General features: G+C 36.2%; 2 protein-coding genes and 2 long non-coding RNA genes across 13 annotated transcripts; 2 read left to right on the top strand and 2 right to left on the bottom strand.

The window, feature by feature from the left end:
* Positions 1–7760: 7760 nt before the first annotated feature.
* LOC132634227 (receptor protein kinase-like protein ZAR1) lies at positions 7761–13105 on the bottom strand. Of its 2 annotated transcripts, XR_009580086.1 has the most exons (3): positions 11348–13105; positions 10081–10181; positions 8515–8652 (listed from the first exon to the last, which is right to left on the bottom strand). XR_009580086.1 is itself a non-coding variant. In XM_060350515.1 (2 exons), exons 1-2 carry the CDS (start codon positions 12669–12671, stop codon positions 8021–8023), a joined length of 1956 nt encoding a protein of 651 aa, XP_060206498.1. In that variant the 5' UTR covers positions 12672–13093; the 3' UTR covers positions 7761–8020. The 2 variants fall into 2 exon arrangements, 1 of the variants encoding a protein (XP_060206498.1); XM_060350515.1 differs by lacking the exon at positions 10081–10181 and having other exon boundaries at positions 7761–8652; positions 11348–13093.
* Positions 13106–31609: 18504 nt separating this feature from the next.
* On the top strand, positions 31610–32206 carry LOC132635672 (uncharacterized). Its single transcript, XR_009580671.1, has 3 exons — positions 31610–31710; positions 31790–31867; positions 31941–32206. It is a non-coding gene; the product is annotated as an uncharacterized LOC132635672 (long non-coding RNA).
* Positions 32207–46675: 14469 nt separating this feature from the next.
* Positions 46676–48273, top strand: LOC132635620 (uncharacterized). Its single transcript, XR_009580642.1, has 3 exons — positions 46676–47000; positions 47334–47630; positions 47987–48273. It is a non-coding gene; the product is annotated as an uncharacterized LOC132635620 (long non-coding RNA).
* A 7346-nt stretch (positions 48274–55619) lies between these two features.
* Positions 55620–64270, bottom strand: LOC132634163 (OVARIAN TUMOR DOMAIN-containing deubiquitinating enzyme 4-like). Of its 9 annotated transcripts, none has more exons than XM_060350487.1 (7): positions 64013–64270; positions 62731–62778; positions 60139–60647; positions 59833–59954; positions 59428–59468; positions 59034–59132; positions 55620–55962 (listed from the first exon to the last, which is right to left on the bottom strand). In XM_060350487.1, the coding sequence occupies exons 3-7, from the start codon at positions 60629–60631 to the stop codon at positions 55788–55790; spliced, it is 930 nt and encodes a 309-aa protein (XP_060206470.1). In that variant the 5' UTR covers positions 60632–60647; positions 62731–62778; positions 64013–64270; the 3' UTR covers positions 55620–55787. The 9 variants fall into 9 exon arrangements, with proteins under 9 accessions (XP_060206470.1, XP_060206465.1, XP_060206455.1 ...); XM_060350482.1 differs by having other exon boundaries at positions 64159–64246; XM_060350472.1 differs by lacking the exon at positions 64013–64270 and adding an exon at positions 60747–60819.
* Between the last annotated feature and the right edge of the window lie 7819 nt (positions 64271–72089).

The raw sequence follows: 72089 nt of genomic DNA, 5'->3' as shown, positions 1-72089 counted from the left end.
TCATATTTTAAAAAAATAAATAAAAAATCAGAGGTAAAGAGTTGAGAGTTAAAAGAATAATTTTTGATAGGGAGTGTTTTCTCCTTAATGGATTCTAGACGGCAAAACTTTGGATTCATAGAATTAGGTCGGTGAGCTCCGAATACCAAATAACCTAATGGTTATACTAAAAAAAACTAGTTAAATTTGTTCGATTAATCTTATTAATTTTGATGGATTGTGAACATCAGGTGCTGCTACTAAAACACGATCATACACGACCGATAAGAATGGTCAAATAAACGAATCAAAACTGTCATGATAATTTCCATAGTAAGAATAAATTACGACGAACAAATCTCATCATCTTAGTAAGTGTTTCATAGTTATGACTGTCATGTAGGAAGGACTTATTTGGCGGTTAATCTGATGTTAAAAACATTATAAGTGAGATATCCTACCCGGTGATCCCCGAGGAAAAATCATTTATTGGACGGAAAAAATTATGTGAAAGCCACGTAGATAATTACAAGGATACCACATCGATAATGAAGTTTTCAATTTTTTTCTTTTGTTTATTAGCATTTCAATCCGATGCATCACTATGTACCTTGGAACTTTCTATTAACACTTGCTCTAGTCACGTCGCGCATGCTTATAAGCTTTCATGGACGTCCCCTACTGCAAATACACGTTTTTATTAGAAAAGAAATCGATGGGGTGCAGTCTATAATCGAGGATTTCTAACAAAACTACATAAAGAGGTCTGCCGAAAATTATTATAGACCAACACTGCCAGAATTTTTCGATAACAATCCATTGGTTATTCAACTAATTGATGACAACCCAAAAACAACTCTTTGAACCATGGTAGGGTACTATCAACCAATAAATCATTGATGCTCGTTGGTTAAATGCTTCCGTTTTTTTTTTTTTTTTAAATACTCTTCAACTATTATAAAGTATCAATAAACAACAATTACAAAGTTCAATAAAATTAAAATTTAAGTTGTTTTTTCAGTTATTAATATAAAATTTCTCTCTAAGAGTACTTAGAAAGATGACAAGGAGGATGTAACAACCTGACACTTAATCTAGAGATTTATTGCTTAATTTTGGGTTTGGAGACCTGCATGCTATCAAGTATCAACATGATTAGTAGAATTTCATGGAATATTAGAGGGGTGAACTCTCAAGGTGCTAGTGAAAGACTCAAGCTACTTATTCAACAATACAGAATCCCTTTAGTTATACTTCAAGAACCTTTGGTTAATTCAAGGAAGATTGAAAGATACAAGAGGAAATATGGATTTCAAAACTGTTTCAACAACTGCAACAACAAGATCTGGATTTTTTGGGATTCAGACTATGTGGTCAACATTCTTGAGGATAAAGAACAACAAGTTTTAATTCAAATCTCTAACCCTCAATTACCCAACCCAGTTTGTTTAACTATTGTATATGCCAAATGTGATGAGGTCCTAAGAGAAGAACTTTGGGAAAATTTGAGAGATCAGGCTGGAAGGATTGTTGGCCCTTGGGGCGTGGTAGGCGATTTCAATGTTATCTCTTGTAGTGAAGAAAAACAAGGGGGTAGACCTTATAGGATTGAAGACAGTCTTGACTTCCTATCTTGTCTAGATGATTGTGGTATGAAGGATGCAGGTTATTGTGGATCTAATTTCACCTGGAGTGATAATAGAGATCCTCCTAACACAATTTGGGAGAGGCTCGACAGACACTACAAAAAAATGCTTAAATTGCGGCGGTTTAATAGCGGGGGTCAGTTACAACCCCCGCAAATTTCATTAAATAGCGGTGGTTTACATGTCCGACACAAATAAAAGAAACTAGCGGGGGTTTGGAACCTCCACCATCTGGGGAAAAAATAGCGCGCAACTTTTCCCTCACTTTTTTTTTTTTTTTTTGGCTTGGCTCTTTTTTCTCTGAAACAAAAATAAAAAAAGGTCCGCTTCTTTTCTCAAAACCCTTTGTGTCTCAAACCTCCCTCTCTCACTACTTTTTATTCCACCCCAACTAGAAAGGGTGCTGATTAAATAGAAGGTTGAAAGTGCAGAATTAAGTTGTGATTCATGATAAGCATAAGCTGGAGTTTTTGAATTTAAGGCCGTTGATCTCAAAGGTAAATTTTTGCTCAAAATTTTCAACATTCTACAAACAAAAGGGCACACAACTTTTAGCTCAAATTTCTCAAAATTGATTTTTGTGTGTGAATTTTTCTAATGTGTCCCTCACTTCTTTTCCACATAATTTGCAGATCTTTTCCTTGAAGAGCCCAGTTCTTTAGCAAGGAAAGAATTTCTTGAGAACCCAAACTCCTCTTCCTCAATCAACTGGTATCTCTTCAATTATTTTCTACAAATGGGTCTTTCATCTTTTCCATTTTTGGGTTTTTGTAATCTGCAATTATTTTTACAAATGGGTCCCCTTGAACGTGTTTGATTATTTGTGTCAATGAGTTGAATTTTCATACTACAGTATTAGTGTGTTGATTTTGAAATGTAAGTTTAATTATTTCAAGAGGTTTTTCGGGTTATTTATGTTTGAATGAGTTAAAATTTTATTAGTGTGTTGATTTTGAAATGTAAGTTTAATTATTTCAAGAGGTTTTTCGGGTTATTTATGTTTGAATGAGTTAAAATTTTATTAGTGTGTTGATTTTGAAATGTAGTTGTTTTTGCTTCATGTATGAATGACTTTTGGTAAATGGTTGTGGTTCGTCCTTCTTGATATCTTTTTCAGTATATATTTCTTGCTCTTTAGTGTAATTCAAAAAGTAAATTTAGTTTTAAAACTGCAATTAATCCATATGAAAATGCGATTAGTTAATGAATATGATGATGAAATTAGGGTTAATGAATATGATGATGAAATTAGTGACGATTAGGAAATAGGATGATGGTTTTGATAGAGTTGCTAAGAGGAGTGGGAGAAATAGAGAGGTTGAAAACTACAGTGGTGTGAAGAAACGTGACGCCGAGTGTGGCAAGGACTTCGCTGAGATTGAAGAAACGTGTGTCACCTTGAACGTGTTTGATTGTTTGTATCAATGAATGAAATCTCTAGTACATGATTAGTGTGATGACTTTGCAATGTTAGTTGGTAATCTTGATAAAATGATTGAAAGTTCTACCGTAATAAGAAACAATCCAGATTTTCTTTTATGTTTGATGTTTTTACCATGTATTCAGCGGTTACATTCTGAAGCTTGGTGCACAATTATTATTAACAACGGTTACACCATGTTTTTGCAATCATTTGTCGTATGAAATGTTAGTCACAAATTTGAGTTTGGCTCAGCTATGAGCATACATATTTATTTACTTTGCTGATTTGTCTCAAATTTGTTAGTACTTCGTGAAAATCTCAGTAATTTTTTCTTAAGGTGTTTGGTTATGTATGTTCTCTGTTAGAATTCATTATTTTTTCATTTTCTATTATGTTCACTTATGCTAATAGGCAACTCATTTTCTTTCTCATGAATTCTTATAGATGATATTGTTGCACTCTAATCTAATTTTTTAATGGATAAATCTTGGATTGGAATGCTAAGGAACACACCAGAGTATGTGATTGGTTTGAATCAATTTCTGAATTTTGCATTTAACAATGCAGCTATAGGAGATAAAATAAAATGTCCATGTCCTAAATGTGGTTCTAGGAAGTGGCAAACCAGGAAAATAGTGTTTAATCATTTGATTGACAAGACGTTTCCTAAAAATTATGTCACTTGGTTTATGCACGGGGAAATGAATGTATTGCATAATTCCAGAAATAGAGAGGTCACTCAAGATGTACCACCCACTGAAAATCCTGTAGAATTATTGATTAATGAAGCATTTGGGGGCTTAAGGCATGAGGGTGTTGATGTAGGTCCGTCACAAGTGGTGGGAGAAGAAGAAATGTTACATGATATGCCTGCTTCAAATAACAAAGATTTGTTTGAGTTGCTTGGAGATGGACGTCAAGAATTGTATGAAGGGTCTAAGTACTCAAAGTTGGAATTTTTATTAAAGCTTTATCACATAAAGTGTTTGTCTGGGTTAAGTGACAAGGGAATGACTATGATACTAGATCTACTCAGAGATGCATTTAAATTTGCAAAGATTCCTAATTCTTTTTATGAGGCCAATAAAACCATCAAGAAGTTGTGTCTTGATTATATCAAGATAGATACTTGTCCAAATGATTGCATGTTGTACTGGGAAGATGATGTTAATGCAGAAACATGCAAGTATTGTCACACTTCTAGATGGAAGCCCGAGAATGAGAGAAATAAAGATCATGCATCTACTACAAGTAAGAAACAAAAGAAGAAAAGGAAAAATCCTGCAAAAATTTTGCGTTACTTTCCATTAAAACCAAGATTACAAAGATTGTTCATGTGCTCTAAGATTGCTGAGCATGTGAGCTGGCATGCGGAGGATGGTAACAAAGATGGAACCATAAGGCATCCTAGAGATGGTGAGGCATGGAAGAGGTTTGATACAACTTTTCCTGAATTTGCTTCTGATCCTCGAAATGTTCGATTAGGTCTAGCTAGTGATGGTTTCAATCCTTTTGGGACAATGAGTACTAATTATAGCATTTAGCCTGTGGTTTTGGTTCCATATAACCTTCCTCCTTAGTTGTGTATGAAGAAACCAAATTTCATCCTCTCAATGATCATTCCAGGTCCACGTATGGCAGGGAATAACATAGATGTATACCTACAACCCCTTATTAAGGAGTTGAATGAGTTATGGAGGGAAGGTGTGGACACTTTTGATTCATCAAAGGACGAAATGTTTAGAATGCAAGCAGCTCTTATGTGGACAGTTAGTGATTTTCCTGGACTTGATATCTTATCTGGTTAGAACACACATACTGGCCTTGCATGCCCCTCTTGTAATGTTGACACAGAACCTTGTCGCCTTCATCATAGTAGAAAGTGGTGTTTTATTGGCCATCGTCGGTTTTTGGGAAGAAATCATAAATTTAGACTGATGAGGCATCGTTTTGATGAGAATGTCGAAGAGAGGACCCCTCCGAAGAAGTTATCAGGGTCAGACATCTTGCAACAAGTGAAAGATATCAGTGTCACATTTGGAAGACAACCAGAATTGAATAGTAAAAGGAAACGAAATGGGAAAGGGAGTGTTGGAGAAGGTGCAACCCAACAATGGAGAAAAAAAAGCATATTTTTCGATCTTCCATATTGGGAGTTTAACTTGTTGCGCGATAATTTAGATGTCATGCATATTAGGGAAGCATTATTCATAAGCTTAATGAGGTTATTCATAACCGCACGAAGCGCGGCCAAATAATTTTAGACTTGCTTTCATATGCGTTTATCACTTTCACAAAACAAGCCTAAATTGAAAAATATCTCCAGCCCATTCATTAAATAAAGGTGATACTACTTCCACTGCTGCATAAGATAGAAATGGTTTAAGAATATATATCTTACCCAAATGTGAATATTTAAACTGATAGCAAAAAAATTGAACTAATTGAAAAAAAAAAAAAAAGGAATTTGTAGATTTGAAAAGATAAGTTATATCTCATTAATTAAATGTTGAATGAACCACTTAATTAAGTAACAAAACTTTTTACATCTAATAAAAAATTATGTTTTAAAGACTTATCAGTTTAATTTTCTATTAGATCAGATACAACAACTAAAACTAGAATGTTCTTTCCAAGTGTGAATCTTTTAAACGAACTAAAATATTTGCAAGAAATAGTTCATTCAAGCACTAAGACATAAATTAACAACATATCATCAAATCAAGGAAAGAAAATGAGAAAAAAAAAACTTTCAACTTGGTGATTCATTGAACCAATTCTGAAGAATTCATGAAGAGGATTGATGCTGGACTTGGATTCCATCATCATCATCGTCATTAACGTCCTCTTCATTGTTGTCAATGCCCTTCATCTCAGCCGCATTAAGTTAAGTTGCGTTGAGAATGATTGAATGAGAGAGACTGCTAAATCATCATTAATATAGGCGGGGAGAGGGACTAGGGTTTTTAATAGTCGTTACAAACTTTGTTAAAATCTAATTTGCTCCCAACTTTAATACAAATATAACAATTGTGCTTTTTACAATTTGAAGGAAATGAGACTTTCTTTTGTTTTGGTCCAAAAGATATGAGACTAAAAGTTTCAACTTTTTTCTCATTCAATTGGGATTGTGCATTTGGATATGAATTTCATTTGAAAAAATAATAAAATTTGGGGTTAAATTATTCTTTCATCTGAAATATTACCAAACTTAATTTTCAAATTTTAAATTTTCTAATATTTCTACTATATAGTTATTGGAGTTGATGGTATGGACACATCTATAAAAAGTTGTACCATCCGCATAGCTGAAGCTTAGTGCACCGACCTACCTTTTTTTTACATACTTCTTCATGCTAAGGTATGTCTTTTTTCTCCATTTATTGTTCTGCTTTCTTCTTCTGTCGCCCAATATTGCTCACCGTTTTCAGATCACATCCTTTCTGGGTTACATTGTTCCTAAGATATTTTGTTCTCTTCTTTTTTCTGATGAAGGAAAAGGGATTTCATTAAGGTACTTCCAATTTTAATAAAGTATTAAATAGATCTATCTTCATCTGTGTATCGTTTACTTATATATTAGATGATTTAGTATACCATTTAGCTTATAGACGAACGATTAGATCAACGGTTCTATAAGTATAAAGTTTATGTTCTCGATCTAAGATGGAAATCGGACAAACCATCGGTGAAAAGAATGTAGCATAATATGAAATATAACTTATCTTGATTATGGAAATGGTATCATTCCAACTCCTTGTGCTAGACCGACCAAGTAGAGATCATATTTTAAATTATATTTCGCTTAATTCAATTTTCACGTCATGTTCACTTAGTCAGTTGGTTCTTTCGGTCCAGTTTCCGGCATCGGTGTCGATCCGCCTCGGGGGGTGACATGAGATTCTGTAAAATAAAAATTTGAGCCTGTGGTACATTGGTCCTTATGAAATTCTAAAAAGTATTGGACTTGTGGCATACAGATTAGCCTTACCACCTGCATTATCAGTAGTTCATCCAGTTTTTCATTTTTCAATACTCTAGAAGTACTATCTCAAGACTTGAGCCATATCATTCCGGCTAAGATAGTTCAGCTAGATCAAAACTCGCACATGAGGAAGCACCACTAGTTATTTTGGATACAAGTCCATCATTTGAGGTTGGAAAAGATTTTTCAGTTAAATTAATGTGGAGATCATCTAACTGAGGAGGCTACTTAGGATCAATTGGGCTCTTCCTCCAAATCAGGGATTGTAACGTATTTCTAATTTTATCATTGCTACAAGGGAATTCAAATTATAACCATCGAATTTTGTTGAACTCTTGAGTTGTTATATTGACTAGTTATAACTCTTGAGTTGTTTTTATTTGAAGTACGTTGGTTCTGACCTCGATGGTTTCTAGCTTGATTAAATCGACTTCATCAAATGCTGAACTCAAATGGTTTCTAGTTGTTTTGGGTTAACCTGGATGAGTTTGATTATTTATGGTTGGGACTCGTGAACCGATAAATCAGTGTCACCTATTTAATTATAGTCTTTCATGTGTCATCTCATAATTCCGTTCAAACGAGAGGCCTTTTTAACCCGAAAATTAACGTTAAGGCCTATTGGGGTCCAATAGGTGGAAGGAAGGACATTTTTAACCCGAAAGTTAACGGTATGAGCAATTGAAGTCTAATAGGTGAGAAGGGGACATATTTAAGTCATTTCCAGTACGTTAGGATCATTTTTACGCTTTTCCATAATATCAAACATAATAGTCTTCTGAGGTCGCTAGCACAAGTAATTTTCAATTGATGATTCAACAAAAAGAACATTGAATCGCTAGAGTTACAACGATAACTAGAAACACCTAATCTAGGATTTGGTACAACAGAAACAGAAAATTCTGATTCACAAATACTACAAAACTTCTACATTAGGCGGTCAGCAAAACTTGAAAGCTCTTTACAAGCTGTACCATTAAGTTTCTTTTACTGCAGTTTGATGCGATCAAGGTTATCAGAAACTGTTCTCATCCGTGGCCGAAGCTCGGGATCCTGTTCTGTGCAGTTGAGAGCAATATGAAATGCTGCAACGACTTGCTTTTTAGCATGAACCTCACCCAATAGTGCAGGGTCTATGATTTCGGATAACGGTCGTTCTTGTCTAAAAACCTTTCTAACAAGACTCTCAAGCCCCTTTCCATCATCCTCTGATCCTCCATCTGGCAACCGACCAGTCAGAATCTCCAAAAGTACAATACCAAAGGAGTAGATGTCGCTTTTTTGTGTGAACTTGAAGCCAGGTACCCGAGCCTCAGGTGCCACATACATAATACAAGGCGAAGCTGAGTTTTTTGGACTCAGTATGATTTGACTTGTACTCAGCTTTTTGGTACTACTATTAATGGGCTTCGAGGAGCCTGAAACAAGGCGAGTCAACCCAAAACCGGATATGTAAGCTTGCAATTCATCGTCAAGAAGGATTTTGGATGATTTTATGTTCCCGTGAATATACTTCCTGGGACTACACTCATGAATGTGCATTAGACCCCGAGCTGTGCCTTGAGCAATCTTCAGTCTAGCTGCCCATGACAGTGATGGCAAGGAATTACCAAGTCCGCCTGCAATTGTGAAAAATAAACATTACTTAGAAGATTGTTTAACAAGGATAATGTTTCATCATAAAACGTGAGAAACAACTCCAAGTTTGCTTGCTAATAGCGAGCATCAAAACAGTGAAAAACTTGAAATTGCAAATAGGGGAAATCACCAAGTTCTCTAGAGAAATTCGCTCTTTTAGTGTGTGTTTTCCTTCAAGAAATTGTCGGAAAGTGAGTTTTTACAGAACCACAAAAGGGTAAAAATATACGACAACTATAACGGTTCGAAGTTTTGGAATTATATGACCTGTGGAACCTCAGTGATAAATTAAAGTGATTCACGTCACATTTTCCTTTTACTTGACGATAAGTATTATGAGATGAATATGGTAGGGCCCATTATATTTAAATCATTTCAGCTGCTTTTCAGACAATGAACATTATAATAGTAAGGAATAGGACAACTTTCTCTTCAAATCCTGAATTTGGTACAAAAACATGTGCTTGAAACAATGGAAGGGCTGTAGTAGTCCGAGTGAAGGAAACAAGAAATAGGCCAAGTGTACCAGAAGGTGTTAATTTGTGGAGACCAACCCAGAGTAGGTGCAATCTACATTTCCACTTGTAGATGATTGGTTCACCAAGTTATAAAATACAATAAGTAAAGACAAAATAAGAGCGAAAAAGGAAGGTTTATTCAAATTTTCATAAGATGACGTCAAGAAAACGGACTGGAGTTCAAATGAACATTGCAAGGGCGCATGTTTTTGTGAAGTGCAAGGTTCAGACAAAGAAAAGGGAGCAAAATGCAAGGCTAACATAAGTCCAGTATCTGCCTATTCAGAATAGTTTGTTCTGCACAAATTTCAGACTTTGGGTTCATGTTTTATGTGGAAGAACAAGCAACAATACATGCCTAGAACAATCCAAAACCTAATGAATACGAATCGAACAGATAGCTTAACATCCAAATGATAGATCTAATGTTTTTTTCCCCATAACTTCAGAATGTTAACATCATCCTTAAAGTCTCTCTCAATATCTTAGGCACATTAAATGTGCTCCTCAGCTAGCAGAAAACAAGGGGGAAATGCCATAGTGGGGGACCAGAAACGAGTGAATTACCTTATAGTGGGGACCACAAACGAGTGAATTACAACAAACCAACAAATGGGGAGTGAAAGCACTCTTTTGAAGAAGTGCAACCAATAGGTCTCAATAGCTTAACACTTGCATAGATTTTTTCCAGGAAGCAGAAAACACAAATGCCAACTTTTCAGATAAAAACAAATGAACCACGAAAATGAGACTAGTAGAAAAAAACTTTTCTAGCAGAGTTGAGATAATATCACGCCAAACCATGCCAAAACCAGCTTATTTTTCATGATAATTTACATTTGGTCACCTATTCTTGATCAAAAGAAAGTAAGGCCGATAAGCAGCTAATACCTTAAAACGACCCCGGTAAAGAATATAAATTGGGATCATATCATTCATATTCCCCTAAGATAGCTGATGCTTGAAACCTCAACAGAAGTTGTTACTTGTTCCTGCAGAATATTTCAACATAATAGTTTGCACTGGAAGTATCTTAAAGGTATGATCCTGGTCATATACAATTATGCCCAGCAAAAGGCTCACTTTATCATAATTATACAAATATATGAAACGCAGAATATTTTAACAAAATAATTTGCTCTGGAAGTATCTTTAAGTTTAAGGTGCGATCCGGTCATATACAATTATGCCCAGCAGAAGGCTCACTTTATCCTAATTATTGAAATTGAATAAGATTAAGTAGCTTTATGGCATTTGGAACTGTTTCACGAGCACCTTTAAGAACATCTTACATTTCGTGTTCTTACCACTACTGAAACACTTGAAATAGGTAGTAAACAAGTACTTAAATGGAGGAGAAATTGATTTATTTTGTCGTAAATGCAACTAAGATGCTACCTTGAACGTTGTCTGGACTATCAATAAAACCCCTGATGTACCATGGACCCAGAGATTACATTGGCAGACTGCACTCTTCTAGCATTGATTATGGAGTACTGCTTTATGAGCTTTTGACCCAATTTTCTCCAAGAGTGGAACCATGATTTCAATATGCACTTCACATTTCACCTGAAATGTCCTTATCCTAACAATAAATCATTTGCAGAAAAAGGACATTCTGCATTAGTTATTCTGACATTGGCTTCTCATAATAACCCTCACACTGTTTAAATTTTACCTTATCATTATCAAAAAAAAAATAACCCTCACACTGCTCACTAATCTATTCTGGGTTCAACGGCCCTACCTTTCCTGCTATAGTATTTTGGTTAAGTTCCTATCACTCACAGCTCCACTTAAATTACACTGCAGGCTTCTCTGCTATTCCTATTTAGTGCTTATTTCTTTGGAAGTACTAAGCAGAACTCCAAGAATCTGTTACTCCTGAATAGTGATTTACAATAATACCTTCCCCCTATTTTTGAACAGCAAATATTTGAATTTTCTTTTAACAAGTCTCCCTTCCTTCAACTAACAAGTAACCCAAAAGATGAGTAGGCGATTCTCAAAAGTGGACCTTCAACAAAACTTAACTAGTCAAATTATCAAGTTTACCACATTATGATCTGGTCAACCTATTACTTAACCTCATATTAAACAATAGAACATAAATTAACCAATTCACCGTTTCCAAGTAAGAAAATGAGGTGAGCATTACCATGTAAAGCATTGTGCAAGCTGCCATTACGGATGAAATCAGTAACCAGCAATTTCTCATCACTTGCATAATAATAAGCCCTAAGCCTCACCACATTTGGATGTTGTACTTTCCCAATGGCTTCCACCTCCGTCTCGAACTCCTTGAACCTCCACGTGGCATCCCCCTCGCTTAATCGCCTAACAGCAACCGCCGCCGCCGCAGCACCCGATACCCTCCCGCCTCCACCAGCCACCACCTTGTAAACTATACCACTCCTACTCTTCCCAACTACATAAGCTGATGCCCTTAACAAATCCTCTAGTTCCATCCCAAACCCTTCATCTAACACTACATATTTACCCTTTTGCCCTTCCTCATCATTCCCCCCTCCCACAGCCACTTGTTGTGACTTCTCCAACTTTTCTTTTCCCATTTTACCCTCATCCAACTTCCATTTTTTCCTCAACACCCAAACTGAAACAAACACAACCCCAATCACCACTGACACACCTGAAATCAAAGAAACCACTGACCCATTTCCAGATTTCCTTTTTTCTACAAACCCATTATTTGGATCCTTGGGGTTTTCAAGATTTGGCAAAACACTAGGTTTTTGAGCTTGTGGTTCTTGGCATGGAGTCTCTAATGGAAATCCACAAAGAAAAGGGTTGCCCGAAAATGCAGTAGGCCCTTGATTCAACAAAGAACCAACTGAAGGTATCTTTCCTGTAAGATTATTATGCCTCAAGTCCAAACTCAATGTCACTGGAAACTCACCATAACTCACCGGAACTTCACCTGAAAATCTGTTGTATGAAAGATTTAAAGTTCCAGTTAGACCAGTAAGATCAGTTAGCTCCTTGGGAAGTGAGCCATTGAGATAATTAGAAGAAAGATCAAGGTGGTTAAGGTTTATAAGTGATGTGATTTGTTGAGGTAAAGATCCAGTGAAAGCATTGTTTGAGAGATCTAAAGAGTGAAGAGAAGTAGCATTGAAGAGATGAATTGGGATTGGTTTTGAGAAGTTGTTGTAAGAAAGATTGAGAATTGATAATGAAGAAAGTGCTCCAATTTCAGAAGGAATGTAACCAGTGAGATTATGTCCTGAGAGAGTAATGGAAGTGACTTTTTGGTTGTTGTGATCATCACATGTGATTCCACTCCAATGACATGGTGATGAGTCTAATTCAGACCAGGATGAAAGAAACTCAGATGGATCAGATGAAATTGCAGATTTTAAAGCTAATAAAGAAAGTCCATCTGAATTCAGTGAATCAATAGTTGAAATAGCAAATGTGAGAAAATAAAAATTCAGAATGACAAAAAGCTTTGAAAGATTCATGGTTTAGCTGTTTAAAGATTCAATCTTCGAGATACAAAGTTTCAATAATGAAAATTTTCAATCTTTTCTCCATAAAGATTGCATCTCTTTGGATGAAGAAAACAGGTTGTCAAGGACGAAGAAAAACTGAACAAGGCTTTGCTTTGTTTGAGTTTGAGCAAAGATGGGATGGTTTTTTCGAGGTGTGAGTGCAGCTTTAAGTGGTGCAGCTACTATTACTATACTGAGCACATTTCTCAATTTGAATTTGTTTTGATTTGACTAATGTAGGCTTATAGGGAAAATTAGTTATTAAATTGGGATTCAGGTGATAAGGTTGGTTTTGTTTTACTATTCACATGTTTCCACCTTGGGATGGGAGATTATGAAGTAAAGAACAGGAGAGAAGTATCTCTGATATAACTCATTCACTGTTTGAACTTGGTTTTATAGGTAGAATCAATTATTCAAACTTCTCAAATGACTTGAAGTTCGCTACTTCATGTCTGATTTACTTATCATAGTTAGTAAAACTAATTTATTCAAAATCTTTGTCATTTAAAAAAGGCCAAAGGTGCAAATATATGAGTCTGGAATCAAAATGGCCCAATAAAAGACACATTGAACCATAATATTCTAGGAAAAAAAGTCACAAAAGTACATTTAACGCAGTATTTTACTGCGTTAAAGGATATTAGCTTCTCTTCTTTAGCGCAGTAAAGTACTACACTAAAGACCCCGACATTAAAACCCATCAGATTCCACCACTGGTCCCCTCCACCCTTAAAAACAAATCAAAAACCCCCCACTAGAGGTGGTTTTCTGGTGGACCCCGCTTCCAAAAACATCGTTTTCTATTAAAATTTTATCGGAAAAGTTTAGATTCTCGGTATATTCAAGTCAAGGAGCAAGATTCTAAGCTCGGATTTTGGAAAAAAACGTCGTACAACTCGATTAAAACAACCCTCCAACAAACTTCGAACAAGGTATTTTAGTATGAACTTTTTTATTTTTTTGTTAAATACATTATATCCTAAGCATGTTTAACGTTTAATAGTCGTGAATTTCGAAAAAAAAAAAAAACTTTTTTTTTGTGGTTGATCGCTGGTAGTAGTGTTTTGCTACTTTTTCTTTAAATTTATTATTTGTTAATTTTTTATGAATTGTTAATTATTAATTTGTTAATTGTTTATGAATTGTTTAATATAGTAATCTACTATTATTTGTAAATATGCCATTATTAATTAATTAGTTGTTCATTGTTGATTATGAATTGATATTTTGTTAATTGTTTATGAATTATTATTTTGTTAATTGATTATGAATTGTTAAATTACAAAAAATATAGTAATCTACTATTATTTGTTAATTATGGCATTGTTACTTTATTTATTTGTGAAATTGTTTATCCCATGCTAATTATTTGTTTATCCCATGTTAATCGTTAAATAAATTAGTTTGTTATTTCTTTAATTGTAGTTTGGAGAACAATTGTAATTAGATATAATTATTCACAAAATATAATACAACATAATTCACATATTCTCCATAAATGATTAATTAGTTAATATATTTTTTCTTTAATTTCAAGAATAATGAATAATTTAGTTTCTACAGACCCGACTCGTTCATGGATCCGAATGTTCACCCGGGGCCCGATGATAGATCAGTACTTTCTTTGCAAGACACTCATAGGTCAAAGTTATTATAGCCAGGTGTTATAGGGATAGCGACTAGGCTCCGTCCCCGTAGGCTGCAGAGAGTGTGGGCTCTTTTACGCGAGCGCCCCCCACACCCCCGCGTCTTAGAGATATTGTTTCGGGCGATATCTATAGTTGCGTTTCCGTTGGTCGGGTACAATATGATTGAGCGCTCATTACGGCCATAGTTGAGCGGTGGAGGCCTGAGACACATACCTTCTATCTTCGCACTGGTGAGGCCACGATTACACTTCAGGATGTGGAGGTCTTGTTTGGATTGCGGGTAGATGGAGAGCCATTTTACAGTCGGTATGAGCCTCCTCTTGGTAGGACATGGGTGACGGAGTTAACTATGCTTACCCATTTCGTGCCTGGTGCTGCGACCCAGGTCTCGGGATTGAGTCGGGTGCAGATTAGTGTACTCTGCACTTATTTGCTCGCAGAGCCTCCTATTGAGGACGACACTTAGTAGGACGCTGTTGGTCGTCTTGCCTGTTTGTATCTGCTTATTATATTCGAAGGCATCTTGTTCCTGACCACATCGGGTGCCTATGTCAGCTTACGATATTTGGTCTTCTTGGAGCATCTGGACCGCTTGGGAGACTACAACTGGGGCTGTGCTGTGTTGGCGTACCTCTACCGGTGCCTATGTGGAGCGTCTATTGGCCGTATCAACGATGTTTGTGGATTTTTTGCTATTCTCCAGGTAATATTTTAAGTGTGTGTTCCTTTAATGTAAACAAACCTCTTGAAACAACGACTAAAAAATCGTATTTTCTAAATACCGTTTTCAGTTATGGGCGTGGGAGAGGATGCTGCCTTTTCAGCCCGTAACTAGGCATGACCTCGGTATTGACATACCCTACGCGAGGAGGTGGACAGCAGGTTTTGACTTGGTGATCATTAATTTGTATCTATATTTTATGCAGCTATTTATATGGACGTCGTACGCTGCTATTTTGGATGGGTTCCAGGGCAGGTCAGGCCGTGTGGAGGTCGCGGTGTCCATTGATACACCTAGACATCGTTGAGGACCACATGCCTAGCGCATCTTACGACAGTTTGGGCATACACGGGATAACCCCCCGACATTCGTCATGAGCTCTGACACTACCAGCAGGTCGATCGAGCGGCCGTTGATGATGCTTTTCTAGCTTTCATGGGTGTCTAGCTCCAGCGTTGGCAGGACAGGTTGGGGACTTTAGCAATGGTCGGTCATGCAACTCCCATCATGGATTACATGCGCTAGTATTATGGGATTACACACCGATTGATTGGCAACCCAGCTAGACATCGTTGAGGACTACATGCCCGAGCGTGTCTTATGACAGTTTGGGTATGCACAGAATATACCCCCCAACATTCGTCATGAGCTCCGACACTACTAACAGGACGATCGAGTGGGCGTTGATGATGCATTTTTGGCTTTCATGGGTGTCCAGCTCCAGCGTTAGCAGGATAGGTTAGGGACTTTAGCGATGGTCGGTCATGCGACTCCCATCATGGATTACATATGCTGGTATCATGGGATTACACGCCGATTAATTTGCAACCCAGCTTTGCATCCCGCAAGGGATGTAGGATACGCAGCACTGGCGGGGCAGTATGAGGCGTTGGTAAGTTTATCGCATTTAGATTTATTTAGTTGTATGAATTATTACGTTTTAAAAATAACTATTTTTTACTGTTGAACACAAATGCAGTTGGTGGCCGTACAACAATTACGCATATTGGGGTTAGAGAATATGTCTTACCTCGGGGTTGCAGCGCTTGCGACAGAGATGGTACGGATATCCGAAGACGGTATCCGCCAAGCAGGAGAGTTTAGGTGCATGGATGATCCTGTTCCAGAGGGTGAGTATCAGGCGGCGCGAGGAGGAGGACGTGGTGCTGTCAGAGGACGCGGTGCTGCTAGAGGACCTAGTGGTGGAGGACACCATTCGGTAGATGAGGCCGCTCCTATTCCAGAGGCCGTTCCCATTCTAGTCCATCCGCAGACGTTCCAGGCCAGTGGCAGCTCAGCTGGACAGTCAACTACGTTTACGCCGACGCGCCTACTTGCGGAGATACTTGGGTCTTCATCTTAGCCGAGCCAGAATGCGTACATGGAGGAGCGTGATGACATCGATTGGGCCGCATTTCACGCATCATTAGATGATGAGAAGGCAGTGCGAAATTTAGACGGACCCAGAATTCTTGACTTCGATGACTTTTTAACCACGGTTAGTATTTAAAAGGCTAAAGTCATAAATTGACCCTTAAACTATACCCGAAAAGTCATTTTCACACTTAAACTTTAGTTGTGACCTATTACACATCTATCATATAAAAAAGTGATACTAATTACCCCTCCGGACACCCAAACCCAAGCGCGTGTGTGCCGACTTTTTTGTGCGCGTGAACAACTATTTATTACGCATTAAACTTAAAAAAAAAAAGGAAAAATCATTTAAATCCCAATCCTTCCACTTAAACGGTCATATACCATTACCCCTTCATCAAATATACCTGATCCATCAAATATTAAGAACCCTAATTTTTGTCTCCCAAATTCTTGAAATCAGCCCCAATTTGAAGCAAAGGTAATTTTTGTCTCCATTTTTTATTAGCTCCTCTCCAACGAATTTTCCCTTTTGTTTTCCATTGTAAAGCTTCTTATTCTACATTGTAAAGCTTCTTGTTCTTCTGTAGGAACTGTTTTTTATCGATTTATTAATGTATGTTTTTTTTCATTTTTTTTGTATTAGTTCCTGTGTTTTTCCGTTGTTTTTACCGTGTGTGACTACCTTCGTTTATGCCTTTGGATTTCGGGTAATGAAGGTTCCATAATGGCTAGATTTGGCTTGTCTAAGATTTGTAAGGAGGAAGATGATCATGAGCTTTCTGAAGTGCGATGCAAGCATGGGTTTTTATTGCCTTTGATGACCTCTTGGACCCCAAGGAATCCGGGTAGAAGATATTGGAGTTGTCCATACTATGGTGTAAGTGATTTTTCATCAAGAATTGAACTTTTGTAGTTGGAAGTTTTATGCCTTTTACCTATATTTGATTGATTATAGGGTGCTAGATCATGTGATTTTTATCGTTGGAAGGATGATGAGATTGATCCAAGATCCAAATTTGTGATTCCTAAACTAGTGAGAAGAATTGGTGAACTTGAAGCATGATTTGAAGCTTCCACAAAAGTTGATAACAAGCCTACTATGTCTACAAAATCTGTAGAAAGCAAAATTGATATGCAAAGCATAGAGATTGAAATGGATAATTTTGGAGAACAAATTAAGAAGATGAAAGAAAAGGAGAAGAAGTGGAAGAGCAAGCTGGCCAAGTCCAGCAAAAGGGAGACAATACTTTGGATTGCCTTGTTGTGTATTGGCATTTTAGTTTTAAGTTTTGTGTTTCAAAGCATGTACTTAAGAGGTTATAATATGAAGTTTCCCTAAGAGGTTAGTGTACTTGTTAAGTCTTTATTAGATCTTGTTGGTGGTATTGGTAATGTTAATTAGAACTTCTTGGGTCTGTTGGTAATGTTTGGTTTAGTTTGATTTTTGAAACCCTTAATGTTTGGTATTGCCAAGTATGTATCAAAATTCGGAAAGTGGAAAGCAAACAAATTCGGAAATAAAACATAAATAAATTACAAGCCGACAAATAATTCATACATAAACTTTAAAAGTGACAAACACGAAGATCTAATCTACCACTATGATCTCCCTCTTTTTCTTAACAATGAAGACTACACGGTTCCTACCTTGACAGGCTTGGAAACACAACACATTCCCTGCCCTCAATCCGTTAGCATCAATAAATTGTTTCCAGCCTTGAGATAGGCGCGTATATGCACCAACTTTGTACTTCATATGGTACGCGTGATGGTCGTACAAAACAACAGTTTCGTGGTCAAAATTTGGAAGAAATTCCAAAACGTTATTATGAAGGATCTGCAAAAAATACATGTTAGTACTAAAACTAAAACAATTGAAAATAAAATATGATCTCGTCATTATGAAATTAACACGTTCGAAGTCATCATTTTCAACGTACGATCTCGTTAACGTTTTCTCGAAGTATGCCAGCATTTTGGACTGAAGACTCATCTTAGAGTGAAGGGTAGAATGAATGAGAGTTTTAGTGAAAGAGTTTGGAGTGAAAGTTAGAGAATGAACTAATTAGTTTTGAGTGAATTAGGTATAATTGCTAGACCTATTTATAATGTGTGATTCATTTAGTGTCCATAACAACTAACTAAGCAGTCACTACCATTCAATTCCAGTTAAAAATATTCACAAATGCCAATACGTTCAAACATAGACCACTACAACCATGGGAACTACACTATCATTCAATACCATTTAGTACACCTATGCCAATACGTTCAAATTGTTGACCATTCATTTTCATTCACAAAAAGATAGTTAATCAGCTATGCAAATTTAGTACAAAACAGTAAAAAGGTTAAATGCAGTCACAACTGCCCTACCTATGCCAATTCAGTACAAAACACTAAATAAGTTAAAAGCAGACACAGCTGCCCTACCTATGACAATTCAGGACAAAACACTAAAAGTTATGACTTTTGCCAAAAGCTAAATGCAGTCACAGCTGCCCTACCTATGCCAATTCAGTACAAAACACTAAAAGTTATGACTTTTTCCAAAAGCTAAATGCAGTCACAGCTGCCTAAAAACAGTCTTAAGTGCAGTCTCAGCTGCCAAGGACAAGCCTAAATCCTAACCAAAAACCTTCAAAGTTAATTTTTACAATGCAGTCAAAGCTAAAATAGTAACACCAACAGAATGCAGTCATAGTGGAGTAGTGGAACTTCCTTGGCTCGATTGTGTAGCTTTGGCCATTTTTCCCCTCATTTCTCCAAGCTACCTTGAGGTCATAGCATCTTTTCCCTTCCACTTCACACCACATGTTGCCTTATGTCCAAGAACACCAGTTACCACTGCTGAAGACTTAACAGTTCTAAACCTTTGACTTGGTAGCCCAGGCTACATAAATGAAATAAGGCTAGTTAATGATATTTGTAAGAGTTAATAAAAAATGATAGCCGAGTGATAAAAAACTTACATTAATGATTGTTTGCCCACTTTGTGTGTGCAGCACCCCCATTCCAACCATACTTGGCCTGCTAATACCAGCATTCTACAAAACAAAAGAAAGCATTAGAAGCTATTAATTTATAACTTATTATTGAATTATAAAGTAGATTTACCCTTCTTTGAACCTTTTGGTCTACTCATTCCTCTGCTAGTTGAAGCAGCTGCATTACTTGAATTTGGGACAGCAGCAGTAGTTGTAGGATGTGGGACAGTAGCAGCAGTTGTAGGATGTGGGACAGTAGCAGCAACATTACTTGAATTTGGGCCAGCAGCTGCATTACTTGAATTTGGGTCAGTAGTATTAGGCTCCCTAAAACATCTCCTTTTGTTGTGACCCTTGGTATGACATTTGTTGCATGTCATCTCAATTCCCCTCTTGGATAATTTTCCAGTTTTCTTGTTTTCTGTAGCTTATTTCCTCCTTGCTTTCTTGGGTCTGCCAAGTAACTTCCTTACTTCAGGTGGTATAACAGAAGGATTTGTTGATTCTGGCCACATCTTCATATTCAGAACTGGCTGAATGGAGTGGTTGTATGTCTTCATGTATGTTTCTCTTTTATACTAATGAGAAATATAGTCCACTGGGTTAAAATTCCTATGGTGAAGAGCTGCTATTGCATGAGGGCATGGTATGCCCTTCAACATCCATGCTCTGCATGTACAAGTTTGCCTAGGCATATCCATAATATGCCTATACTGTCCATGAAGCACCTCATACCCTGTATCAGAATTCCACTCAATACTACATTTCATGGACTTCTTTGTGTTGTCTCCTAGTAACTTCATTGCCATTGGAGAAACATCACAGATCCAACTGTTACAAAACTCCCTTATTTGTCCTATTCTCTTCATCATTTTCACCCTTATCTCCTTAAGCATTGTAATTATACTTTTGTGTCTTGCAGCCAATATCCAAGAGTTAAAACACTCAGCCATGTTATTATTTACACTATCAACTTGTGTGGTATATTTGAAGTAAAGCTTACTCCATCTTTCTGGATTGTAGTACATCAACTTACCAAGACAAGCCTCTCCCAATGTTTTCATGTAGTCAAGGTTATCATTCAACTCAGCCTCGAATATGGACCTTGCACACCTCCAAAAACAGTTTCTTCTCTCAAGACCTCTGTAATCTTTGGACCAATTTGCCAACACATGCCTAGCACACATCCTATGCTCAATATTTGGCAGCTGCTCCTTTATGGCACCTTCAAGACCCTATGAACAATAAAAAAGCTAGTTGTTATTAAACAGCAAATGAAGAGTAAGAAACAATTATGAATATGATGTAATTAAACACTTCATATTACCTTTTGCATATCTGTTATAACTGCCATGTCTGTCCCATCTCCCAGCTGGAGATCTTCCTTTAGAATTTTAATAAACCATGTTCAATTATGCTTGTTTTCAACCTCAACTACTGCCCAAGCAAGTGGCAGCATCTGATTGTTTCCATCTTTACAAACAGCAATAAGCAGCTGACCTTTTGAAATTCCCTTTAAAAAACAACCATCCACACCAATACATTTCCTACATCCTACCAAGTATGACTTCTTCATTGCATCAAAGCATATGTAGAAGCCTACAAATCTTTTTCTTTCTTCAATTGTCTCTTCACTAAGCCTCACTACACATGTACTACCTGGATTAGACCTTAGCAACTCATCTTTGTAATCTAAAATTCTGCCAAACTCCTTCACATATCACCCATCATCTCTGAAATCACGTTGTTTTTTGCTCTCCTACACATAGTCCTTCCAACATAAAGATCCAACTCCTTTTTAATAAGCTGTTGGAGCTCAAAAATTCTAATGCTTGGTTGTTCCTTTATCCTCTTATTATAGTGACTAGCTAAAAATTTAGAGTTGCAAAGTTTGTTTCTATTTTTAGGGTCACATTTGTGAATTGGATTGTAGTTCTTCACCACAAAATCAAGTCCTAGAGTCAAAACTGGTAAATAAAAGCCAAGGACAGTTCTCTACACACCTAATGTCACGACCCAACCCCGTGGGCCGCGACTGGTACCCTAGCTGGGTACCCGTACATACAGATTTTTTTTTTCTTTTCAAACAGATGTTACAGAAGTAGGCCGATACAGATACGACACGCGCGCAAACATATATATACTTGAACATACAGAAATTTACAGATAAGCCGATAAGGCTAACATACGAATAACGTCATACAATCGTACGTACCTACCTGAACAGATGTAACCCGTAACCCACACATCTATCTACAGGCCTCTAACATACATACAGAATCATATGACGGGACAGGGCCCCGCCGTACCCAGAATTTCCATACATACAGAACATACAGATACCAGAAGATGTATATACCAAAGTACATGCTCCGAATCAAAAGGAGCTCTTCAAGATAGCAGAACCTGTGCCCTAGACTGGCGGCGGGTCACCGAGTACGTCTGTACCTGCGGGCATGTAACGCAGCCCCCGAAGAACTGGGGGTCAGTACAAAAATGTACCGAGTATGTAAAGCAGAAATATATGAAACAAAATCATGATCTGGACCGGAAACGCAGAAATATACTAGACAGGCTCATAAGCCGGACAGACAGGGTCATAGTCCCGACAGACGGACAAAATCATGGTCCAGACAGACAGAATTAGAATCCCTACGGATATACAGAATCGGAATCCATACGGACATACAGAATCATAACCAGTCGGACAGACAATCCGGACGGACAGACAGAGTCATAGCCAGTCGGACACATAATTCGGACGGACAGACAGAGGCGTAACCCGTCGGTCAGATAATCCAGACGGACAGACAGAAGCGTAACCCGTCGGTCAGATAATCCAGACGGACAGATAAAGCGTAACCCGTCGGTCAGATAATCCAGACGGACAGACAGAATCATAAATCATACAGACAGACAGAATCACACATATGGTACAGGAACGTGGTCGCCACTCCTGCCATTGGCACCACAATACGTCAGATATCAGAAATTCTTCTCCGATCTCCGTCACACATCATAACATAACCACGGTACCCGGGGGCGGACAGATAACACAGCACCCCGAGCCCGGACACATCATACTTCATAATATATCCTCGGTAACCGGGGACGGAAATATACCACAGTACCCCGAAACCGGACACATCATACTTCGGAATTTATATATGGGGCTCGGCGGCCCATCCGCATGGTATACATACCGGCCCGGGATCCGGTGAAAGGAATCATAGCACATGCACGAACTGATTAATGAAAAACCACATACGTACAGATCGTCGTACAGATTCAACGGAACAGAAATAGGCCAACTGGCAGATCGAATCAAAGTATTCAGATAGTTTTCAAACTACGCGCCTACACGTCACTTGGGGAGGCACGACAGATCATAACCAGAACTAGATTTTCAGATATCAGAACCATATTGTGAGATTTATATAAAAACAGTCATTTTATGTTCAAAATGATAGTTCAGATGTTGCCTGTGAAAAACGGACGGAAATGAGGCAATTTAGATCATTCACGGGGTATCGGGGCTCCGTGGGCCCACCTCGGACCAACTCGAGGCAAGATACATAAATTACTGATAAAAGACCTTATGAGGTCATCCATAATCATTCGAAAGTATTCCGACTCCGTTTAGGAAGGTTTCGTACAAAAGCACACTTTAAAGATATTTTATAAGGACATGGTTTCAATCTTACTGAAGGAATTGGAGCAGATTTCCATATCGAATTCTGAGGAACGGAGTCGTATTTAAGGCTCGCGGCCGAGCCTATTATGTTCAGAACATGCCTAAGAATGAAGGGAAAGACTTTACATACCTTAGCTGCGTCTTACGCTTGTCCAAATTCAATTCCCGTTTCGCTCAAAATCTACAAATGGTCACATTTACCAATTGTCAATAGTAAGACTTTTAGCATTCTTTAATTCACTATTTGTCTACAGAAATTTGGGCAGCATCTCCCCTGCTTATATGCCTAGCCCGAATTTTTAATTCAGCAGCCAACAACAACAACAACAACAATACCAACATCAATTATAATGTTTTCAACTCCAAAATATCTCATAAAACAGCCCACACGCTGTTTTCCAACTTTCATAACTAATTAACTCAGCATACAATTATTTAATCGCGTATTCTTCGTAAATAAACTAGTATTAGCACAAATAGTAAGAGATCCATACCTTTCTCCCCTTAATGTTGCTTAATCTCCACTTTTCCACGCTAAATTTAGGCCACCACACACTGTTATTTGATTCTGCACCAATAATTATACGCTACCAGGACTGAAATTTGGGATTTTATACCTGGTTTGGGCAAAATTTGGTTTGGGGAGTTGGGGAGAACTCTCCAGATTTTTGGAGAGTTTTTGGGGTGTTTCCTTCGTGTTTTCAACTGAAAATGAGGGGGGGTTTCCCCCTTTTGATAACGTTTAGAAGCTGCCAGAAGCAGCTGGAAAAATACTCATCGCGATCGCGCTGCCTTCTGGCGCGATCGCGTAGAGTTAATTAATTCCTTCTGCGCGTTCGCGCCCCTTTGGGCGCGTTCGCGCAGGGTTAATTTTCTGACTGGATGTTCGTTCAGTAAAACGGTCATAACTTTTGATCCCGATATCGTATGAGGGCCCACGACCTATGGATGGAAAGATAATTCAATTATCTACAACTTTTATTTCTGGGCGTTTTCCCAAATTCCAAACTTATAATACCGGTTTTTCCCCTAGAAGTCAGATCATCCGAAAATGCTTCCTTAAATTGTCCTTTTGGAGGGCTTCCACTTTGATTTGGCCCAAGGGTCCTTCTTGAGTTGTGTTTAACTTCACATATGTGATTCATATAATTTGTCACATGTCCCAAAAAAATCTTGACGTGTGGGCCCCACCTCAGCTTACAAATAATTCGACGTTCGAAAATGCAGGATATAACATTCTCCCCCCCCCCCCCCCCCCTTTTGAACATTCGTCCTCGAATGTTCGATTGACCTTAGGGGGTCTCGTGACACTTCGGGGAGGTTCCTTTCTTTCCTTCAAAATTCCTTTCAACGTTACGATTGCCATCAACATCTTTCACCTCTTGTCTCACTTCTCGGTTCCTTACAACGTTATCATAATTTCACGTTACATCAAACAGGTTCATAACTAGAGCCAGACGCACAAAAGCATATCGAACAGATCCATAATCAGAGACATATGTACTGCACTATGTCGGACAGATTCGTAGTCGGAGTCAGACGTATAGAATTATATCAGACAGATCCACGATCAGAGTTAGATGTACAGAGATGTACCAGACAGATTCGTATCCAGAGTCAGACATACAGAGGCGTGTCAGACAGATTCGTAATCAGAGTCAATCGTACAGAGGTATGTCAGACAGAAACGTATTCAGAATCAGACGTGCAAAGATTTATCAGACGGAAACATAATCGAGTTCAGAAGTACAGAGACGTAATAGGCAGAGCCTCATCAAAATCGGAAGTGCAGAAGTATAACAGTTAGAATCTGAATTAGAATCGGATCACTCTTATTAAGGATCCAGTAATTATGAAAATTTCCCTTATTTGTAAACTTGTTCGCCAAGTTGTCATACAAATCGTCTCGCGTGTCGCTTATCGACTCTTTCAGAGATTCCGCTTATTCGCACTTCTTACCTTTCATCTTTCCTACCATCCGTACTCATTTTCTTTTTCAGACATCGTCATACCAGACTGAGTTATAATGGGATAGGGGTTTTTCTAGTCCTTGACAACATTTGTGTCCTCACCCCCGCTTCGTTTCATGTATTCGGTTTAGTAAAACCTTTCGTCTATCACAACGTTAGTTGCCAGGACTCGGCTCTTGACCCATATGGGCACCAAATGAAAATCATACACATACACATACACACATACAGACATATTTTCAAATATCTTACTGGCGAACGTCTCTGACTGTTATTCGAATTCGCTCAATTTCCCGAGCGGTATTGCACCTTTTCTTTTTGCCCATTTAGTCCGCCTCGTTCTGCGCGACCCCTGTAAGGGCACTAATTACTCCACACATTCTCTTTTCCTTTAGATTACCCCAAATTTTCATTCATATCTATCATACTTACACTTGTGCAAAATTTTGCATTACTTCCCAGGGGGTCACCCATCCCAGAATTGCTCTGGCTTGAGCACGCTTAACCCCGAAACTTTCACGCATTTTGACGCGTTAGGGCTAATATAATTTCGTCGATCGCCATTCACGACCTTTGTCACGTAATTTAGGGCAGATCGGGGTCTTAGCAAATTTTCAGAAAATTCTCGTATCGGGTCCCACCCCGGGCGAAGTCATACAATTACCATGTTGCCCTTCTGAATCTCCGATATTCACTTTCATACACATATACATACAATTACAGACAGGCCACAGATTTAAGTGTTCGTCCCACGAATTCCGTCTCCAAATAGTCGGTGAAATCTGATAAAATATCACCGTAAGGTGCTCTCCAACCACCGACAGAAGAAAACTAAATTCTGACAAGTATTGCGGGACCTTTTAGTACTTAATTTATATATTTACTTCCATATTTCTGGAAAAATTTGGGCAGAGGTTCCTCTGTATTTCTTACTATCCGAAACCTGTACACAAGAAATACCAACCATGCCTCACAGGGCCAACACATATACGTATATACATATCATATCATATCACATCATAGCCACACAGGGCTAACAATTTCAAATAAAAGTATAAAGATGCCGAGGCTTACCTCACATGCCCAACTCAAATGGCACCTGCTACACTTTCCTGTTTATTTTTCTTTTTAATCTTCAACTTATGTTTCAATCGTACTTCAAATACCTCACCCAGCATACGTCTTTCATACCATTACTTACCTGTGTACTGTGCAGCTTCCAATATTATCAGTCGCTGTCTTACGTCGATACCGTCCTCCAGCTGAAATCAAGGGTTAATAAAAAAAGGAATTCATTACCTATAGCTGGCTCTATCGCACGATCTAAGATTCAAAGAAGGGTAACATCCTAGATGCCCTGTAGCTTCTTGTTTATAGATGTGGTGCACAACACATCGATAAACAAGACTCTACTAGACACGGCCTGTAGACATTCCGAGGACTAACCGCTCTGATACCACTTCTGTCACGACCCAACCCCGTGGGCCGCGACTGGTACCCTAGCTGGGTACCCGTACATACCTACTTAACCGAATTTCGTATCATACAGATTTTTTTTTTCTTTTCAAACAAATGTTACAGAAGTAGGCCGATACAGATACGACACGCGCGCAAACATATATATACTTGAACATACAGAAATTTACAGATAAGCCGATAAGGCTAACATACGAATAACGTCATACAATCGTACGTACCTACCTGAACAGATGTAACCCGTAACCCACAAATCTATCTACAGGCCTCTAACATACATACAGAATCATATGACGGGACAGGGCCTCGCCGTACCCAGAATTTCCATACATACAGAACATACAGATACCAGAAGATGTATATACCAAAGTACATGCTCCGAATCAAAAGGAGCTCTTCATGATAGCAGAACCTGTGCCCTAGACTGGCGGCGGGTCACCGAGTACGTCTGTACCTGCGGGCATGTAACGCAGCCCCCGAAGAACTGGGGGTCAGTACAAAAATGTACCGAGTATGTAAAGCAGAAATATATGAAACAAAATCATGATCTGGACCGGAAACGCAGAAATATACTAGACAGGCTCATAAGCCGGACAGACAGGGTCATAGTCCCGACAGACGGACAAAATCATGGTCCAGACAGACAGAATTAGAATCCCTACGGATATACAGAATCGGAATCCATACGGACATACAGAATCATAACCAGTCGGACAGACAATCCGGACGGACAGACAGAGTCATAGCCAGTCGGACACATAATTCGGACGGACAGACAGAGGCGTAACCCGTCGGTCAGATAATCCAGACGGACAGACAGAAGCGTAACCCGTCGGTCAGATAATCCAGACGGACAGATAAAGCGTAACCCGTCGGTCAGATAATCCAGACGGACAGACAGAATCATAAATCATACAGACAGACAGAATCACACATAGGGTACAGGAACGTGGTCGCCACTCCTGCCATTGGCACCACAATACGTCAGATATCAGAAATTCTTCTCCGATCTCCGTCACACATCATAACATAACCACGGTATCCGGGGGCGGACAGATAACACAGCACCCCGAGCCCGGACACATCATACTTCATAATATATCCTCGGTAACCGGGGACGGAAATATACCACAGTACCTCGAAACCGGACACATCATACTTCAGAATTTATATATGGGGCTCGGCGGCCCATCCGCATGGTATACATACCGGCCCGGGATCCGGTGAAAGGAATCATAGCACATGCACGAACTGATTAATGAAAAACCACATACGTACAGATCGTCGTACAGATTCAACGGCACAGAAATAGGCCAACTGGCAGATCGAATCAAAGTATTCAGATAGTTTTCAAACTACGCGCCTACACGTCACTTGGGGAGGCACGACAGATCATAACCAGAACTAGATTTTCAGATATCAGAACCATATTGTGAGATTTATATAAAAACAGTCATTTTATGTTCAAAATGATAGTTCAGATGTTGCCTGTGAAAAACGGACGGAAATGAGGCAATTTAGATCATTCACGGGGTATCGGGGCTTCGTGGGCCCACCTCGGACCAACTCGAGGCAAGATACATAAATTACTGATAAAAGACCTTATGAGGTCATCCATAATCATTCGAAAGTATTCCGACTCCGTTTAGGAAGGTTTCGTACAAAAGCACACTTTAAAGATATTTTATAAGGACATGGTTTCAATCTTACTGAAGGAATTGGAGCAGATTTCCATATCGAATTCTGAGGAACGGAGTCGTATTTAAGGCTCGCGGCCGAGCCTATTATGTTCAGAACATGCCTAAGAATGAAGGGAAAGACTTTACATACCTTAGCTGCGTCTTACGCTTGTCCAAATTCAATTCCCGTTTCGCTCAAAATCTACAAATGGTCACATTTACCAATTGTCAATAGTAAGACTTTTAGCATTCTTTAATTCATTATTTGTCTACAGAAATTTGGGCAGCATCTCCCCTGCTTATATGCCTAGCCCGAATTTTTAATTCAGCAGCCAACAACAACAACAACAATACCAACATCAATTATAATGTTTTCAACTCCAAAATATCTCATAAAACAGTCCACACGCTGTTTTCCAACTTTCATAACTAATTAACTCAGCATACAATTATTTAATCGCGTATTCTTCGTAAATAAACTAGTATTAGCACAAATAGTAAGAGATTCATACCTTTCTCCCCTTAATATTGCTTAATCTCCACTTTTCCACGCTAAATTTAGGCCACCACACACTGTTATTTGATTCTGCACCAATAATTATACGCTACCCGGACTGAAATTTGGGATTTTATACCTGGTTTGGGCAAAATTTGGTTTGGGGAGTTGGGGAGAACTCTCCAGATTTTTGGAGAGTTTTTGGGGTGTTTCCTTCGTGTTTTCAACTGAAAATGAGGGGGGGTTTCCCCCTTTTGATAACGTTTAGAAGCTGCCAGAAGCAGCTGGAAAAATACTCATCGCGATCGCGCTGCCTTCTGGCGCGATCGCGTAGAGTTAATTAATTCCTTCTGCGCGTTCGCGCCCCCTTTGGGCGCGTTCGCGCAGGGTTAATTTTCTGACTGGATGTTCGTTCAGTAAAACAGTCATAACTTTTGATCCCGATATCGTATGAGGGCCCACGACCTATGGATGGAAAGATAATTCAATTATCTACAACCTTTATTTCTGGGCGTTTTCCCAAATTTCAAACTTATAATACCGGTTTTTCCCCTAGAAGTCAGATCATCCGAAAATGCTTCCTTAAATTGTCCTTTTGGAGGGCTTCCACTTTGATTTGGCCCAAGGGTCCTTCTTGAGTTGTGTTTAACTTCACATATGTGATTCATATAATTTGTCACATGTCCCAAAAAAATCTTGACGTGTGGGCCCCACCTCAGCTTACAAATAATTCGACGTTCGAAAATGCAGGATATAACACCTAACCCTTACCCTTAAAGGTTCATTAACATGTTTTTCAATAGCAACATGTTCAACAACTGCATACTTAGTAACAGCAGCCCTAAAATCATCAACAGACTCAAACTGTAGACCTGTTTCCCATGTAACCTTCTTGCAAGTTTTATCAAACACAACTTCTGGTTTTACCTTCATTCTTCTTGATTTTTGTCTTTGTTCAACCACTTCTCCATCATCATCAGTGCAGTCATCTGGATCAGTCTCAAAGCTAGCAGCTTCATCAGAGGGGTAATATGGCTCATCTCCAGCCAACTTGCCTTTTAAACCATCTCTAATACCACCTTCTGATTCATCAAACCCCACATCTGCCCATTTTCTTCTTGTTCCTAACTTAACATGTGCAGGAACAGGAGGCCTTTCACCCCTCTTCCTTCTTTTCTTCTTTCCATCTCTCTTTTCCTCTCTAAAAGCCCTTAGCTCCTCATCTATATCACTCCCACTAACTTTTACTCCTTCTTCTTCAACAAATCCTTCTAGATCTTATCCTAATTCATCCCTATCACACTCATCATTATCAATTCCAGTTCTGTTTTTTGAAGAATCAGCAGTGGTAGGCAGTACAGTGGCAGGACTTGGATAATTAGGGGAAGTAGTAGGACTAGTTGTAATGGGGGAATGGATTGGAGGAGTAGTAGGTTGTTGAGGTGGAGTTGTATTTTCTTGGATGAGGGGAGAAGTGGGAGGATTAGTAGTTTGGACAGTCTCATCAAAAGCTGCATTTTCCACATGAGATGTTCCCTCACTACCCCCTTTTTCAAAAGATACTCAATTTTCCCTCCCACCCCCCACATGGGTTGCATATTCTAATAAGAGTGGGGCCAATTGAGGCTCTTCAACCATGTGGCATAAAAATGCCTCCAAAAAATCTCCATCCCCCAAACATGCTGTAATTCCCATTGTATCCCTATCGCATGATATTGGTATCAAGGGTAAGCTTTTAGGCAATCTAGCATAAAGGGAGCATCTCCCGGGGTCATAACCTAAATCTCTCACACAATCCATCAATTCAAAGTAGGAAAATTTATCTATGTCCACATCATAAATATCAATAACCTCTCCCCCAACATATCTTTCTTTACCCTTACCCTTTAAAAGTCCACCATGGTAAAATCTCAAAGTAATCAGTTCAAAAGACATTTACAACCAAAAAATTGCACAGAATCATTTAAGAAGTAAAGTCACACACAACTACTTATTACAACATATTGGACATATTTAAGCATGAAACATAGTAGAATTGAAGGAAAAAAACGTCTAAAAAAACCTAGTCAAGTCGCAATAAACAATACTAACATTATACCACTTTTATAAACACAATACTACTTTTTCTAAACGTATTCAAGCATTTACCATGACATATACACAGTATAATCCATAAAAAACTAAACATGTAAAAAACCCTAGACGTAGTGGATTTACACAACATAAAATGAGAGAAACTTTACCTAGTCGTGAAATACGTGTGATCTTCACGAAAATCACCAAAAACACCAGTGCAACCCTTAGATAAGACTTAAATAAAAAACCCTAACTTCGATTATAGGTGTAATAGAGAGATTAACTCAACAAACACAAGAAAATCCGAAAAATATTGACCAGATTGTGTTGAATCTCGTCAGAAATTGAAGGATACGTAGGGTTTTTTTAATGGGTGGGTGAAGATGAGTGTAAATTGGGTGTAATCGGGTGGGGTAAATTAAACGGAAGGGGTGAAACGAATCGGGTTTGGGTTAATGAATGGGTCGACGTTAAATTAATTCATTTAATACGTGGCAACACGGTAGGGCGAGTGACTACCACGTATGTATTAAAACTTGGGTTTGGGTGTCCGGAGGGGTAATTAGTGTCACTTTTTTATATGTTAGGTGTGTAATAGGTCACAACTAAAGTTTAAGTGTGAAAATGACTTTTCGGGTATAGTTTAAGGGTCAATTTATGACTCTAGCCTATTTAAAATACTTATTTGATTATTTAAATTACTTATTATAAATATATATATATATATATATATATATATATATATATTACTTATTATTTCGTAATTTTTTATATTTTAGGATTCGGCGCCAGTGGGTCCACCAAAGTGACCCACTCAGGCATTTTCTCATGGGCCTGCCGAGCCAGAGGTGTCTTCTCATGTGATTGTCGAGCCACGGGTAAGATTTTTAGTAAAAAAATAATTTTATTCAATTTAAGGTGAATATTTTTTTTAACCTTTATGTGGAGCTCGAACAGCATCTCGTCCATGAGACTACTTCATATTCTGCACCAGACCCATCTCAGGAGCCTACTCAAGCACCCCTCGATACACAGGTTTGATTATTCAACAAACGTTAATGTATTCAATATAAATAAGAAATGGTACTAATTTTTATATATTTTTCAGGTTCATCCCTCAACGCCTGCGGTGGCAACTCCCGAGGAGGATGAGGTCGCTTTTCCAGACGCAGCTCAGCCTGAGATTCTGAGCATACCAGCGGGACTAGATCCCAAGAAGAAGCACGTTATGCAGAAGGGCGCAAGGGCGAGGGATGATCATGGCTTAGAGCGCCCTCTTATTAAGAGGAAAAAGGGGGATGGAGATGATGGCAAGGGCGGTAGTGATGGTATGAGTCTTAGGCCTAAGGATAGTCTCAGGCATACCCCATGTGGGACCTATCCACGATAGTGTATATACAATAGTGTTGTACAGTTTAAGTAAACAATATTTTTTTTTGCGTATCTATTTATATTTATAAATATTATTTTAGTCTTTATTATCGTTTATAGTGTCACCTCCTAAATTGATAATAAAAAAAATCGTGACATATTTAAAATAAAGTTACGCATTAATTTTAAAACAACACGAAACCTTAAAATATAAATAACTTAAAGCTAATGACAAGTCTTCAAACAAAAATGGACTTCGAGCACTTTTCAACCACTAAAACGACAATTCGAAGTTTTGCATATCCTTGATGTATTGAGCCTACCTTATTAATCGCACAAAAATAAGTAGGGTTCTATATAAAATATTGAAGTTCCAGAGTCTCGGAGTATGATTAATATATGACTAAAGTACGTAAAAAAGTATGAAAATGTAAAAGAAAGAGAGTTTAACCAAAACAAATAGGTCCTTTAGCGTAGTATTTTACTGCGCTAAAGGGGAGAGGGATATCCTTTAGCGCAGTAAAATATTGCGTTAAAGGACTTAACCGTGCCGTTACGGGTAAGTCATATAACGCAGTATTTTATTGCGTTAAAGGTACATTTGTACCTCTTTTTTTTCTGGGGTATTTTGGTCCAATGTGTCTTTTATTGGGCCATTTTGGTTCCGGGCTCCAAATATATACTCAACTTTACGATTTAGAATAGATATATCCTTCGTTAAAAAAGTGGTGTATATATACCCTTGGGGTTACAGAATGATGCAAATATACCCATGCCCTTACACAAATAGTGCAAATATACCCTTTTCGCTAATGAGATTTTTTTAAAAATCATTTAGCTTATTTTTTAGTTAAAAAAAATACCATGTGGCCTTAAAAAAAGAAAAAGTCTACTCATTTTTTTTAGCAGACATATTTTTCTAACGCCACATGGTAATTTTTTTCTGGTGGATCGAGTCTGATTCGTTTAAAAAAAATATCTCCGTAGCTTTAAAAACAAATCTACCCATTTTTTAAAACGAACCAGACCCGACTAACCAGAAAAAAATTTATCATGTGGCTTTAGAAAAATATGTCTACTAAAAAAAATGGGTAGACTTTTTTTTAAAAGCAATGTGGTATTTTTTTAATTAAAAAATAAACTAAATGATTTTAAAAAAAAAATCCGTCAGCAAAAAGGGTATATTTGCGTCATTTTGTAACGGCAGGGGTATATTTACACAACTTTATAACAGGGGTACATCTGCTCTAAATCGCAAAGTTGAGGAGTATATTTGCACCTTTTCCCTTTAAAAAATCAAGATAGAAGTGTAGTATTTTTTTATTTTTCACTTTACTCTCATAAATGTGGAGAGAAATTAAAATGGTGAAAGAAAAAGTAATACTCCCTCCATTTGCAAATAAGTGAATTTTTTGAGACTTTTTCTTTGGCGCACAATAAGTGAATTGTTCAAAGTCCAAGACATTATTAATTAAATTTTTCTAAAGTTACCTTTCTTTTTAATAGTTTTTCCAAATCTCAACACTCACTATTTCAATCTTTAAGGAAAGTTTGGAAAAAGACATAGGGCAATTTAGTCAAATGGTCATTTGATTAATGCCATTAATTAGATTTATTTAGGGTGTGTCACACCCCAAAAATGATTTTTTAGGCTCATGCACACTCCTTAAGAAATTGCTCACTCTTAAAAATTTATGAGTGTTTTTACTAACTTACCTCTGTTAAAGTTTTTACTACTTTATAGAAAAAAGAAAAGGTAGTTAATGAATCTTGACTATTTAAATAGGGTAATTTTGAAAGAATCTGCCCAAAGTCTTCTTGAAAACCTAAAGCACCACTTATTTTGAAATAATTTGAAAAGCCTAAAAAATCACTTATTATGAAACGGAGGGAATATATTGCAATGGAGGGAGTATTAAATTAAAATAGATAAATAAATAAAATAATCAAATTATTTTTTAATTGATGTATTCTTAAGGGACGTACGAAATATAAACATAGCAGCTAAAATGAATAGCACGGAGTAATTATCAAGTTTTTAACTTTTTCTTGAACCAAGAAGATATGCCGTTTCTCTTTTCTAGAGCAGATGAGAAAATGCGAGTTTTAATTGCAGAAGAGTGAAAATTAAAATAAAATAAAATAAAATAAAATAAAAGGTATATTTAAATTTTTGTGAAAGAAAAGAAATAGGAGGGAATGGAAGGGAGATAGTATAATAGACTTCTTCAAAGATATGGGCAGCGTTGGTGGATACCATAAAGTTTGCCCCGGCTAAGGAGACAATAGGAGACAAAAAGAAGTGAGAATATGTTATTATGAAGAAATTTCAAAGGATCTCATAATGTAGAGAAATGATAAATTTGAAATTTAAAACCAGATGGGCTTGTTTGCTCACTACATTTCAGTTTGTTAATCTTTATTCCACTATAAACAGTGTTCTTTTTTAACCATTTCTATATCAAATTTGTTTACTCTAAATTTCTGGGTTTACTTGACTAAGTAGGCGTTTGGCCATAGAAACCAAAAAATTTCACTTTTTTTTGAAATTTTGGAGTTGGAGTTGGAGTTGTGTTTGATCATAGTTTTTGAAATTGTATTTTTTTATTGAAATGTAGTCGTTTTGGTTGTGAAAAAAAATGAAAAACTTGAAAAACAAGTTTTTCTTGTTTTTTCAAATTCCGGAATAATACAACTTCAAGTTATATTTATAATTTTCATGGCCAAATGCTGATTTCGGAAAAAAGTGAAAAAAAAAATTCAGAAAAAAACGAATAATTCTTATGGCCAAACAGGCCCTAAGTTTGCAATGTCTTATCAAACTTGCTTTAGCTCAATCTTGATTAAAAAAAAAAAAGCAAATTAAGGAGTTTGTTTCTTAAAATGATACTCTGCCCATCTCAAATTATTTGTCGTTTGTTTCTTTTACACGCTTCCTTACAAAAATATTAATTAAGAAGGTTTTTTTTTACTATTTTATCCTTATTTGTGTCTTAAGATATAATTTCTTTTCATTAAATATATATTTTATTTATGTGTCATCTCCCATAATTAAAGTGTTTATAGTCTTTAAGAACAATTAATATTAAGGGTAAAATGAAAAAAATAATTAATTTTATCTTAAACTTTTAAAATAATAAATAATTTAAGACATTTATTAAGAAATCACGACATAATTTGCTGACTCATTTTCTCTTAAATATAAGTATATACATTTGGGTGAGTTGAACTAAACACAACAAAAATATGAAAGTATCTCACAGCCTTTTTCATTAGGATATTGGTGTCAGGAAATCATTGAAGGACACACATGCTATGATCAGTGATGCTAACTTTTCAGAAAAATATTCCAGCTTCCCATTTCCAATGGTATTTTGGTAAATCTGAGAACTTAATAACTTGATTCAAATCCAACGGTAAGTACAACAAGTATGAGTGATGCGTCCACTTCCCTCTTCACTTGATTTCAGTACACCTGCTTTGTTTTTTGGGAAGGAAGCAAAGGAGAAAGTTGTTCAAAGGAAAACTTGGATTTTTCCATTGCTGGTTTAGCAATACTTTGTTGTTTATGACTTGCTCGTCTCTAGAAAATCAGTGATAAGCTAAGAATTTTTGAAAAATTTCTGATGATCATTTCATTCTACTGTACACCCTTTTATGCAAGTATTAGCTGAAAAATAGAGAGAATGTAAACCTTATATATGTGTCTAATTTGTATTGGATCCAAAATAACTAACTAATATTTCAAGGCACCATGTATTTATATTTGTGTGGGTCTCTCACGTGATAGAGTAATACGAAAAATTACAATTTTTTAAAACAAATGGTCAAGATCTAATCGAATATCTGGGAGGGAGAAGTATAACCCTTATTTTGTGTCCCCAAACGAAACCTAGACATTGTCTATATCGCCCTTTTCCCTTTCTCATCTTCTCACTTATTTGGACATGAATTTGACATTATGATTAGACATTATTGAATAGACGTTGATTTAAAATTGAAATTTTATTTGATAAAGACAAATGCGAAAACACTTGTAACAACTCAAGTGATACCTAGTCACTCCTCTGCTCTCAAAACCAAAAGATGGAGAAACACTCTTTGTATACCTAGCCATCCCAGAGAATTAGAAAGTATTTTTTAGAGAAATATTTTTTTGAAAAATGTTTTGTATGGAACTTATTCTTTTGAAAAGGTTTTACTATATTTGGTTAGTATAAGAAGTAGTTTTCGGAAAATATGTATAATAAAGATTAATAATAATATCGACAAATGAAGGCGTGTTTTGAAGAAATTTTTAAATCTTAAAAAATAATAATATCCAAGTATTTACTAGAGCAAATAATATGAATTTAGAAGTTATGATAGTTAAATGAAAAATGATTCCCCCATAAGTGTGTGGGAAGTCATTATTCCCTTTTTTTGATGGAAAACTATTTTCTGGTAACCAGAGACAAGAAAATATTTCTATCATACCAAACAAATCAATAACGCTTTAATTGTGTGTTCCTTTTCCTTTCATAAAGACCCGTACCATGGAATTGAACGTACAACAATAACAAACACTTGAACTTGAAACTCTAATCTATAGAAAATTTGATCAATGTCAATGCAAGGAGGAGAAATAAATAAAGAGTTGATGACATTGGAAATGGTAGTTGGATGGGGATGGTGGATGAAATGATGAGAAGTTTTGAAAGCTACTGCTAAAATGGACATAAAAAGGGTGTGACATCCCAAAGCTAAAAGGAGATATACAAAGTAAAACGCACTTTTATCCACCACTGTGATCGATATTTGTTAGAGTTATTACTATTTACTTTTCTCATCATAAGGATTTTGAGGACCATTTCGCTTTTCCCATTCCATAAGAATGTAAAAGAGCAATGCCTTTTAAAATTGAAACATTATTTGTTTCCTCAAAAAAAGTTATGTAAAATTGAAAATGATATAAAAATGGTAGGAATTGGTAAACTATACCCTGTGTCACTTGAATAAAGTTCAATTCTGTAAGTTCCTCTTCTACTCTCTATACACCTTTGACGTTTTATAATTATTACTAGTCCACTCCACTCACAAAGTTTTTTTTTTTTAGGGCTAATTTTATAAATTTTATCAAAAAATCCAGAAGTCTGTACAACTGTAGCCAAAAAGGCTAATGAAAAATACAAAATTTAAACTAATGATCAAATTAAGACTTATAATTGTCTTAATTTGATATTACAAATTGTTAAAAAAATTACTAATAGAACGAAATTTGAAATAATTGCTCCATAAAGAACTTCTGTTTCTATATCTCGCATGCTCTATATTTGGCCCTCTATATGCACCAAGGTAGTACATTTTCTAACTAATGACCAGTTCTCAGTAGGATGAGCATCCCGGGGTGCTAATACCACCAACTAAGAAACAACCACTAAATAGAAACTGTATGCCCATGTGTACTCAAGAGGTCTGTTGTGTTCCATGTGCTCAATCATTAAGAGCAGTAATTCCACTTCATGTCATTTGTCAAAAGTGCCTCCAACCAGTTGCAATTTATGCTGGTAAAACTTCTCAACATCCTGATTACACTGTGTTTCACTGCTTGTTGTTATTCCTTCGGTGTGGTTGTTCTGTGGTACCTGTTGAATTAAAAATCCTCCATTTATGTTAGTTTGTGTACCTGCAACCATTAGCAAACAGTTAGTGTAAACCAAATCCTTCACATTCTCCTCCCAAAGGATTTGAGTGTGAGGACCTCCTTTTCTCCCACCTTCCCCATATATTCAGTCTCCTTAACATGATCTAATTCTTAGATAGGGCAGCTATAATTTGTCACTGTTCACAATTCTTTTACAGTGGCTCTCCATGTCATGAAAGGAATTGAATTGTATGTCCCCTGTGTCCAAAGCTAAATTAGCCAAGTGATCTGCTAATTTGTTTCCTTCCCTATAAATATGCTCTATCACCACCACTTTTTCCTCACTTATTCTCCAAATTTCTTCCACCATAGTAATGATTTGCCAAGAAATTTCCCATGTCCTTTGAATAGAGTTCTTCAGCAAAAGTGAATCTGTCTCTATCCTTATTTGATCCCATTGATTGTCTTTTAAATACCTGAGAGCCTGTAAAATGGCTAGGGCCTCTGCCTCGGTGTTGGTGCTTTGAAGATCCTCTATTTCTCTGGCCTGTGCTTGTATCACATCTCCCCTTTCATCCCTTACACAAAAGGCCCATGAACTCCTACCCGGGTTTCCTCTTGAGGCTCCATCAGTATTGACTTTTATCCATCCAATATCTGGAGTTCTCCAAGTCACTGGTGTTACTCTTATCTTTGAAGAATATCTCTATAATGCCTCAACAATCACACTCCAATTATATGGTGCATACCTAAAATTTTTCCTTCTCACCTTCATGAATTGAATCAAAGTATGCATCACCTGGTAAATGAGTTTTGTGATTGACACCTTCCCTTCATGTCTCATAGTGTTTCTCCTCTTCCAGAGTTCCCAAATAATAATAGCAGGGACAGCTTGGTTGATGCATTTGACATGTAGTCTACTAGGCATATCCCACCATCTGTTAATTATTTGGGTAACTTGCAAATTCTCAGTATTTATTCCCACTGGTCCACAAAAATACTTCCAGATGGCTTGAGCTATTGGTGAGTGTAAAAAGACATGGGAGGTATCTTCCACTTCTGGATGTTGACAACAATAGCATCTGGAAAGGAATTGATGTCCCCATTTCTTCAACTTATCATCCAGTGGTAGCTTGAACTTCCAAAATCTCCAAATAAAAAAAGATATCTTTATTGGTAGTCCTTTAATCCACATCTGCTTATACAAATTACTGGGGTCTTTTCTTTGTCTGAGCAATTGAAATGCAGACCCAACTGTGAATTTCCCCCTCGAATCTAATTTCCAGAAAACCTTATCTGCTTGGCCATTTTCATTTGGTGGATTAATGTGCTACACAATATGGTCTGCTAGATCCTCAGGAAGGATTCTTTTTAGCAACTGTTCATCCCATTGCCCCACTTCTGCAGTTTCTTTTACAAGGATGATTGTGGGATCATACTCAAAATCTGGTGGAGTAATATGGTATAGGGCTCCCAGTCCTGTCCAATTATCAAACCAAAAATAAGAATTACCTTGTTGAAGCTTCCACCATATCTCATGTTCCATCTCATCTCGGTATTTAATCATCTTCTTCCACACATAAGTACCTGATCCGCTAGGGGCTATCACAGCATGAAACTTCTTTAAGTACTTATTACCCATGAAAGTTCTCCATAAGGATTGTTTGGTTCTCATGTTCCACCACAGTTTAGCAAAGAGGGCTTTAGATATATCTTGTAGGCTTCTGAACCCCATGCCACCTTCTTCTTGTGGGTGACATAAGGTTGTCCAAGTTGCCCAGTGCTTACTTAAATTTCCCACAGAGTTGCTCCAAAAGAACTTAGCAAACAATCTATGAATCTGAGCAAGTATAGCACTAGGAGGGTCACAAGCGGATAGTAGGTGTATAGGCATGCTCTGTAAAACATGTTTAATCAGTGTTGTCCTTCCTCCAATAGATAACAGCTTACCAGTCCATGAGCTCAATCTATTCTGAATCTTTTCAATTATCTCCTTGTAGTGAATGTTCCTTCTTCTCCCATAGTAAATTGGTACACCCAAATATGTGAATGGAAAATCCTTTTTAGGAATCTGAGTGACAGAAAATACCAGCTCCTTAATGTTATGAGATGTCAAATGATGCATATAAACAACACTTTTCTGCTTGTTGATCTTCTGACCACTCACCTTCTCATAATTACTCAAAGTCTTCATCACTAATCTCACAGACTGTTCATTAGCAGAGGTGAAAATGATAGTATCATCTGCATATGCCAAATGATTGACATATGGACTCCATTTTGGCATCCCATATTCCTTGTACTCAGCCTCAGTATGCAGTGCATTGAGAGCCCTAGACAAACATTCTGCAGCCAAAATGAATAAAGTAGGGGACAGTGGATCTCCTTGCTTTACTCCTCTAGATGATTTGAAAAATCCATGAGGTTGCCCATTAATCAGAATGGAATACCAATTATTTGAGATAACTCTAAACACCAGATCAATAGTAAATTCACCGAACCACATTCTCCTCAGGACTTTAGTTAGAAATAACCATGATACCCTGTCATAAGCCTTTTCCATGTCAAGCTTAATGACAACATTTGCAGGCTTTTCTCTAATCCTAATATCATGTACAATTTCCTGAGCCAACAGAATGTTTTCTACAATACTCCTGCCTTTAACAAATCTTGATTGCTGAGGTGAAATGATCTCAGGCAGCAGATATATTAGTCTTTCATGAATGATTCCTGAGATAACTTTGCTAGTGATGTTACTCAAGCTGATTGGCCTCATATCAGAAAATGTATTAATTTCTTTCTTCTTTGGTATCAAAACCAAATTGGTACAAGTTACATACCTTGGGAGTTCATGCCCACAGAAGAATGATCTCACCATGGTCACCAAGTCATTTGCAATAATTTCCCAACAAGCTTGGAAAAATCTTCCTGTGAAACCATCAGGACCCCCTGCGCTGTCTCCATTTAAACCAAAAACTGCTCTTTTCACCTCTGCTTCATCTGGCATTTCATAGAGTTGTTGATTTTGTTCTTCTGTAACCATTTTAGGAATCTTATCAAGCATAGAGAAATCTGTAGGGATATTTTCCTCTTTGAATTGTTCTGAGAAAAATCTGATTGCTTCCTACGCAATCTCCTCTTCAGTGTCCAGCCATGTACCTGTATGATCTTGAATTCTCTGTAATTGTAGCTTTCTTCTCTTTCCATTGACATGAGCATGAAAGAATTTTGTGTTCCTATCTCCATCCTGAAACCACTGCATCCCTGCTTTTTGTCTCCAAAATTTTTCTTCAATAGCATAAAACCTGATCAGATCAGCTTGTACCCTTTATAGCCTTTCCCTGTTAAGCCCTGTAGGATTCTGTTCAAATTCCTGCTCATGCACCTGCACCACTTCCTCCAGAGTTGCAATTTGCTTGAAGATATCACCATAAGTGTCCCTACTCCACTTAGAGAGAGCTTTTCCCACTTTTTTTAACTTATTATGAAAGTTAAAAAAGGGGTCTAAGCCAAAAGATTCCACCCAATTTTCTTTGATTACATCTAGAAAAGATTCATGCTCCACCCAAAAATTAAGAAACCTGAAAGATTTCCTAATTGGTCTACTATCTGCTCTCATATTTACCAGCAAAGGGGAGTGGTCAGAACCTTGTTTAATGAGATGCTCTACCTCCAAATTAGGAAAACAATTCTGCAGAGCCTGATTTCCCAAACATCTGTCCAGTCTTTTAAATAGACAAGCCTCATCAGATCTCCCATTCCACCATGTGAACATACATCCAGTAAAACCAAGATCCATCAGTTGACAAATGTCTATACATTGTCTAAAATCCTCTGTTTCTGCAAACTGTACAGGAAGACCCCCAAATTTCTCAATGTCATCTGTAATGGCATTAAAATCCCCACCCACAAGCCATGGGATGGTGATGTCTGAAGACATGTCATATAGATCCTCCCATAGAGCTATTCTCCCACTTCTATCAGTACTCGCATCAACAACTGTAAGCACCAACTCTTGCCCATCACCCAAATGAGTGAATCTACAGGATAACAGTTGTTTTGTATCTCTCATTATTTCTACTTGAATTTCTACATCCACAAAAATCCAAATCTTCCCATTCACATTATGCCATGATGTCCCCATATTTAACCACAATTTGTACATGTCAATATGTCTAACATGCTGGAAAGGCTCTAGTAAGGCAACATAATTAAAATGTTTTTGTCTATGCAATAGTACTACCCTCTCAAAGGCCTGTTGAGTGTTTACAGACCTTATATTCCATATTAATGAGCTATTCATTGAGAAACTCCTTTAGAACATGCCATCCTTGTTTGTACTCTTCCCACTGTCTTGGGAGGAACACTTTTATCTCTTGCCTTGTGACCCTTTTTAGTTTTTGTCAAGTGTTTAGGGGAAATATCTCCTTTATTGTTGCCCTCCATTAAATCAGAACTAATAGTTTCACCTGCTTCCTCCTCTCCAATATCTATTTTATTCTGATTCACTTCTTCTTGTGCTGTGTTTTCATGATCTTTGGCTACCAGTTGATACTTATGATTTCCTGAAATTGCCTGCTTTTCTATGTCTGTATCTTTGTTGTTTTGATCTCTCTGATCCCTTGCTTGTGTTGCCCTTTCATTATTTTGTGTCCTGACTTCATTATTTTGTTCCTTATTTGCAGATGATGCTGTATCTCCTTCACCCATATTGTTTGTATCAGGAGGCTCTTCCGATAAGTCCTTCATTTGATCCACTTGTTGTCTAGCTGATTCCACTTGCTGATATGAGCTTGAATTTACACTGTCATGTACTTCTATGGGTTGAAGTACGTCTTGGCCTTCAGTAATCTGTTTGTTATCATCTTCTTTTTTGTTATCATTTTCCACGATATCTGTAATTGTTCTTTCTGAATCTTGTATGGCTATCTCCTCTGACTGATTATCCCCTACCCCTTTCTCCTTCTTATTATCTTGCTCTTGTCTGCTATCTATCTTTCCCTGCTCCTTCATAGCTTTGTTATTTTCTGTTTGTTTCCCAAAGGCAGCATCCACCCATGGCCTAGCTGTCTCTTTAACAGGATTGCTACTATGTGTGCTTCCTTCTTGTGTTTCATTTTGATTTTCTTGTTCCTCCTCCAAGTCCACCAAAGTGTTAAATTTGTTGCATGTAGCAGTGACTGTTGTCTCTTTCTGTTTGCTATGATTTGCACTTCCCTTCTCATTCTCAGCATTGAAGTTTCTGTTGTCTTTGATGGGATTCCAATTTCCCGAATTTCCTAACACTCTTCCACCTGCCAACACTCTAGCAGAATAATTGTACAAATTATTGTATCCTCTATAATTGTATTTTCCATAATTCTTTTTCCCTTCATATCCTTGTTGGTTTCCATCCTCTTGCTTTTGTTTGCCTTTGTCATTAGCCTGCTTTTTATTATGTTGTTCCTCTGCTTGTAATCTCTTGGCCTTTTTTGCTTCAGTTTCTTTATCCTCTTGGAGATCTTTATTGCTTTCCTTACTATTGTGCACTTCATCAGAGCTTTTATGAGGTTTTGTCTTGTCATTCTCCTTTGACATTTCCTCCCTTTCATTGTCATACTGAACAAGCTCTGGATTTATAATTCTACAATCATATTCATCATGTCCCTGTAATTTACATTCCTTGCAATACTTAGGAAGGTAATCATAATGAATCTGAACATTAACAGTCCTTATTGCTCCTGTTTTTTCATTTTCAATATCCATCCTCACTATTTTGGGTAAATCCGCTAATAAATCTACTAAAACCTTGACCCTAGCACAACTAGGTCTAGTCTTGTTGATCGTAGCCATATCCAATTGTATAGGAATACCCACTGCAGATGCAATTGAAAAAAGAGTTTCCTTCACAAAGTATGTAGGCAATAACTTTGGGAATGAAATCCATGCCATTGTCTTTGATGTTTCTTCATCAACCTTGAAATTCGAATCATAGATCAGTGTTCTCATTTGGTACGAGTATCCCTCTCTATCTTGAATGTAGTATACAGGCTTTGATGTGAAATTCACAAAGTCTTCAAAAAGACTTAATCTGATAAGCACATGGCGGTTTCTTAGAAAACCCGTTCTACACTCACCTTTTATTCCACATTGTGTAGGGATTATGAAACGAAGTTGTTCAATATCTGGCTGGCCATATGAGAACTTTCCTACCACAGCATACTGAAGATTTTCAATGATATTCATCTGATCAACTTCTACTTCAGTGTATTTAATGTATGGCACCCCATGTAGAAAAGTTACTGGTTTCATTGGAATTGGGGACAGTGATTGGATCTGACTATGTAATGCATCATTCAAGGTTTTTGGTTTGAACAGATCTGAATATTGTAATGGATTAGGATTGGTTTTTGGAACAGTCGTAGTTAGTGAGGGTTGGCCAGCCTCCATTGTGGACTGGCCACCGGCCATCACTTATTCCACAATTGAATTTAATTTGTTAATTCGGGAGATCTATATGGGACGGAAAAGTGATGCAAAGTACCAATCTTTAAGGGTAAATTGATTTAGATCTTGAGCAAATCTAAAAATAAAAATTGATTGCACAAGAGAAGTAGCTAAAGAATTGCACAACTAAACAGAGAAAGAGTCAGATCTGACAAATTTGAAAATAATCTAAAAGAAAGAAGGCAGGTGTACCTTCAGATCTTCAGTCTGCTTTTCCGGACAGTTTGAATTTTTAGTAATTGTGATTCAAGGTTTTTTTTTTCTTTTAGATCTTAGCTAATATGGCAAAAATGGTCAAGTAATTATGCAAAGCCAAAATCAAAGATGTATGAAAAAAGCTCAACAATTATGGAGTATTAAACCACAATAAATACAGCAATAGCAGACACCGAAGATCGAAGAAACAATGGCAAGTTCAATAGATAACCAGTACAAGGGAATGCTCATATGGATTCTTACTCAGCAAATCAGATAAGCAAAGATCAACGGGAAACGTGAGATTAAAAGCTCAAACCTGAACTCAATAGCTTCGATCTTCCAGAGAGATCCATTATTGTTTTTAGTATTTAATGCCTTGGAATCATGTTCTCACTTTCCAGAAATCTTAGAGAGAGCTCTTCCCACCTTTTTTAATTTGACATCATGAAGTGGTCGTTTGAATTAATTTTGGCCGTTTGGTGGATCAGCAAAAATATTTATTTGAGCCCTAAGAGATAAAGTACCTATTAAAGACGATTTCATTATCCTCACTCTCAAAGTTAAAAAGTGTATGTCCCATTATTCTGTTAATCTTTTTACATGAAAAAGCGAAAAGATGCGATGTGTTATAAAATAAAGGCTAAAGCAAATATACCAAAGACAATTATATAAAACTATATTGATATAGTATTCAACCTTTAAAGATAGATTTCATTATCTATATCATTCTACAAATGAACCTCCTATTTATAGGAGGAAAAATTATTAATGGCCAAGTAATCAAGAAAAAGGCTTGGTGGCCAAGTCCTCATGGTGGCCAAGTTTTACTTGGTGACCAACTGATCTTGCTTTCCAAGTAAAACCAATGGACATACATTAAAAATATTTACAGCACTCCACCTTGGATGTCCATTAATTAGATGATGTGCCTCGTTAAAATCTTATTAGAAAAAAATCATGTGGGAAAACGTTCTAATGAAGGAAAACGAGTATACATATCTAGTAATACGCTTTGAGAGTTTTCTCGTTAAAAACCTTACCAGGAAAACCCAATGGGACAAAACCTTGGTTAAGGGAAAAAGAGTACAATGCGTATTTTACTCCCCTTGACGAAGACCAAAATTCAGATGTCGGAGTCTTCACATCTAATCTTGAATAACATCTTCTCAAGAGTTGAAGTTGGCTAAGATTTGGTGAACAAATCTGCAGGATTATCAATATCACCATTCTTCTGGAGATCATGTACTCCAATATTGTATACAAACGTATCATATGTCGATGTTGGTAGTGTCTTTGTGATCAAATCTGTCAAATGATCATTTGACGAACTGGTTGAGCATCAGCATCTTAATTCCTTAGATAGATCTGTTTCATCATCATATAATAATGTTGCAATCACGTCAAGTACATTCTTGACTTGGTTTACAAACTGTTGTTATCTTTCTATAATTTGACTATCATGTAAAACAACATGGTATGTGTTACATCTCGTATTTTCAAGTGTTGGGAAGCATGCGAATTAGATGACATTAGTAATAGAAAACAAGGTTATCCCCCAAGATTATAGATGGTTAGAGTGATGGTACAGACTTCACAAGGATTAGACGTTAAATAAATCGAAGAAAATAAGTTTCGTCGAGGTTCGAAATTTATTTGAATGAAATACGGTCCAAGCTATAATGCCCCGTATTTTTGGGCCAGGAAATTAAACCATCCAACATGACCAAATTTACTCGAGACGGAAGATTTGGTCATATTCAAACATGGAGATCAAGAGCTCGGTGTGTAAAAGCAATGAAGTCCCAAAATTATTTCGGACTTAAAAGTGTGATGACGGAGATTGGAAATTATCTTTTTGGGTGCCAAGAGAGACTACGGATTAGTGTCATATTTCATGATCAAGAAATTAATGGTGGGTTTATATGATTAACGTGGAATATAGTAGAGAAAAAAAGTGATTAATAAAGATGGTGGATAAATGCTAATTAAGCAACCGTCCCACGTGGGGCCTTGTAGAAAGCCAATTAATGACTAACCATTTAAATATAGGAGGTGGCATCCTTATGTGTAACTTCTTAAAGTGATGAAGAGACATGTGGGCCCCATGGTCCACTTAACAAATTATATATATAAGATTTCATCTTTCTCAATTAGTAGTTACTGAATATGATTTCATGTTTCCGTTTGGTGTAGCCATACCAAACGTAACCAGTAGCCCTTAATAGTTTCTTTTGTCTAGTCATCTTACTCATTTATTAGTTAATACATAGAATTTCATTGTTATTTGGCGTATCAACACCAAAACGTGACCAACAACCCTTGAGAGTCTCTTCTGGCTAGCGAAATTATAAAGAATTCGTGTAGTAACAATAACTTGCTCTTGGGAATTCATTTTTGAAGGAAGCAAAACAGAGCTTTATTATACTCTTGAAATTCAGCATTTCAGCAAGTTGTGGTTGAAAGAGTGGGCTGGTTCTAACATTAATTAAGGTAGGTTCTACCTCCTATTTATGTTATTGAGTTGGATTAAAGGTTTAACATGGTGTATAAGTGAAAGAAAAATTGATATACAAGTGATATACGATTATTGTAAATTGGGGACTATTTTGTGATGGTATTTTGGGGCTGTTTGGTATGATTTTCGGGGCTGTATGTTGTTGTTATCGATATTTTTGTGATTATTTTGGGTTGTTGTTGAGTTGGGACGGAGTAAGAAAAATAGGGGAAATGTTGCCGGATTTTCGTTAGATTGTTTGTTAGCTTACAATGAGTCGTAAAGGATGACTTTCATCTAATTGTGGCATAATTATTTCCTTGTTATAGATTAATAGCTTGGGCAGTAGATATTGGACGTACAGCTTGACGACAAGGTATGTAAAGCTATCCCTTCTTTCTTTTTGGCATGAATTACATAAAACGAGCGAACAATGAACATACATGACTCCAATGAATTCTAGTTCTCAGTGGTACTTGACATGATAGTTGTCCTTGATTCTCAAGTGTTGGTTCATTCTAATTATTCTGTTGAGTATCAGATGATGATTTAATTTGTATATGGTTGCTCCAGATATTCTATTCGTGCATAACGTTATTACATCATTTCACCGAGTCCCGGGCCGGGTACGTATTCGTGCATAGTTTCGTTGCATTGTTCACCGAGTCCCTCACTAGAGGGTCAGGTAGGTATATTATATGTATTTCACCGACTCCCTCACTAGAGGGCCGGGTATGTATATTATATGTATTTCACCGAGTCCCATAATGGGCCGGGTACGGTATATTATATATATGCATGACTCATCTCATAAGGTACATATGTTTTGGTATTCCTTGATTATCATACTTGTCTCTTGTCATCTTTTACTCAGTCATGATCTTCATTACTGTACTTCATGATTTACATACTCAGTACATTTGCCGTACTGACCCCCCCCCCCCCCCCCCCCTTCTTCGGGGGCTGCGTTTCATGCCCGCAGGCACAGACACTCAGTTTGGTGATCCTCCGGCTTAGGACTTCTGCCCAGCTGCTTAGAGAGCTCTATTGTTTCGGAGCTTGAGTTATTTTGGGTACAGATCCCTTTTGACATAGACTTTGTTATGCCCTTAGAAGTCTGTAGACATGTGTGGGTTGTAAATATGATCTGATTAGCTATACAGATGTAGTTCGTCTTGGATATTCCCGTGTATAGTGGCAGCCTTGTCGGCTTGTATATTTTGTTATGTTTGATTAACTGTGACTCCTCAGGAGACAGGTGCATTCTGATATATAGCATTATGAGTCTACAACATGCTTTTACAGCTTTCCACATTGTCCTTAGCATCAGTCTGATTATATTTACCAATTTCGTATACGAGTGTCCAACTAGGGCACTAGTCATGGCCCATCAGTTTGGGTCGTGACAGTATGATAGTAATCCTTCATGGAAATAGATAACATACCTGGATAGAACTCTTATGTTGATCAGATGAATGCCATGTATATCCAAAACACTTGACAATATTTGTTAGGATAAACACATTCATGTCAGGCTTTCATTTGCAGTATGCAATTGATCTTATTTCAATATCTTCATATAGGAGTAAACTATATCATGCTCGTAGGTATAGCAAGATATATAAACGCATCAATTGCATAAAAATATGGTACTTCAGGACCAATTCAATTTTCTCATTTCAACTTTTTTCAGCTGATAATGTACTGCTTTTGGAAACTCTCCAAGAGCTCCAATAATATTCAAGTCATCAATCTGATTTAATCTATATCAAGATTATGAATAAGTTTCCCAAGAACTTGTATATGCTTCAGGCATTCTGAATCCTTCAGAATTTTCCATATAAATTTTGTCAAGAAAGACATATAGATTGTGACAACTTCCGTTTAGTATTTAAATGATGTGACAACTTCTGATGCCTGGACTGCAGGTCCAATAAGATTTACGCTTACCAAGATATATTGTTCCACTTGGTAATTTTTTCTAAGTCAACATGCCTTAAGAGACGTAGAATTTAGATCCTCAAAACCTTATACAATATTGCGCGCTATATTGTATCAAAAATATCGTCGACGAGATAACATTTTGTATCGGTTCCCAATTCGACATACCTTACTGAGATCTCATCACTTCATTATTTTCAGGTACCTGAACCTCCCATGAGATTTCATGAAGTGTTATGTCGTAGGCTTTTCAAGATCTCATTGCCTCCTTATTGTGATCTTTTTGATCATTTGCTCCTCCCTTTTTTCAAGGATTATTACATTTGGATCCGATTGGTCTACCATGTTCCATGTATGCTGTAGACTCTGTACTTTAGGGACATTAGGAGCATTTTGCAGATGAAATATGAAATAGTTGGTTCATCAAATGCTTTCAGGATTTGACTTGAATTATCTGAGGATCATACTGATGATAATTCACAACATATTTCTAGCTGCATATTCTCTCCCCCTTATGTTAGAAAAATTAACACATATTCCAATTTTCTTTGGGAAATCCATCAGTGTGTATCATGGTATATCTATTAATCATATACCGTACATCAAAAGCTATAAGATGTAAATATCTAGTTCATGACCCTAAACCAATTATGAGGGGAGAATTTATCATAATTTATTGGTCTGAAGCATACAAGTGTCGTTATATGCAATATATCATATCTCAGACCAACATCTGAAGCTCTGTTCTTACAAGCAATGGTTTAGCTATATTTTGGAGGCATCCAGTGCCAAACTAACTTACATATAAACCAGCATTATCAAGATGAATTGTCTTGATTACATAATCTGGAAATTGTGCTTCCAACTCAATTATTTTGAGCAAGCAACTTCATAAATGTCAAACTGCCAGTTGACAATAAATGTACATGTGACCGTCTCATAGATGCATCTATTTAAGACATCACATTGCAGGTGAAGGGCCCATATTCACCTTTTATATTTTCCAGAATTTTAGGAGATTCAGTCCCAACATTAGCTAGTGTAATCAACTTATCATGAGAACAAACAACACAAATATATTCTTGAAGAATCTTCTAGTTCTTGAATATATTTTGAATACTTAATTAGCACATCATATTTAAATCAGGACGACCCAAATGGTCTTGTCAACTGATAAAATTATCTGTACGCATAAACTTCAAGTTTACCATGACGAGTGCTATTTGTTTTAGTAAACTTCTGGTTTACTATTGCATGAGATTTTATGTCATAAACTTCTGGTTTATTGTGACATGTGATCCATCATGCTCGGGTAACGTTTCATATACCTATTGTCTCGCCCCGAACCATGGTCTGGGCGTAACACGACACTTGGTGCCTATCTGCATGTGACCGAGCGAACCAATTGGCTGGCTGAATCAACATGTGATATCAAACACACTAAATGCGGAAATAATACTGACACATGCTGATATACTAAAAGTCTGACTAAAATATCATAAATGCTGAAATACTGAATAAGCCCGACAGTCTGAATAACTGGCCGATAAGGCTAACACAAAAGCCTGCTAAAAATCTGACTGACTGCAACTATAGTCTATGAAGAATCTAAGAATAATAAAGTTTGTCTGTTTACCGGGACAAGGCCCCCGGCATACCTGACTGGTTAGAAATACTAAAAAGACTGTAATATGTGATAACGCGCCCAGGGAACTAGGGCTCACCAAATAGCTGGTACGATAATCCTAGCGCTCTGAATCGTCAACCTGTAAATCGTTACCTGCATCGTGAAATGTAGGCCCCCGAGCAATAAAAGGGGACTTCAATACATTTGAATTGCACTGGTATGTAAAGTAACTAAAAGAAAGAACTGCAAATGAGGTGCTCGGGGAAAGGGCAACCTAAATCAATAAACATGTAAAGAGTGCTGAAACTGAAATTGATATTTGATAGCTAATAACTGAAATGAACAAAAGAAGTAAAGATATAAATACTCCCTGTTCTGAATGGAGAACCACCTGTTTAACTGAAAATCATGGTATGTGGCCTTAGGCCCAATATATATGTGCATACATAATCTGTGGCCTTGTGCCTAAGTATAAGTATGAAAATCTGTGGCCTTATGCCCAAGTATAAGTATGCAAAATCTGTGGCCTTGTGCCTAAGTATGAGCATCTAAATCTGTGGCCTTGTGCCTAAGTATAAGCAAGCTAAATCCGTGGTTTTGTGCCTAAGTATAAGCATGCAAAATCTGTGGCCTTGTGCCTAAGTATAAGCATGCTAAATCTATGGCCTTGTGCCCATTTACAGGTATTCAATAATTTGTGTCAAGGAACTGAGGATCATGCTGTAATGCATAACTCTGGAATACTGAACATTACTATACTGAGACATGTATTCATGAACTGATTAAGAGACCTGAAGCTTTACTATTTATAAATATGCTGCGTATATTCTAGACTGAAACTCATAGGTATCAAACACAAGTCTATATTGATGACATACTGAGCTCACAACGTTCAGAATGAAAGTCATGAGCGAATTACGAAACTAAAGAATAGAAGTTCTGCAACTATTCAAGGAACTATGCTTAACCATATTTCTGAGGCAATTAGTAACGTTGTAAAAGAACGTGGCGTAGGGAGAATCACTAACACTCCCAAACATAGAGAGTTAGCCTCACATACCTTAACTTCGGCCTTTGAGCGTAATACAACGTTCGTCAACCCTTTCAACTTTAATATATAGCAACACAAGTTAAAGGGATTTCATATTAGCAATAATATCCATGCTTTGGTCACCTAAGCATTTTATCAAAAACTTAGTGGGCATAAAGCTCTACAACCTTCATTAATGGTGTTTTCTTCACCCAATTCCCATTATATTACTTCTAGGTGATTCTACAATATCAATTTGATGAAATTAACATCATTCCTCATCACCCATATGATTACAACAATCCTAAGTTAATAATCCAAAACCCTAGCATAGTTCATATGATACTCTCTATCAAACCCATTTACTATTCTCCCGAGAACTCATAAATTCACAACTATAAGTGATTAGAGAGTAGAAGTATTACCTTTTTGAAGTTCAATCCTCTTGAATTCGGATTCTAGGGTTCTTTTGTCCAAGACGAAAATTTAATCGATAATCTATGGAATGGATGAGGATTCTAGTGTTAATCTTTGTTAGATTGATGTAATAATCAATGGAGTTTGAGTAGGAACTCACCTTGGATGCTTTGTGGAAGCCCTAGGATGTTTTCTCTCCAAAAAGACGGTTTAGAATGAGGTGGGAAAAGTTTTCGGAGTTGGATACATATAAAATTCAGAAAAAGGTCCTTTCAGGCATAATTTGGCCTGGTGCGTCGCCCCGGGCGTCGCAGGGGGCGGCGCACTAGGCCTATATTATAGGACCTGATGAATTTTACAATTTTCAGTGATTTTGACCTAGCGCGGCGCCCGAGGCGCCGCCCAAGGCCATTTCTGATAGCATTTGATAAAATTGGTATAACTCCTAGCACAAAGCTTCGTTAAGCCTCCACAACATATCGTTGGAAAGGTATTTCAAGGTTCTACAACTTTGATAAGTTTTCTCAAATTCTCAACGGAGTTTCACGAAATTGGAATGGAAGGTAGACGTATCGAAAACTTAGTCGATTCTATCGAATTTTAAGTGTCTTACTATTAGCCATCTTGCGACGATCATATCTCCCTGATCCAATCTCTGATTGGCCTGGTCCTTATATGGTTGGAAAGGTATTTCTACATTCTACAACTTTCATTGGGAGTACTTTCCCAAATTCTCAACTAATCAAGGGGTTACAGCTGTCCAAAGGAGGCCTATCAACCATTTTTACAAAACGTTCAAACCTTCAGTTTTTTCACTAAAAATCTAACGATACGAGTCTAAACTTAGTTTTAAGATACGGGTGTAACACCTATTTCTTACCTGTAGTAACTTAAAGATATTCAATTTTCCAATCATTTGTAGTCCCAATATGATAACCAATTTTATTGCTAGTAAACTTCAGGTTTACTATAATCTGTAAAACTTCAGGTTTACTATAATCTGTGTTCCGATCTAAACGATTACGATCTACGACAAATGATGCTATCATATATATCCTCTTCGAGAGACTTTAATTTATTTACCATAATCAGATACTATTTGGAAACTGTTGGTGTCATGATACTTATAGATAAACAATTAGCTCTTCTGGAGCCCTTGATCATTAGTTTCCCCTACCAAATATTTTTTAGATACTTCTGGTATCACGAAAGAAAATTTGGCTCGACACTACTGGTGTCATGAAGGAAAACAGTAATCAAATGGAAATTTAAAGACAATTTTAAACTGTAAATTATGAAAGTAAACGTTAAGCTCAAAACTTTTGTATTTCAAATATCTCCTTCAAGGAGATTAGCCATTAACATCTGAATATTTTGTACCAAAAGCGACAACCACATAGTAATCACATCCTTCAAGCAGAAATACATTATTGTTTATTTTCTTCAAGAAAATCAATAACAACTAACCATAATTTATCAATGTGGTTATAGTAGAAAGCATACTCTGCTCTCTTTTGCCTTAGAATGATACTTTATAAAATTATTCGAGATGTTCGACGTACGACCGGTACGTATTGCAATGCCTTAATTTCATACTACAAAAATAACATGTATATCCTTTGTTATTTTATCTCTCCGGGAGATAGGTCGTGGTATTTCTCATTCACTTGGGGAAATGAAATTTGATTATTCAAATGTGCTTGCAATATGATATTCATCAATAGTTCGTTATTTTGCTCAAGCACACGAAGACATTGTTTAAGAATATTTCTCGGATATTTTACCAATTCTTTCTACTTCAGGAGTAAAGTTTCAGAGTTTTACTATTTCAGGAGTAAAGATTAAAGTTTTACCACTTTAGGAGTAAAGTTTAAAGACTTCCTACTTTGGGAGTAAATTTTAAGGTCTTACTACTTCAGGAGTAAATTTCAGAGTTCCACTACTTCGGGAGTAAATTTCATAGTTGCACAACTTCGGAAATAAATTCAGAATATTTACTACTTCGGGAGTATATTTCAAAGCTCTACTGCTTTGGGGTAGAGTTCAAAGTTTTGCTACTTTAGGAGCAAATTTATGAATTTACTACTTTGAGAGCAAAACACAGAATATTCAGAATATTTCTTCTTAATTATTCTACCTCTTCTGGAGATGAGTCGTGATATTTTCACAACCAAGTGCACGTCTGTATTGATAAACTTTACTAAATATTATCACATTCACTTCAGGGAATAGATCTATATTTATAGCTTTTATCAAAAGTTCTCATTCTTTAGGAATGAAACACGATCATCTGAACGTGCCCAAAGCATATGAAATCGTGATAGCTTAGAACCTCTTTTAGGATATTGCTACTTCAGGAGCAAATTGAGGCATACATATGATGTAGAGAAATTTTTCTCTAACACATATTCGGTTGTAATCACAATAAACTTATGAAAATATTACCACTTCCGGTGATTATAGGCATAAATAAATTTGGTCATAATGAGACTTAAGAAAAGAAATATTATCACTGGCATCGTAACACAACAATAGCAATATATTGGATGCCTTTTTTCAATGTCAATTTTCCAAAACTGGAATACTAAGTAAAAGAACTCAGCAGTAGCCATGGCAATAAGAAACGTACTTGCTAAGACAAAGATAAGGAAATGATTTCACTTACCTCAGCCAATCATGAAACCATACCAAGTTCATAAATACTTTGCCAACATTTATAAAAGAAACGGTAAGGCCAAAGGTATACCAATCCTTCAACCCACCATATAAAAGGTAACTTTTCCATAATTTAATGGTTGATGTTACTTATCGTGGTCCGTGGATGTCGATTTATAGCTAGTGGACTTTCATTTGCTGAGTTTCAGCTTTCAAAGCTAGATACGATCATCCACAATACTTTAATAACCAAGAAATTAATACGGCAAATCATACCTTTGGACCGACTAATTAGTGGACGGGATGTATTCGACGTCCAATTCCTTAATTGGTTAGAGTCTCGTGCTGATAACGTGTTATAAAATAAAGGCTATAAAGTAAATAAACCAAAGACAATTATATAAAAAGAGTGATATATTATTCAACCTTTAACTTAAGAGAGATAACATTATCTATATCATTCTATAAATGAACCTCCTATTTATAGGAGGAAAAATTCTAAATGGCCAAGTAATCAAGAAAAAGGCTTGGTGGCCAAGTTTTACTTGGTGACCAAGTGATCTTGCTTTCCAAGTAAAACCAATGGACATACATCAAAAATATTTACAACACAATGGATTTAAATGAAATTTTTGTTTTTCCTGCAGCTCAATTTCGTAACCTAAGCACCATATTTAACACCACTAAAGGTTGTGGTAATATAAATAAACTCTCTCAATCCTTAACCAGAAGTCTCAGGTTCAATCCCTAGAAAGAAACAAAAAAACTAAAGTAGAGACCTTCCCCCTTTAATGAGCCTTAAGCCGCGCAAATATGACTTAATTGGGGTACCAAATATTGGGCGAGAAAAGAAATCTTAATAAATTACTGCTATCCAGAGAAAAAGAAAAGGGTGCATTCATCTTGCAATCATTATCAAACAAATACTTCAGAACTCGATCCAGAGAAAAAGAAAAGGGTGCATTCATCTTGCAATCATTATCAAACAAATACTTCAGAACTCGACTTAACAGATCAATGAGGAGGAAATACGGTAAAGAATACATGATTCAGAACACATCTCTTGAATATTCACATTCAATCTACTTGTTAAATTCTACATAATACATAATCTCAAAAGCCCGTGCATTGTTTCTTGCAGTTTAAAGGAATGTGCAATGCATCATAATGACCAAAGCCGTGATACAGAACCTTAATAGGATTGTCCTTAACATATTCCTGCCCGTATTCAGCAATAGAAATCAGGCCACAAGCGTCCTTGTCATACATGTAAACATTGATTGGCATCCTGCAGATGTAATCTCGTAAGTCTCGCATCATCAATTTTCACTTCTTTTTTTTTTTTTTTTTTTTGATAAGGTAACACAGCAGTGTGGCATCGCATCATCAATTTTCACTTCTATCGTATTCCAAACCATTTAACAACCGAATTTCATAAATCCAAGAAGATAAAAGAGAATACTCGTCTGGAGTAATACAGAAACACTAACGACATTGAGAGTATGAACAAATAGACAAAAGTTCTAATAATATGAAAATCTGGAAAACTTAGAGCAACTACCTCGCCCATTCCAGCTCTTGTACCTGAGACTCTGAAACAATATTACTTCACCTATGAGCTCTTTTTTCTGTTTGTCCAGCTAGCCTAAATTCTTATAGTTACCACCTCTTTTTTATCACATCTTTCCTTTGTTAGTGGTTCTGTAGCTCCTACTTTCAGCCCATTTCTTAGCCACTAGTTTAAATGCATCCAACAACAGGAAATGACCTCTTAACTGATGCTCTAATCTCTTCTAGTTAAGCAGCAATAAATTGTGCATTTCCAAAATAGAAATGTAATACACCGACCCCTCGAGTATGTATCTCCTACCTATGACTTAAAATATGTTACTTGTTATGGTAATCTGATTACACGTGAATGTTGCTTGTTGAATGAGTGTTACGAAAACAATAGTTGGAAAAATGCTTATGCTAACAAATGAAATACCACCCAATCTAAAAGATGCACAACTCTTAATCTAGTAAGAACTCGGACATGACTCTTAAAACAAAGTAGTAATCCTTGAAACTGAGTTTCCAATGCTTCAAGCGGTTTTTCATTTGGAGTCTTCCAGACAAAGTTAATGGATCACTAGCCAGCGCACTGCACGGGAGCAAAACTTAAGAGTTTCAAAGTCCCCCCATCCAGTGCAACACACTGGACTCAGCAAACAAGCCAGTGCAGCAGCCCTAGACAGTAGAAAATTTGGAGGATTTCTTAATACTTTCACTCGGTTTTGCACTACAACTATTTCAACATCAATCCTAATGCATGCATACACATATTTAAACCTCGATCCTAATCCATGCATACACATACTTAAACCTCGATTCTAATCCATGCATACGCATAATAAAACGTGTTTAGCAACGAGAAGGAATTGGGAAAAGGATTTGAGAGGGTTTCATCAGCAAACAAGAATTTTTAAAACCAATGGTGAAATGGAACCTAAGTCAAGATTTTAACTTGAATTCTACCATGAGTAAGTCAAGATTTTAACTTGAATTCTACCATGAGCATTAAATTGTCGTCTCATAGGCTGAGTTAAAGGTTGAGTTAGGGTTACAATGTAGGTGCACATAACCTTAAGGAAGTTGCTTTGAGAAAAAAATTAGGAGGAAACCAAAGAGATATACATTACTAAAAAGTGGAGACATATGTAGCCCGTCATGAAAGGTGTATAAGTTTGTATCGCATTACCTTTTAAGTGTAGTGGATATCATAGCCCTTCCTGATCAAGTTAGCAAAGCACGTATTCCCATAGTTTTTTTTTTTTTTTTTTTTTAATGAAGTATGATGTTTCATTAGAATGTATTCCCATACTTATAAAACAAGCTAAAGGAAATACCTTGAGATAAAAGAAAACTACTAGTTTGTGATCATACTTCGACTATTGATATTTTGTTGTAAAAGTTTTATGTTTGAGCAAAAACTACTAAATAACACTTTGACATATACGATACACGATTTTTGAGCAAGTATGAATATTGTATAGAGTTCATTATTATGTATTTGACTGAATGCGCTATTTTAATTGTATAGTTGTCCCTAGTGGTTGTGAGTAAGGTTACTATGAGTCGGTGCATTCACCCATCATGTACGTCTTCACATATTTAGATGCAGAGTTGAGCCATGATTAAGTACTACAAAGATTTAGTGCCCCACAACATTGTTTATCTATTATGTCATGTTTCTTTCCTTGCGTTTAAAAGACCAGATTTGTTGGTTGAATATCTAGAGTTTTCTCCATGTACTCCACGACAGGTTCTGAATTGAGTAGTGTATTAGAATTACAAATGTCAAGGTTGAAATATGTTTACATAATGTTTTGGTTTAGCTAAGTGTAAGACAAATGTCTTTGTTATAAAAAAAAAAGTGTATGTAAGACAAGAAATATGAGATGTTAAGTGAGTCTAGCTTGTTGAGTAAGAGTTACAGTATACAAGTTGAATGGTGTACTTGTTAGGGCCAGGTTTACTGTCAGTCACAGCCTCTAGGTCGGATTATGACAAGAAAGGACTATATATTGACCTGTTTTTCCTTTGTTAACCTTTTCTTTTCATTTTTTTACCTTTCTGATCTTATGTGCAACATCCTTGCGACGTCCTTACTACTCCATAAAGAGTTCTTTTATTATTCTTTTGGGAGCAGGGAGTTGTTTAAGTGTCAACAAAGAGTTATTAGCCTGTGAAAGTATCTATGACTTGTTTGCCAGCAAAACTGGAGCCCAACGAAAGATAGACATCAGAGAAAAGCAGAGAGTTCTTTTGATATGCAAAGTATTTGATCAATCATTAACAAATGACACCAAGACAGTCGCAAACCCTGTATAAAGTGCGTCAACCGTCTAGTAGCTTATAGTCTAGGTATTTCTATACGATTGTAATAGAAGACTAAGCAACATATTCTTCTGGAGATGCTTTAACAATTTGTTTAGAAAGTACAATAGAAAAGTTTTATTGTTTGACCTGAAAAGCTTGAGATAAGATCAATAGGAAATCTCTACCTTAGCTACAAGAGTTTAAAGTAAAAACTTCCAGTGTCAATAAAGATATGAAGTTCTCTAATCGTCTACCCAGAGAAAGCATTCTCCAGCCACATCCATCTTCTTTTCTCAGTAGTTACCGGTGTATATAAACAAAATAGCTAGAAGTCGAATGTAATCATTTGAAAAATTGCAAAATCCAAGAATAGGATCAAATTATCCCTCCACCTTGGTAGACAGTCTATCAAATCTAATAAAAATATAAATACACATGCAGACTTGAAAGCTCATAGATACAACAGCACACTATAAAATCGGCAGAAATCTAACTCACTGGAGAACATGAGAAGCCATCAAAAGCTCTGGTTCACCTCCCCACACATGACAATTCCTTATTTGGGCAACATATGTGTCAAAATCACCTTCGATGAACCTGACGGATATCAAACCATCAATCATATGTTTACCACCCAAAATACAGAGTAACGAGGCTCCACCACACCTGCCTAGGCAACCCCCCAACTAAAGGAAAAATAACAAAATGAATAACAACGTTAAGTGCATATTCAGTTACTCACTAAACAAATCTGCAAAACCAGCAATGACTTCATATCATTCTTCCTTCATCACTTAAAGCAGGGATTCCATGTTTTAACTGCTTAATTAGCATCTTACCAACATAAAATTCTCAGAACAAGAATTCAGAGTAATGCAGGCTTCACACTTACCATTCTGTCTCTTCTCGCCTCTTTATAAATTCATCTGCCACCTAATAGATAAAATGAACAACAGTAAGGAAAATTGCTGCAATTTTTGCTTCCAAAAATTACGAATTAGTACCCAAAACAAGTTTGAACAGATAGCCAAGATCTCACAGAAGGGATGAAATCAGAAGAAGAAAAAGCAACATTACACTCTACAATTAGCCAGGAATTAAGGCGTGTTTGCAGAAACAATTGTTGAACAAGATTATATAACAATCACTTCAATCCTCTTGAACTTTATCACTACAGAATTTTAGTCTTTATTAATTTTGAAACTATCAGAACATTGTAAACTGTAAAAATTTCAGGCTTCCAGCAAATAAACCGGGGAGCTGCAAGTTTATTGAGAACCCATCATGGAAAACATACTCTGGCCCTTAATTCATCCGCTAATTGCCTCTGTAGGTTCTCATCAGTAGGGGGCTTCCCTGACCACAAACAAGCACCATGAGCAACAGAACGAAATAAACATCTTCCATCTCCAGGTATACCTGCATGAAATGAAGCAGTCTTTTCTATCAAAATAGGTCCAAAACTACTACTAGTTAAGTTCGTCTTCCAAGGAAAGGGCCTTGAAATCCAATACTAGTGCCGGTACACTGCTTCCACATAATCAGCAGTGTACTCGTAACCTGGATACAAACAGCAAATACAAGTCTGAAATGCAGCACTCACCAATTACAGAGTAGTCAGTATAGACCTTCTTTCCATGTGAATAGCCAGTGGTTGAGGAATTTCCCTTACTTTCTCCTGATGCTTCAGCATGTACTGGTTCAGACGCAGAGCAGCAGACCAAAAATCCAATAAATAAACCAGCAGATGTATGATGTCGCTGCCCAGAATTACGCCTCAAATTTGACTGAGTGGGCAAGGAAAGCCTCATATTCACATTTTGGGACCGAGAAGAAATATCACAGCACACCTTCCAGGTATATCTGGGACTCACTGCAGTTTTAAGCGTTAACGAGCCGCAGCTGTTCTTCAGCTTGGATTTAGTAGACCAAACACATCTTTTTTGGGATCCCTCAAAGTTTATTGATGATGAAAGACAATTTGACCTGGATGCAGAAATAGTAGAATAATGGAATTTTGCAGGCTTGGTTGAGATATAAAAACGCAATGAGTTGGCTGGTGCTTGCAAAACTATATTACAGAAGCGGCTTGTCATTTGTCTTCTCGCATGTCTGCTCAGGAAGCACAAGTTTATCATATAAGTACTAATGGGAGAACAGACCATTATAGAACAGCAGCAAAAAGCAAAGGATAAAAAAACCTAAACTCACAATGGGTTTACATATAATCAACCAGCATAAAGTGACACTTGGATTTACTGGTATGAATCGGCTCTTAGTGCAGCTGCATATTCATCAGGCAATTGAAACCAGAATTATATACCCATAAATTATTAAATGACATTTACTTGTTTCTCTAAACACTCCACATTTCTGAGAGATGAATAAGATGATAGGCGAAGCAAGAAATGATGTCTGTCACCAATTTGGATGCCATATAAGAGAAATCCTAGAAACCACTCAGATGGAAAATATCAAAATGGAACTTAGTTCATGCAAAATACAGTATTGTAGACCTCCAGTACAGTTTATTCCAGGATGAAAGCTCTTCCAAGACTCTTTCTCTTGTTATATATGTATCAGACATATTTCAATTAGAAGCATAAAATGTCTTTTGACAAATATATGCTGCAGTTTTCTCAATGAAGTGATTCAAGAAGCTAGGTTACTATGCTTTATCCTATAGTCATTTCTTTTTGGCACCTTGATAACCTATAAATCTCGAAGCCCAGTCTGAGCGCACGGTTTGAAACTCGGTAGAGAATGGCCGCCCCTCTGCCCATCACAAGCTCTTTACAAGTCTATTCTCACCTAAAGCAGGTTATAAACTACACTATTTTTTTATTTTGAAAAGTCTAGCAAATGATTCTTCAAGCATTGATCAAATTGAACCCCACTTTGCAACTATCTAATCATAGTACAACAACAAAAACTACGCCTCAATCCCAAACAAGTCGTGGTCGGCTACATGAACTATTTAGCGATAGTATCTATCAAAATTCACATTCCATACTCATTTTTTATATTACTAAACAAAGATGGAATCACCTGAAGTGCCAGACATTTTATGAAACAATTCTTAAACTACCAAAGATGCCAAAGAAAAGCACATGTTCTAGAATCAAAGCTTTGGAAACAAATGATGGTTTTACATAGACACCGGAAGAAAATGCTAATGCAGGAGCTTACATAGACATTTCATGAACTAGGGACTAAACAAGATATTTCCTATGTGAATCCCTCTCTCCTTATCAGTTGCCTTCCATTATCCTTCCATCCTATAATGTACGAACCATTTGATTGGCACGGAGTTGAAGATATCAGTTTAACTTTTTTATTACTCCTTCCATCCAAATTTATGTGGCCCGTTGGAATTTCAAGAGTCAACCAAGTTTTCTTGACCAGAATTTCTTTATCTGACTTTTTTAAGTTGCTAATTATTGTAATTTATAGTACTTTTTATGTAGTTTCCAAATATGTAAATTTTTATTTCAAGAAACTTAAAGCTTCTATGTCCGAATTCACGGTCAAAGTTTAGAAGTTTGAACCTCAAAATTTCAACGGTGCCACATAAATTGGGACAGAAGGAGTATATTAGAGGCAGTGGAAGAAAACATTAAAATAGTTGTTTAAAGCATATTGTTCAAGAAATATCGCATTAAGATTAAAATGTGAATTCTTAAATGAAAATATATTAAAGTTTGTGAAAATTGTAATTTATCAAAAAAAGAGCTTGTGAAAGTGGAACAAGATAATAATATCAGTAAAATAATGTCAAATACTCTAAGTTATCCAAAAAAAAAAAATGGAAAGATTATCTGAATTGATAAAAGAGATACCAATATACCAGTGACCATCACAAAAAGATAAATAGCTAAAGAAAAGACTATGATAAACTAAGTAAACTAAAGAATGCTGATTTTGGAAAGAATTCTTTTTTTTTTTAAATAACAAGAATAACAGGAAGAAAAAAATTCAAAGTAAAACCATACAAAGAAAATAAATGATGACCACACAGTGAAAGACTTAAACAAGAATGAGGCATGAAACCAAACTAAAAAATAAACCAATTGAGACGTACCTTGAACACAAAAAATCAAGAAAGATGAGAAAACACAGAATTTAGAAGTCTACACAGAATGCAATGAAGATAAATTGAAGTAAAGAATATAAGAGTGGTGAAGAAAAGAATAACCTTTGAATGGCAAGAAATGTTGAAGAGCGATTGTCTTGTCCCAAAGCTGAGAAAAGGACCAAAATCATCCATAATGTTTGGATTTGGATCAAAATCATACATATTCTTTCACATGGAGCACTAATAGTACATTATGTTTGCATAAGTGGTGCACTTTTAGTCAAACTCCCAAATAAATTTAACGGAAAAGAACAAAAATGCCCCTGAACTTTTAGAAAAAGTATAAAAATACCCTTTATTCATCTATTTTGCTAAAACTACCCCTCAATTCAAATTTTTGGCTCATTTATTCCCCTTGACTAACGGACAACACTAATTTTTTTTTAAAATAAAAAATTGCACATGACATTTTATTACTGAAAAATTGATTTATTCTTTTACAAAGAAATCTGAAAAATTGTTATTTGTAGAATAAGAAAAAATAATTTTTCAACATCCGTTTCTTTAAAAAACAAATGTAGTAAGCCTTTTATATATATATATATATATATATATATATATATATATATATATATATATATATATATATATATATATATATATATAACAGAATTGGATTTTCATTAAAACATGTGGAATTTTTTTAAGTTTGGAAAACTTTTTTTAATGGGTGGAAACCCCATTTTTTTTTTAGAAAATTCAATTTTTAAATCTGAAAAACTGATTGTTTTTTTAAGTAAAATGTGCAAAACTAATACTCCATAATTTTCTTCTAGATTTTACAAAAAGACAGTTTTCTGGTTTTTTTTTAAACATAGTTTTTCCATAAAAAATTTAATTTTTTCAGGTTTTTATAAAAATCCAATTTTTCACATTTTGAAAAGAAAAAAAAATTAGTGTTGTCCGTTAGTCAAGGTTTTACTCGTTAAAAAAAAGTTTTTCAAATTTAAAAAAAAAATCAAATTTAAAAAAATTCCAAGGTTTCAGATTTCTTTTTAAAAGAATAAATCAATTTTTCAGTAATAAAATGTCATGTGCAATTTATTTTTATTTTTTTTAAAAAAATTAGTGTTGTCCGTTAGTCAAGGGGAATAAATGAGCCAAAAAGTTGAATTGAGGGGTAGTTTTAGCAAAATAGATGAATAAAGGGTATTTTTATACCTTTTCTAAAAGTTCAGGGGTATTTTTGTTCTTTTCCGTTAAATTATTTGGGAGTTTGACTAAAAGTGCACCACTTATGCAAACATAATGTACTATTAGTGCTCCATGTGAAAGAATATGTATGATTTTGATCCAAACTCAAACATTATGGATGATTTTGGTCCTTTTCTCTCCCAAAGCTACCAGTTTATGCACCGGTTTTTAGGTACCAAAAGTTAATGTAAGAAGATTGTATGTTTGGTCTGTAATGGAAGAACCCAGAACTGATAGGCCAAAAGGGCCCATCGCTTTATCCAACTTGAAGAGCGATTGTCTTGTCCCAAAGCTACCAGTTTATGCACCGGTTTTTAGGTACCAAAAGTTAATGTAAGAAGATTCTATGTTTGGTCTGTAATGGAAGAACCCAGAACTGATAGGCCAAAAGGGCCCATCGCTTTATCCAACTAACCGCCCTATCGAACTGTCTTGGGCTTGTTAGGCCCATCTAAATTCACATAGGTTGATGCCTAAGGTTTTCCTGAAATTGAACTTTCATAAGTACAACTTTTCTAAAAGTAAATTATACAAACAATAATTACTTTCAATATTACATATTGTACCATCAAAATAACTTATGACTATTCAAAAAATCTGGCATAAATAAATGGTAACGTATTAAAAATAATTATTTCTTCCCAAAATATCTATCTATCTCTCTCTCTCTCCTAGGCTTTCGTGGGGTCACACTGTATAGGAAAGAAAAGCCAAATTTTTGTTAATATTAGTATCTTCTAATTTAGAAATGACCTTTATTATAAATAAATTCTTTTAAAACTAAAAATTGTAGACATTGAGGGAATATTTGCAAATGAATATCTAATATAAATCCTCTTGAAAAAATCGTTTTCCCAAAAATAAAAATCAGATGCATAGGGTTGTTAGCTTGTTTTGATTTTTTTTTTAATTCTTTTACTTCTCACTTTGATGCAATTATCTTTTTCTGACTAAGAGAAATTGTTGGAATTATTTGAATATATTACTATTAAGAAAAGTGCAAGAATGAATAGTCATATTAATTAGTAACTATTATTGGCACTTCAGCATGGAAAAAACTATCCTTGTAACTTTTATATCATCAAAAAGAATATATCAAGTATATTGTAATATTATATACGGTATATAGTATTAAGTATATTGTTCTATTGTATACATTATATAATATTAAGTATGCTATATTCAACATATAGCATTAGTATAATATTAAGTATATTGTGCTATTGTGTACATTATATAATATTAAATATACTATACACAACATATAACATTGGTATAATATTAAGTATATTGTGTTAATAAGGATTAAGTATGTTATATACAACATATAACACTGGTATATCAACTATTTTAATGATATAGAATACATATATATATAAAAAAACAATATTAAATATACTATACACAACATATAACATTGGTATAATATTAAGTATATTGTGTTAATAAGGATTAAGTATGTTATATACAACATATAACACTAGTATATCAACTATTTTAATGATATAAAATACATATATATAAAAAAAACAATATTAAATATACTATACACAACATATAACATTGGTATAATATTAAGTATATTGTGTTAATAAGGATTAAGTATGTTATATACAACATATAACACTGGTATATCGATTATTTTAATGATATAAAATACATATATAAAAAAACATACACACACATATATATGTACAATAAAAATAATAATTATAAGAACGATTTTTATGCTGAAACACGAATAATATATACTATGTGTTCATGTACTTTCTTAATATTTAGATATTCAAATAATTTCTTTTAGTCATAAAAAACAATTGCATCAAGTGAATTTTTTTAAGTAATTGCTTGAAAAATTATATTCTCTCTCATGCCCTTTTCACTGATTTCAGGGGAAGGGAGGCGGGGGCGGGGGGGGGGGGGGGAGGGGGGGGGAGGAATGATTTTGAAAGAAAGAGAAAGTAAAAAGTGAATATGCATTAATGGTTTTAACTCCTAAAATTAAGTATTATTGATTTTAGGAATGTAAAAAGTTGTATTTTTGTACTTCAAAAGTTAAAATTTTGAATAAGTTTTATTTATGTAATTTTTAGAAAGTAGTTGTAATCTTTTTAATTACCATTTCAAAAAGTTGTATTTATGTGATTTTCCCTTCCTGAAAATGGTCGGCTGTGTCACGACCCGACTAGGGGCCATGACGGGTACCCGAGGCTAACCACCGAGCACCGCTCGTACCATTACTCATCGTACACATCAAGCGTTCATTCATTAATCTGATACTCAAATCATAGGAAAACCATTTTTCACTTTGAACATAATTACCTTTATATACATAAGCCCTTCAGCTATCAAAATAATATACATACAATAAGGACATCGTGAGACCATGCTACCCACACATACGTATCTACGAGCCTCTACTAGAGTACTAGACATATGGACGGGATAGGACCCCGTCGTGCCCAAAACATATATGTACACAAAATAGTAAATCAATGGCACCTCTGGAATAATGGAGTGCTCTCAAAAGTCTGCTTATCGACTTCTATAAATCTGGGTCGCCTCCCTGTCTACCTGTGGGCATGAACACAACGTCCAAAGAAAACTGAGTTCAGTACGAATATTGTACTGAGTATGTAAGGCATGAATGAAACGAACATAATAGAGAAATCATAAGACATAAGATGAAGATATAACCTGCGTAACTTTTAAGGGTGGATACCTTTCATGCCTATATCATATATAATCATAGTACATGTATCATCATAGCGCATACATCATCGTATCATATATATATCATAGTACCGTATCTGCTCATACACATTAAAAATTATCCGTATTCGGCCACGTAGTGGCTCGACAGTATCACATACATGTCCTCCGGGCTTTTCATACATTTGAATACATAGTAGTATCATACCCGACCATATAGGTTCGGTGTCTTACGTACCCAACTATAATAAAGCTTGGTGTTATGCGTACCTGGCCCTACCAAGACTCAGTGTTATACGTACCCAACTGCAGTGGTGCGCGCGCATTATATATATATATATATTCTACCCGGCCATATAAGCTCGGGGTTTTATAATAGCCATACATAGGCACATATACATAAAAGCCCATAAACATCTTTAGCGTCATCACTATTATCATCGTCATCATTATCATCATCACCATTATCGTCGTCATCATTATCGTTATCATTCTTATCATCGTCATCATTATCATTATCACTATTAATATCATCATCGTTATCATTATCACTATTATTGTCGTCATGCTCGTAACATATCTGTTACCTTTATCTCATATGAAATCCCCTATGAACATAGACTCGTAATTTTTCAAAACATTGGTCATAGGACATGCATTAGAGCTTATAGACAATCTATAACAATGTCGGGGTGACATAAGGTCGAGAACCCCCGATTACATTATGGAGTGATCATATTCATCATATCTCACCTTGAAGGAACTAACATTTTAAGGTGAGTGTACACCATGAACAACATCAAGGGATCGTAAATAGGATCATTAACTTCATAGACATCATACCTTGCTTTAGAATCTCTAGGCTTAAACTTATCATCATTATTATCGTATTCATGATATATTTCTCATCTTTATCTCATAAGAAGCTCTCTATCAACGTTGACTCATAGTTCCCGGAATGTAAGAATGTCATATCATGAGCTTTAGGACTTCTAGACTTAGATTCATCATCAGTATTATCATGCTCGTAACGTATCTCTTTTCTTTATCTTGTATGAAGCTCTTTATAATCGTAGACTCATAATTTCCGATATGTAGGAAAATCATGGAAAGATAGGAGGATTCATGCCATAGGAGTCATGCCTTAGAAAGAAGGGACTAGACTTACATACCTTTTCCTTTAGCTATTCTACCGCTTGATCGTTCTCCTTCAATGCTCACGTCTTTACCTTCAAGGGAGTTCGTGTTAACATTAGCTAAACGATTATAAGAACGTGCTTACTAAAGCTAGAGAAAATTGGGCAACATTTCCTTTGTTTATACAACTTCCCTCATATTACATATCAACTCCCAAACATCCATAACAACATTCACAACATTATAAGCAACAATCATCATTCATCTACATTATCCACATTTCACAATTTCACTTCAATTCCTCCATAATCATGGTCATAGTTCACTATTGCGTTTTCTCACATATAATACTTATCCCATATTCTAAATGTCACTTATAGCACACTTACACTCACAACATATCAATATTCATGACTCATTCCAACTACTATTCAAAATCTCATTATTCTTATCTTTGTGACTCATTTTCTATCTCCTTCCATAATCTAAGTCTTTCAATCCCTCATTACCTTAAACAACATGAAAAGATCATAAAACTTACCTTAGATAATGTAGGAATAAGCCTTGAGTGGAAATACTTCTCTTGCACCAAAACCCTAGTTCACTCCCATTGGAATTTCTTAGCTTAGATGAACTTCAATGAGTTCCTTACACTTGATTTTGTTGGTTTGATGAAGTTGATCCTTAATTTCTCTTGGATTCTTGTAGAAGAAGTGTGGAGAGTGTTCTAGAGAGTTCTTGAGGTGTGGAGAGAAAATGAGAATGAAATAAATGAACTTGGGGTGCTCTTTTATAAAATAAAAATCTATCCCGACATTATTATACAGACACTTATACGGTCCGTGTAAATTTATACGGTCCATATAAATGACCGTGAAATCATCCCGACCACACTTCGCTTCTGTGACCATTATACGGCACATTATACGGTCCGTATAATTTTATACGACCGTATAAGTGACCGTATAATCCCATCAGTGAGGGACCTTCACTTTGACAATTCTGCGGACCATTATACGGACCGTATAATTGGCCATATAATCTATCTCTTCTCCGATTTTGTTCTCGTCACTTCGTTTGATCTCAAATCCTTATGGAACCTTCTTGATACTTGTTTAACACCTCATTAACAATCTAAGGGACGTTATAGCTCTTCTCCAAAACATCATTAAGTCATCATTAATTTGTTACTCATAAATCCTTTCCGATACATAACGTATGCCTTGCCTTTCTTGGCAAACTTTCTTCTATTACCTCGGATGCCTTCGAAATCTTAATTAGGGTCATCAAATATTATTTCTTACTTATTGCGATACCGTATACTTCGTGCCTTTCGTTGGTCTATTCACTGTGCATCAACAGGAAATTTTCCGGGGTGTAACAGGCCGGTTTAGTTTTTGGGCCGCTATCTTTGTAAATCTCCCAATAAGGTAAGTGGGGGCATTTAATTATTGGTGACTCTTTAGTTTTTATTTTTATTTTAGGAGAGGTGACTCAAGTTTTAATTATTAGGTGGAGGTGATAATTTTCTATTAGTGATTAAGGGGTTTTGAAGTTTCCCAAAAGTTTTCATTTTGACACTTTGACCCTCAATTTTATTTTTAACACTTTGCACTCAAGTTTTATTTTTAACACTTTGACCCACCCTTGCCAGATCCCGCCCCCACGCCCCTCCCCTGCCCCCTAGACCCCCACCCTACCCCCCAGCCAATTTGTTTTTTTGTTTTCTTTATTTCTTTTTCACCCTCTCCTCCTCCCAACCCGCTAACCCCTCCCCCCCCCCCCCCCTCAAAAAAAAAAATAATTAATTTGTTTTTATTTTCTTTATTTGTTTTTTCACCCCCTCCTCCTCCTCGCAACCCTCCCTTCACCCCCACCCTAAAAAAAATTAAAATTTTTTAATTTTCTTTATTTGTTTTTTCACCCCCCCCCCCCCCCCCCCCAACCAAAAAAAAATTAAAAAGTTTTGATATTTTTTTTTTATTTTTTTCACCAGCCACCGCTCCTCCTCCCACCCCTCACTGGCCCCACCCCTCCCCTCCCAAAAAAAAATAATGTTTTAATTATTTTTTCACACCCCTCGTCCTCGTCCTCCTCGCAACCCCCCCCCCCCCCACCAAATAAAAAAATTAAAAAAAGTTTTGATTTTTTCTTACCAGCCTCCACTCCTCTTCCCATCCCTCCCCCTACATAATTTTTTTTTTTAAAAACAAAATTTGATATTTTTTTTAAAAAATTTTCGCCAGCCCCCTCCTCCTCCCACCCTTCACTACCCCCCCTCCCCTCCCCAAATTGCTTTTTTAAAAAAAGTTTTGAAAAGTTTTTCTTTTTGTTTTTTTGCACCCACCACCCCCACCCTTCCAAAAAAAAGTTTTGAAAAGTTTCTTTTTTTCTTTTTGCACCACCCCCCTCCCTCACTCAAAAAGAATATTGAAAAGAAGTTTTGATTTTTTTTGGGGTTTAGGAAAAGTTTGGATAAAATCAGGTTGTTGTTGTAGTGTGTTTGTAGTGAAATAGATGGTTTTTCTGTTGTTGTCCTGGTATGGTTCAGGGTTTAGGAAAAGATATCCAATAGATGGTTTTTTTGTTCTTGTCCTGGTATTTATCTGATTCTGTTTATAGAAGATATCCAATGGATTTATAGTTGTTGTAACAAGTTCTACACTTGTGGTAACAAGTAGACAATCTGTTCCAACAACTATAAATCTGTTGGACATAGCTTCAGTTATTTGGTTCTGTTTCTAGAAAAATATCCAACAGATTTGTAGTTGTTGTCCAAGCCGAAATGCTCCATAGTTGTTAATTGCACTGTGTTGTAATAATAGTTATTTATTGGAACTTTATGGCATCTTAATGTTATTCTTTTTTAGAATGGTAATTTATGTTCTTGGTGCTTGTGAACTTGGTTTATATGATATGTTGATCGTGTTCAAATCACAAATATGTGTATTGTTGTTAATAAATTGTTGAACAGTTTTCAACAAGAAATGAACCTGTAGCAAAAGCTCTGTAACTTGTTGGGTTTTATCCAACAAGTAACAAGACATGTTGCAACAACTAGTAACTTGTATTTTATCCAACTGCTAAAAGATTTCTAGCAAATAAGCAATCTGTTGCAACAACTGACATGCCTTGTTGTAGCAACTAAGTTACATGTTGGGGTTTTTCCAACAAGTGGAGTGACTTGTTGCAGAAAGTGGGTAACTTGTTGTGTTTTATCCAACAAAAGTAAAGACCTGTTCAACAACTATGTCATTTGCTGCAACAGATACTACAATTGTTGCAACAAATACTACACTTGTTGCAATAGATATTACAGTTGTTGCAACGGATGCTACTTGATTCTCCCATGTTTAGTGATCAACAAAGAGAATCAATGATATTTAGTGATAAATAAAGGAAATCAATAATAAGTAGTGATCAATATATAATACTTAATCAATTTGATGGTAATTTGAGTCAGGAATATGCTCTAAATCCAATGATCATTAGAGTGAATTGATGTGAACTACTTGATTCACCCATATTTAGTGATAAGCAAATGAAATCAACGATATTTAGTAATCAATATATAATACTTAATCAATTTGATAGTATTTTGAGTTAGGAAAGATGATCTACTAAGTCAGTATGCACTAAGTCGAGTGATTATTATAGTGAATTGATGTGAACTTCTTGATTCACTCATATTTAGTGATAAACAAAGGAAATCAACTATATTTAGTGATTATGTATAATACTTAATCAATTTGATGTATTTTGAGTTAGGAAGGATGATCTACTAAGTCAGTATGCACTAAATGGAGTGATCATTACAGTGAATTAATGTGAACTACTTGATTCACCCATATTTAGTGATAAACAAATGAATCAACGATATTTAGTGATCAATATATAATACTTAATCAATTTGATAGTATTTTGAGTCAGGAAAGATGATCTACTAAGTCAGTATGCACTAAATCGAGTAATTATTAGAGTGAATTGATGTGAACTACTTGATTCACCCATATTTAGTGTTAAACAAATGAAATCAACTATATATATATATATATATATACTAACATCCTTAATGGATTAGATAGTAATTTCATGGATTAGATGGGCAATTCTAAGTGTATTCTTAGAACAGTTACTACAGTTGCTGCAACAGATACTACAATTGCTGCAACAGATACCACAGTTGCTGCAACAGATACTACAGTTGTTGCAACAGGTACTACACTTGCTACAACAGATAATACAGTTGTTACAAAGGATACTACAATCGTTCCAACAGATACTACACTTGTTGCAACAGATACTACACTTGCTGCAACAGATACTACTTGGTTCACCCATATTTAGTGATCAATAAAGGGAATCAGCCATATTTA

This window comes from Lycium barbarum, chromosome 1 (assembly GCF_019175385.1).
Source record: "Lycium barbarum isolate Lr01 chromosome 1, ASM1917538v2, whole genome shotgun sequence".
Classification (NCBI taxonomy): Eukaryota; Viridiplantae; Streptophyta; class Magnoliopsida; order Solanales; family Solanaceae; genus Lycium; species Lycium barbarum.
Note: the sequence above shows the minus strand (reverse complement) of the source record. Positions and strands in the feature narration are given on the sequence as shown.

Bases quoted from the DNA above. Each gene is read 5' to 3' on its own strand.
- LOC132634163 (XM_060350458.1), bottom strand. The intron at 59,955-60,138 runs GTGAGTGCTGCA...CATTTCATGCAG, and splicing joins TACTGACTACTCTGTAATTG to GTATACCTGGAGATGGAAGA. The intron at 55,963-59,033 runs GTGAGTTAGATT...TTACATCTGCAG, and splicing joins ATGGCTTCTCATGTTCTCCA to GATGCCAATCAATGTTTACA.
- LOC132634227 (XM_060350515.1), bottom strand. From the start codon at position 12,671: ATGAATCTTTCAAAGCTTTTTGTCATTCTGAATTTTTATTTTCTCACA. The intron at 8,653-11,347 runs GTAATGCTCACC...TCACAATTGCAG, and splicing joins CTTGCACAATGCTTTACATG to GCGGACTTGGTAATTCCTTG.